Source organism: Coturnix japonica, chromosome 10 (genome assembly GCF_054131305.1).
Source record: "Coturnix japonica strain WE chromosome 10, WE-NBRP24, whole genome shotgun sequence".
NCBI classification, from domain to species: Eukaryota; Metazoa; Chordata; class Aves; order Galliformes; family Phasianidae; genus Coturnix; species Coturnix japonica.
The window spans coordinates 13,809,886-13,880,105 of NC_140672.1; the positions used below are offsets into that span (position 1 = coordinate 13,809,886).

The 70,220-nt window shown below is 42.7% G+C and overlaps 3 protein-coding genes across 3 annotated transcripts; all 3 read right to left on the bottom strand.

The window, feature by feature from the left end:
* Window positions 1–3,685: 3,685 nt before the first annotated feature.
* Window positions 3,686–11,160, bottom strand: LOC146759392 (kinesin-like protein KIF20B). The gene is made up of 8 exons (XM_085510656.1): window positions 11,051–11,160; window positions 10,491–10,652; window positions 8,622–8,741; window positions 6,913–7,113; window positions 6,394–6,474; window positions 5,542–5,665; window positions 4,862–5,004; window positions 3,686–3,847 (listed from the first exon to the last, which is right to left on the bottom strand). Exons 1-8 carry the CDS (start codon window positions 11,129–11,131, stop codon window positions 3,767–3,769), a joined length of 993 nt encoding a protein of 330 aa, XP_085366782.1. The 5' UTR covers window positions 11,132–11,160; the 3' UTR covers window positions 3,686–3,766.
* A 1,328-nt stretch (window positions 11,161–12,488) lies between these two features.
* LOC146759393 (kinesin-like protein KIF20B) lies at window positions 12,489–18,232 on the bottom strand. Its single transcript, XM_085510657.1, has 4 exons — window positions 17,947–18,232; window positions 17,390–17,451; window positions 16,182–16,377; window positions 12,489–13,684 (listed from the first exon to the last, which is right to left on the bottom strand). The coding sequence occupies exons 1-4, from the start codon at window positions 18,137–18,139 to the stop codon at window positions 12,666–12,668; spliced, it is 1,470 nt and encodes a 489-aa protein (XP_085366783.1). The 5' UTR covers window positions 18,140–18,232; the 3' UTR covers window positions 12,489–12,665.
* An 8,255-nt stretch (window positions 18,233–26,487) lies between these two features.
* On the bottom strand, window positions 26,488–53,413 carry LOC146759394 (obscurin-like). Its single transcript, XM_085510371.1, has 4 exons — window positions 53,377–53,413; window positions 27,947–28,213; window positions 27,472–27,736; window positions 26,488–26,636 (listed from the first exon to the last, which is right to left on the bottom strand). Exons 1-4 carry the CDS (start codon window positions 53,411–53,413, stop codon window positions 26,603–26,605), a joined length of 603 nt encoding a protein of 200 aa, XP_085366497.1. The 3' UTR covers window positions 26,488–26,602.
* Between the last annotated feature and the right edge of the window lie 16,807 nt (window positions 53,414–70,220).

Genomic DNA, 70,220 nt, shown 5'->3' on the forward strand with positions numbered 1-70,220 from the left:
AATTAAAACAATGTAAAAGGGACATAAAAATTTCTCCTTTCCCAGACACTAGCTGTACCAGCACCTCAGTGTACCCCTTATGGGAGGTCCCATTGGGACAAGGACAAATATGCTATGTAAACTCCCCACTCACTAGTGGAGAAATTAGAAATTTTAAGAAGGAAATGAAATCTTTAATTGAAGATTCTATAAGAGTAGCAGAACAATTAGATCAATTTCTGGGGCTTTCAAAACTTTGGTCCCATCAGGACCCCCTGGTAAATATAAAAGTGGGACCTGAGGGGGAAGAAGTTGTGGTTTTAGTTGATACTGGGACAGCTTGTTCATCACTGGCCCGTAAGGTGTCAGGACTCAAATTAACAAATAAGGCCTTAAAGATAACAGGGGTAGAGAGAACCGGGATGACAGTACCACTTTTTGAGAATACTGTATTAAAACTAGGGGATAAAGATGAAATTGGGAATCAAAAAAAACATGAAATAAGGCCATAAAGATAAGGGTGGAACAGCCCAAGGAACTGAATGATATGGATTGCTAAGGGAAAGTTATATGGTATTAAGGGTGTTTGTGGAAACTGAAAAATTGTACTGTTTGATCTGTGGGTTTTGAAGGGAATGGGACAAACTGCTTTGATGGTATAAGAAAGTGTAATTGCTATTGGTATACAGAAAGTATAATTGAGGGTGTGTCAAAGTGTAACTGAAGGTACAAATAATGAAATTGTGTACAAAGGAAAAAGGGTTAAAGAGAAAGTGAGTTTATGTGTGCTGGTATGAGAGCAACCCCCTGTATTGTTTCCCCCTACCCCCTTGCAAGAACTCTTGGAGTGAGAGAGAGCCGGGTACAGAGACTGTTGCTGTAAGCAGCAAAGGGGGGAGGTGGGGAGGAGGGGGCAATGGAAGTGAGAATAGCCTTCATGTGCAGAGATGTAGGAAACCTGAAATCCCAGTGTTAGCACTGGACACCTGGAGAGAAGGAGGTGAAACTGAAATAGGATGTTAGTAGTTTTTGTAATGATGAGAGTTTGGAAAGTGAGAGAGTTTGGGACAGACACAGGCTGGAGGAGGAAGTACTGGCAAGGTATAACAGGGATGTCAGGACTGAAAAGAGGTGAACGATATGAAAACAAAACAAAACTGATTGACAAACAGATAGTAAGGGAATTGGTGATAATAACAGCTGTTACTGTTGTGGTGCCAGAATAGGGCCGTAGGACCCAGAGATCCCCTCAGGGAGAGGTGGGGGGAGTGGGGGCTTGAAGTGCCCAGGGAGGGCTCTGCCCCACTGAAAGGAAAGCAGTGTGCAAACTGCAATGGGAAATTGCATCTAGGGAAGCAGGATAAAGAGATTTATTTTCTGGTGGATATGGGTGCTTCTTACTACTCATAGATGGTTTTGTAACAGTAATAGAAGCTACTGCCCAACAAGAAAAGGTTTACGGTTTTTTTTGGATTAATTAAATATAAACTAAGTAGGAATACAGAAATTCTTGTACCTGCCAGGTTGCTCTGGCAAGAAATTTAATAAAACTGGAGCTAAGGGTCCAACAATATTGACTGTTTAAAAACTGTAAGTCTGACATTAGCACAAATGGGGAAAAACAATGTTGTACCCCAGGAGTCACAGCAATATCAAACATGATGCGCTTAGGGGTGTGGGCATCAGGGCACCCTGATAGTACCTTATAGTGGTACCCTATAAGGATACATAACTGTAGAAGGATAGAAGACTTTCTGGAGTTTGGACTCCAATTTTGCAAAAATTTTTGATAGCAAGTGCTGTAGTTTGGTACAACACTTGAAGGCAAGTAATAGAATTGTTGAATGCATACACTCAGTGGTGGCAAATCCATGCACTTTATTAACCCAGTGAAGGAATGAATAGGTGGAGTTTACCTTCTGGATTTGAAGGATGTTTCTTCTGCCTGCTTTCTGTATCACGGCTTTACAAGTCGGTGTGCAGGTTTGGAGGAGCTATCCCCCTTGCACCCGGCGCTGCACAACGCTGGAATAAACATACCTGCTTTACAACCCATCTCTGGATTATAGAGTTTGATTCCGCAAGTCAGCTAAACATTTGTGGTTGTTTTTTCTTTTCCCTAAACAAAGCAACCTGTTTTCTGCACTTGCTGTGCCTTACGAAAATGCACAGGAATTAGGCAAGCCTGAGACTCACCAAACACCACATGTGACATTTTGTAAAAGGTCAGTTTTGCAGCAGAGAACCACATATAATTATACCAAGTGTGCAACTACTTTTCCCATGCAGCAGCAGGCAGCAATGAGGCTGTTCTCATAATAAAAATACCATTTGAAAAGTAGTGTAATTAAGTGTATATCATGATGTACCCAGTAGCAACGAGAGCTCTGTTAACAGCTTCTGGAACAAGTAGATCACTCCCATCCCCTGCAATGACTTTGCCTCCAATATTGCATGGCTGATAAATTGCAGTCTTCTGGATATGAAATATTTGCAAGTAATTTGCAAACTGCAGCTAATCAGAACCGTCTTCCATATTGTCACCAACCACTTCAGGCAGCATTGTTCCATTTTGACATCTGGCTATGAGGCATTCATGCACGGCATTCACATACATAGGTCAATAAATAGGAGGGAGGGTGATTTCAAGTACTTATGCTTCCATCAGTTTCTTCTGTGTACCTGTGCAGTAGCTGCCCATCTCACCTGGTAGGTACGAATGCTGTTTTCTACTCCAGGTCAATAAAAGCCTCCATGTTGACATCCACATGCAGATTTGTCCAGCTAACACCATGGAGAAAAGCTTCTAAAAGTCAGTTCAAGTTTTTAATGAGATTGCTGAGCATAAAACCACATGATTCCCATGATTTTTCACAGGTTGTTTTCTGCAAACCTGGATCTCACAAGCCTACAAGCAAGGAGAAAGCTTATCGGCACAGCAACAAATAGTACGATTGTGGGTTTTTTTAAATACAATCAGTATATTGTTCTATCACCAGCTGCTTTTAAGGCAATTCACTCCCATTAAACTCTCAAATATTCACCCAAGTCGGCTTTCATCCATGTTTTTACCTCCTGAGCAATTGAATCTATAGGAACTATTGGACTTGGAGACAACACAAGGACATACTGCCAGCTGAGAACCTTTCAGCTAATTCATCCAACAGCATCTAAAGGTTCGAAGCTCACTGAGGGGGAGAACAGTATTTGGGATATTAGATATTTGGGATATTAGGGATATTCCCCCCAAATGTATTGGGTTTATTTTTCTAAGTTTATTAAGTTAAAGCTGAATTTGGACAAGTGAGGGAAAGCACCTTTCTTCCACACTGAGGAATTGGCACCATCTTCTCTCCAAAGAAAATTCTTTAAAAAGGCCCAAAAATTAAGTATACATAAATATTAATGTGTATTCATGCTCTTCTCTCTGCCAGAGTTCTGCTAAGTACACCAGTCACGTGAAAAAAGCAAGCCAGGCCATCCTGAACAAGTACAGTTATTACTGCACAATGGGTAAATAGCAATCAGTCCTAGAGATACTGTTCCTATACAGGGGAGGCAAGACAAAAATAAATAAACCCTTAACCACAATAAAATCCAAACCCAGTTTAAGAAAGCTTGTATTTATTTCAGCCTCAATGGAGTCAGTTTGAAACTGTCAGAGAGACACTGTACACCTATATACAAATTTAAGAACACAACACAGTAACTGTTACTGTTTATTAACAACCAGTTTTTAATAATACAATAAAAGTATGTCCTGAGAAAGGGGAACAAACATGCTTCTTCAAGGTTTTTTAGCTGTTCTGGATCTCAGCCGTCGCTTGATGATCAGATGATCACTTTCCTTCTTTTGTTCCTCAGATTCCTGAAGAAAACATTTCAAAAGTTACTCATCTTTTCACACAAGACTGACAAGCTCTTCTTGACCCACGCAAACATATTTCTTCCCCTAAATGGATTTCAGAATGGAATTTGCTTATTATATTTTATTCAGAAAACTATGGGATACCGAGATCATTTTAATGCAGCTTAATCACAAGGAACAAATATGGAGAATGTACAAAATCCTGTTTATCTTAAAAAAGCACACACATCTGAGGAAAGCCTGAAGGCAGCTTTCATTTTGAAATACTTGTTTTCAAAAGAGTATTATAATACTTGTTTTGTGAAACATGAAGCGTTCAGAAAACATTTTTAGCCTCAATCCCTGTAGCTATGACTTGCCCAGAATTTCAGTTCTCGGTTCAGTTCCATGTTCTCAGAACTACAGTGAGAGAAGAAATTGTCTCATCTTCTTCATCCTCTAACAAAAAAAATATAACATTTTGGTTTCTGCCCCTATCATTCGTCAAATCATCAAAAACTTCAGAGGGATATTACAGTATGGGCAAATGATCACTATGCTGAACAGAAAAAGGACTCTAATATAATTAAAAGATGCAGTTCCAACAGAGCAAGAATGTTCTTAGCACAATAGCTGCCGACAGAGTCATGAAACTGGCACATCAGATCCTTTGCAAGTTGGCTTAGACAGGAGATCATAGTTTAAGCATACCTAAAAAGCTGTCTAAGTTGTGCTCTAGAAAAGCGTGTAGTAGAATAATCCCACTCCGACACACTGAAATTATCTATGATTCCAAATTAGAAGACATCTCCGTGATTGCTACATCACCTACTTAGTAAACTGTAAGCCAGCCAAACACAGAGATCTTTGAGGACAAAATAAAACAGAACAGCGGGAAGACCAACAAGAATGACTTGGTAGAATAAAGAAATACCTCAGTACTTTCAACCTCCCCCTGCAAATAGATGAAACCTCCAGTCTGTTTGGACTCCTTAGTAGTTTATTTTAAGCCAAGACTACAGTATAATCGCTTACCGAAGAAGCAGGTATATCTAGAGGGCCAGAAACGACAGTGGAATACAGCTTCCTTTTGGATTGTTTTGGCTTGGTCTCTCCTTCTTCGAGACTTTCAGGTTCGTTTGATTTAGGAGAACTTACTGCTGACATCAGCTTCTTGGCTAGAAGAAATTTGTTTTGATACATAAACCAATCAACTTACTGGTTTTGTGAGTCTTTAAATCAATGAATGCAAAAAAAGCTTCGTAACAAACTTGGTTTATAAATGACATGTAAAATTTAAGTGAAAATACTCAGAAATTGTATTTGTTCATCGAGGTTCTTTATTTCTTCTATATCTGAAACTGTTTATAGGTTCAGGTACGGCAGCATAAAGCACGCATTAAAATGGAGTATGAAAGACAATCATGGCTCAGAAGTAGCTGGAAGTCAGAAACTTCAGCAGGAGTTAAACAACAGGCCTAACTTTCGTGCTGACAGAAGCACAAGACAGAACCAACTTTCTCTGTATACTTGTAGGTTTTCACAAATGTAATAATGAATCTCTGAAGAGACGAATAAATGCATGTACTTCATAAATCAAAGGACAACTTAACATGGCAGACAAGTCTAAGAACACATACATTAATGGCCTACAGCAGAAACAAGCCATTCTACAATGTCTAGAAAACATGGAATAAAACTTATTTTACACCAACCTCTAGAGTGTATAATAGAAGGAGAGCTTTGAATAAAATCTCCAACTTTTTGCAGTGTTTCATCCTTTTTAGTCAGTCTTGAAGCATGTACTCGCTTTCTCAGGAAGTAGTCTTTTCCGGATTTCTGTTCAACAGAGATGTGAACATGTGAAACAAGAGCATTGTTTAAACTTCATTTTAGTTCAACGTTATTTTAAGTTGACATTTTGAGCTTTACTACTGACACCTCTGTTCATTATGCTGATGATACCACAACGGCAAGTAATGTAGACAATTTTATACCCTTTAGGGAGTTGTCAAAATCTCAGCTATTTCAAGGCATACGTTTCTTAAAGTTTCTTAATAAGGCAGTAGTTTCTTTAAAAGTAGCTCCCAAGCTGTGGAGTTGTTTCTTACATAAGCTGTTCTAATTACATAAAATAAACAAACATACAAAACAGAAGACAACAGATGGGAAAAATCTACTACTCATACTCTGACCATGCCAAGGATACTGCTATCACATGTGAACATCTGTTTTTAATAACTGCCATGCATATTAATGATATGAACCTTAGTTTAATACAAGGGCTTCACTTACAAAAGCACACGATAATACACTAAAGCTTCTCTTCCCAACTATTCAGTGTGCAATATCCTTCCCTCCAAATCATTACACAGTACAGCCATTACACGCTCTGGGGACAGACTGACTTGCCCTTTGGTTAGCTTATGGAATTTAATAGGAAGAGCTCATAAGCTTGTAAGATTCCCATTCAGGTATACACATAAGGATAAGACACTGCTTCTTTCGTGTGACCACACAATTACAGGAAGTCCCAAGCTAGCTTCAAAACTAGAACAAAAACCAACCATTTTCTCGTCACTTGCAGAGGGTGAATTAAAAGCCATGACAGATTTTGTATTTTTCGTGTTCTCACTTTTCACCAAATCCTGGGAAAATAAGACAAGTTTCAGCCATGATTCTTTTGGAAAGAACAACTGATGTCACAAAAGTGAACACTTTAAACACTTTTGCTAATAGTAGGGAAGTATTTGCTAGTGGTAACTATTCCACTGTAAATCAAATAATAAATAAGTATTCAGTTATAAAAACAGGACATTAAGATATCAGTATTAGACATCTCATGATGTCTAAAAAGCTGATTTATGTCTACAGGTTTCAAAGAAAATACACAATGGAGTTAAGAGAAATTCCCTTCTCTTAAACCATTATCACTGAGATTGGCTATTAGTTTTGTTCATTAAAGCAGTTCATTGATTAAATTCTTCAACTACTTTACTGAGGTAGAAATAGCATTTTTTTAATGCTTAAATGAGAATGGTAAAAAGGCATCAGATATTTTGTTTTCTGTTGGGTCTAGGTCATACCTCATCCATGTCATCACTTCTTTTCTTTTTTGCCTTAGGCATTTTCACTCCTAAAGGTATCATGCTGCCGTGCTGCTTTATCTCCGTCTTATCAGGTTGCAGAGGTGTCAGTGGGATTTCCAGCTCCAGTTTTGGGAACCGACTAGTTTTGCCATTTTCTGCGGACACTCCAGAAGAGTCGAGGACAGTTTCCAAATGCTCCTGATAGCACAGAAGAATTTTAAGTGCAAGTGTTAAGGTAGCCATGAGATTAAAAAGCTATAAAGCATCTGGAAAAGGATATGTAAGCATTCGATTTTCCTGCTGTAAGAACACTTGTAACAGAAGGAGTCTATTTCAGTTACAGCACAGTTTTACCCCTCTTTCCTAGAACTTGTTACATTTAAAATTATTTCCAATCTATGATCACAAAAAAAGTTCTTCATGTTAAACTGAGCCTGATACTTTACAAGTCATTTTTTCTCAAGGGCACAGACAACTACACTTTTTTTTAATAGAGAGTGTTGGTAGAACTGACACGATTTTCTTCATCTCAACTCTGCTGCGTCAGAACTGGGCAGGATCAGGAGCATTTGATTCAAGTGTTCGATTAACTTCCAGCTTAATCTTAGGGAATTTGCCCTTCCTCTTCTACACTAGAGATGTTATTTACATAAGTAAGGTCCAGCTGGCAAGGTGCAAGCCCAGTACAAGTCATTAAAGAACTCCATTGCTATCTTTTCCCTGGAGAGAATACAGACATTCAAGCAATGACACCGTACTTAAGCTGAAGGCTATCATGTACCTGCTCATGGTCAAATGGCAGCAAATGCACAGCTAAGTGACAGGGAAATGTCAGTATGCATTTCCCCAGCAGCACTTACTGTCCACAATCCACCCAATCCTGTTTTTCTCAACAGGAACAACAAAGTCAGAACTGAGATCACCTGGACTCCTCCTTCTCTATGGCAGGAATTCAGCTAGCATATCAAAAATGAGTTCAGATGCTGGTTGAACACATGGAAGACAGGCTGCTGGGGACATCAGAAAATGGTAGATGGCTGCTTCTACTGCTGCTAGTAACTAGCAAACTCCAGTGTCCCAAACACAGACTAGCAGCTTTTACTACTTACACTGTTCCGACCCCCTGAGGGGAGTCTTCTTCCTCTCAAAAAGTTACCGAAGATTGTAGAAAGACAAAAAGTAGTCAGAGCCACTTTATCAGGCTCTGCTAAGAATCTGAATGGAGTATCACCACCCACTGTATTTCCAAGAGTTAAGTTGGTTAATAAATACTTTGTTTTTAAAATATATGTAACTGCTATTTTATGAAAGTTAGCAATTAAAAACTTATATAGGAATGATTAACATCATCTGCTAACAAAACAATATCCAGAAATCCTGCAGAGGAAGAAAATAAGTTCAATTTGCTGTGCCCGTTTCAGTGGCTCCATGAATTTTTTCCAAGTAACTTATCTAATCATGAGCCACTTCATAAGCATTAACATGAGGAGAGTTTTCAACAGCACCTGACAAAAATTCATCACACAATTGTTTCAACAGCTTTTATTCCTATCAAAGGCTATAAAAACAGGTGATCTGATCACCTTGAAAGGGATAAATAAATTAAAACTTGGGAATTGTTTAGAGAACATGAGATCTTTTCCTACTCATTCCTTATCAAAAGCAATACAATCACAACATTTTCAGATCTGAAGTTTCATACTAACCTCAGATTCATTTAATGAAGTGAGGCTCCTAGTACATCGACGTGACAAATAATTGTCTTCAGCTTTGCATCTTAATGGAATACTTTCTCCAGTTTTAGTTTTGCTTTGTTGTTTCCTAGGCTGTAAATATTTAAAAGGAGTAAAGATTAGGCTATGCATTAGACCTCCAAAATATCTCGAGTTTTCTAAAGCTACAGTGTAAAACCTCAAGCTCAGACGCCACATGAACACGTAAGCTGAAACACAGCACAAGTGTGGGAAGGTAGTAACATCTATTCATTGTGTGATCTTCAGATACACCCTACTGGGTCTCACTAACAGTCTCAGGCAGTATTCTGCCTCCAAAAGAGAGAAAGCGAGACATTATTTAGGGACAAAATCTGTAACGCTGGTCGTTTTGTCATCCATTCCCCCCATACTCTGCACGCTCACAGCTGCTATGTTAGAACACCAAAGGCTAAACCTCTGCCTAATCTTCAGCATCCACATACGAATACATGGAAAACTGCATGGAAAAGTTCCATAATGTACACAGAGAGATGGTGTTCTAGTAAATAAAATATTTTTGAGAAGATGAGAGCTCATGTTTGAGTGGAAGACAAAAAGAACCAACAAGTACTCATCACTGAATATGTAGTTAAAGGACTATATGCTAAGAAAAATGATTCCAGCTCCAGTATCTCCTAGGAAAACAGAAGAACAAAAAGGGGTTAACAAGATGTTAAGTACTGACTTTCTATAAATATAATAATACCTTTTCATTTACAGAGTCATTCCTTCTACTTTGTCTTTCTTCAAGTAAAGGTATTTCTGGCAAACACTGAGGGCTACTGTGGTTAATGCGTTGTTTTAATTCCTTTATAAAGTCATCTTTGTCAGCCAGTTCTTTTCTTAACTCTTCTATCACAGTTGCATTATCCTAATAAACAGTAAAAACTGCTGAGTTGTGGGATTGGCAAAAGGAATTAACACACACAAGCAGTATTGCAATTACTTAGTAGCATCAGTTTTAGAATTGCAGGCTAGAACACTTAACTACTCAAGAACAGTAACATTTCACGGATTTGTACGGTCACTGTTACAAGTGCAGTAGTCACAGAATTGCCTGGGAAGTTGTAATACAATATATTTTGATTCTTCTATTTTACTTATGTGCTTCAGCCTTCATCTCTCTTAAGATATAATAACCCGAGCTTTTATTTGTTCCCAAATCCTCGGTACTGTGAGAAAGTCGGCAGTTGTAGGGGAAGTTTTGCTATGAGAACATCTTTCTTCTCAGAGAAAGTGAATCCAAACATTCTCAAAAGAGCACAACTCATTTAGTCTTCTGTTTAGCTTCTGAAATTCTATGCTACGGCTTAGATTGGCTATCCTGATTAAAAGCTGGATGTTGAAATAAGAAATGCAACTTCCAGAGATCATCCCCCCTCTGCTTTTTGATGCTTCCCTTAATCTCTCTCCACGTCCCCTTCTGTCTTTTCATGCCATTGTAGATACTACCTCAGAGAAAGCAAAGAAAGTAAGAAACCTGAGACAGAACTACTGTCTGAGTATTGAGCCTAGCTTGGGATCCGGAAATGCTGTGAATTATCAGAAAAAGCTACAGATGTCCAGTCTAATTGTAGGATCATAAGCCTCAAACTGACATCTGCTTATCTGAACTACTGAAAAAATTGAAATTTTAGTAATTAACAGAAATTCTGTTTCTGAAGAACAAACATAAAAGCTGGTGCTTTTTTTGGTTAGTTGCACATGATGTCAATACGACAGTGTTCAAGAACAGAACCACACCCAGAATACAAAGAGCAGGTACAGGAGTTTTACAGAATTTATGGGTAGCTAATCAGGTAGGAGGAAAGGAGAGCTGACCTTGCTTGAATCCTTTAATGCAGATTGTCTCAGTTCTGCTATTTCTGTCTCTTTTTGTATGGCAATAGAAGCCAAAGTTTTGAGCTGTTCTTCCAAAGCTTCTACTAACTGATCTCTCTCCTCACGCCACTTTTGAAGATTATGGTCCCTTTCCTCCAGCTCCTATATTTCATGTTGAAAGAAAAGCATACACAGTAGAAACAAGCAGAATCTTTAAGACAGCCTAGAATTAATAAGTTTTTCATATAGCATAAATAAGGACTCAAGATGATAAAAAGAGTTTATGGTAAGACATTTCAATTAACATATCGTGATGTCACTCAACAAGATCAGGTTACATGCATGTATTACATATGTATTTACTATGCAGATTATTGTATTTAAAGCAATCTGCCAGTGCTCTGTAGTGACTAATTATTTGAATATCTTTCATGGTCTACCACTAATTTCACTTGGCCACTTTCATTTTGCTCCAATTTTTTTTTTTTCTTTGACCTTTTTCCTGTTGCTTGGAAAACCTGCATCATTCATTTAATAAAAATTAAGAGCAAGAAAAATACCTGTTTAAGTTGTTGGATAGTGTAGTCTTTATAATCCAGCTCATCCTTAAACTGGTTATTAATCCTTTCAAGTTCATCCATCCTGTTCCTGAGGGATTCCTCCACAGAACGCATCGTGGACACCTGTAATGTAAGCACAGCTCACGGTTCATTAAAAGACTTCTGTAATACAACCTGGCCAAATACTTCTTTGTTAAATAAAGAGGAATTCACAAACAAGTGCTGAGTAGGAAAACGACAGCAAGTGCAAGGTTACCAAGGAAGACATGAATTCATTTTTAAGCTTCAATTTTCCACCCCAAGCACACCCAATAAACTTTCAGACTAAGATCCTGCAAAATGGGTTTTAAAATATCTTCTTGTTTAATAATTAAATTTTAACTATTAACATCACTGAAGCTGAAATTGAAGAAAAAAAATATACATGCTTATATTAAAGAGCCTCTGGAAATTAGTCTATTTCTCTTCAAGTAAATAGCATTCTTCTTCCCAGTTATCAGCGTTTTTTCACAAAACTTAGGTTTTAGTCTTTGGAGTTACCACGGATACCAATGGCAAGTCACCAGTAACGTAGAGATAATAACAAGTCCCCTCCAGAGGCAGATTAGCTATTCTCTTCACAAACCTTATTCCAGACTACCAACCAACTTTACTTTCCTCTGTTCATTATCTATGCGAAACCATGTTTTAACTTCTGGTCCCCTCTAGAGCTTCAATGGCAACTTTACCTAAGATTTGCTGCTAGCCACACTAGTGTGAAATTTCCAGCTTCATAGTTAAAGTTTGAGAAGTTTTAACAGCAGAAAGCCAAGCATAATCTTACAGAAAAAAATATCTCAGTTGACTACAAACCTCGCTTTGTACTTGCTGAATTTGTTTCTCGGCATCAGAATGTTTGTCTTTTAGATCTGCATACTCTTCTTCTTTCCTCTGCAAATCTTTTTTCAAATTCAGTACAAGGGCAGAACTCTCAGAAAGAATATTTTCTAGCCTTATGTTAAAAATAAAGAGACAAAGAACATTACTGTTACACATCTCATGGAAACAGCAATTACAGCTTCATCCATGCCCTGCCTGTTGGTTTCTATTTGTAAATAGACTCTTAAATCTATCTAGACCAGTGACAAGATTTAAACAATTACTTTTGAATTTCAGCTTGCTTCTCATAATCAGATGCTGAAGCAATAAACTATTCAGATGCTATTCTGAGGGATATACAACAAAACCACCAGAAATCCCCATATTATTCTTCATTTCCTTGCACACTCCTGTTTTCCCTTGGAACTCAAGTAGCATACCAAAGCATCCTAAAGTAGTAGTTTGGCCATTGATAAGCATGCAGATGCATTAAGTCAAAGGGATGTTCCCATTAACTATTTTTAACTCTAGTTCATTCTCAAAGGGCTCTAAGTTAACTCAGTGGTTACTTACGATTCTATACGTTGCACTTTCTCCATTTCACTCTTTTCCTTTTCCCGAAGAGAATGTTTCATCTGCTCCAAGCTGTTTTTCAGCTGCATAACTTCTTGAATCAGATTTGCTTCTTTGCTACTTAACTCTTCAAACTTTTTGTCTGCATTTGCAGACTTCTCTTGCAGAGTTGCTGTAACTGTCTCTAGATTAACAATAATAGATTCTTTTCTTTAAGTAATTCATTGAGTTTTGACACTTTCTCTTCCATTGTCTTGGAAGCCTCCAGGAGATATTCAAGCTCTCTTATTTTTACCTCACAGTTGGCAACTTCCTCCTGAAATTGTGCAATCACTCTCTGATCTTCTGCAGTCTTTTCTTCAAACTCCCGAGTTTTCTTTTCTATTTGCTCATGTAACTGATTCACAAGATCATCTTCCTGACTAGTGTGAGTTGTAATCTCACATAGCTTCATTACAAGTTGATGATTATGATTTTCAGCATTATTCAGTCCCGCCTTTAGGTTTTCATTGTCTTGAAGCAGTGCTTTGATGTGCTGACTTTTTTGTGAGGAAACATCAACAATACTTCTGCATACTTCCCAAATCCTTTCAAGACTATAGGAAAAGGAGAGGCCCTGCACAAGATCTGAGATGGAAGAAGTCTGTGACTGAGTGCATGCAGAACTAATTTGAGATGTCCCTGTCTCATCTTTTTCAGAGTCTGAGGAATCCTTTACACTGACAAAGTCAGTACCGATGGCGTGAAACTCTAAGTGACATTTGTATAATTCATCTAATTTGGTCCGCATTTCTTTTACTTGTGACACTTTATCACTTATATATTCTTTGGCAACTTCTATGTTGTTAGTTAGTTGGGCATTTTTGTCTTCTAGTGTCATATTTATAGATTTCTGTTCATCCAGTTCAGAAGCAATTTCCCGATAGTCAGCTTGACCCTGCAGAATTTGTTCACGGAGGGCATCAGCTGTTTCTTCAGAAAAAGAAAGCTCAATACGCAGGCTTGTTACCTGCTTACTGAAATCTTCTTTTTTATTTTTTTCTCTTCTGCATTGTTCTTCAAGCACAGTTAAATGATGTTCCAAGATTTCAGTTCTTTCCCTCAGTGCTAGTACTTCCTTTCGGTACGCGGAGCACTTTTGTTTCATGTGTTCAATTTTCTTTTGCTCTACTGTGTTCTTTTTCTTTCTCTCATTTACAACTACTGTAAAACAAACAAACAAAGAAACAAAAAAAAGGGAAAAGGAATGTAGCTCAGATTGATTAAAATCATTATTACATAGCAGTTCACAACACCAAGTAGCAACTTCTAAGTGAAAAACTGTCACAAATATGCAAGCCATACCCTCACATCACATAGTATTTGATACTAGTGAAGGAATTAAAGTCCTCTGGACACGTAATCAGGTGCCTCAGATTTCTATACAGAATTAACAGCAAAAGGTTTTCAGTCTGGAAGAACACTTTTACCATGGCACTACTCAAACCTTCCACTCCACACCAGTAGAAAATCTAATTAGATTTAAGAAACATGGGAACGAGATAGATAATTCACAGCTATATTCTTTCTATCTTCCCTGCTTCAGCAATCCCTATAAGGCAGCCAGGAATCACTCCATCTACATGGTAGATAAATGTAGATAAATGATAAATTGTACTCCATGTACAATGGTAGATAAACAGTTCTCTAAGAAATTTCATTCCAACTCACAGTCCTCTTACTTTCAAAAGAAAGATAAAACCCTGGACAAGTTGATCACTTAAGTGTTGATATCTGTCTCTCTTATTCAGTTGATCTCTAAACAAAATATGAGGATTCCTACTTCTGTCCACACTTACTCTTTTGCATATAAAGTTCACTCATAAAGTTGTACAAATTTGCAGATTCAAGTTTCCATAAATATTCCATTAGCTTGGGGCTGTTTTTTTCTTTAACTGGCGAGCAATTAGCTAAAATCACATGCATTTTCTTTCTATCAAAAGCGACTTCTGCTGTATTTCATCATTGCTTTAGAATCCAGTTATGCCCATTCCATAATATGCATACTTTAAGTATTAAAAAAAATAAATATAAGTCAAGACTTACTAGGGATTGGGTCACCACAACAATATATTCCATGGTGATTCTTGTACAGTCCTTTTATTACTACAACTACAGAAATGCAGAATTTTATAGCGCCCACGTGCAGCCTGCATTACATACAGATTCACATGTACTGCATGGAAACAGCCTCTTAACTCATCTAAGGAGTTTTATATACAGCCCTCAACCGATTTAAAAGTCATACTGAAGAAACAGCAGTGGCATATTCCACCCCAAACCAGGTTTTGGGTTTTGACTGCTGCTCCCAGCAACACTAGTGAGGGGAATATGATTTATAAGTAATCTAAACACTTTATGCTGAAAACAACAAGCAAGCACTAAAGCAAGATAAAATAAGACTAGGGAGAAGATGTGTAATGTTCAGTCTAGAAGCTCCTTACAGAGGAAGTAGGGAAAAAGCATTATTACAGAGCATAGGAAACAAGACCTAAAAGCTCAGAGAATGGTGTAAATACCCTGAACATGAAGCTGAGATAACCTAGCATCTCCTAAAACACTTTTGCTCGTGCTACTTATATAACTAATTCTACAAAAGAACCAGCACAACATACCTGTGCTCATTGTTCTACTGTGTATATTTAACATAGCTAAAGAATATATATTAAGCAGTTTTTGAAATTGGACGCTATTAATACTCACAAATAGAATAAAATTTTAACATGATTGAATACTCAGTACTTCTTAACAGAAAACTTCATGCTGACATTGTGACTATCAGCTACCCATTTTAATTCCTATGTGGAGCATTGCTGTCATTAATTTTTAAATGAGAGCTTTGGTCATATGATTAGAACAAACCCACTACTATTTGGAGTATGGAGGAGTCCACATCCCTCCCTCAGTCTCTGGTAAGATGCTTATATGTGATGCCATTCAGTGGTCACATTAGGATTCAATATTTATGCCAAATAAAGGCAGCAGGGACAAATCATCCAAGAACAGCATCTCATCCAAAGAAGGCCTTGACTTTCTCCCTTGCACATATTTTGCAAGAGGAATACAAGAAAGGAAGGGACTACAGCTAAGTTTTAGATTTTCCCTTCTACATTGTATATGCCTTCCGTAATTCTAGGAACACTGATGCTCAGCTGTGCCCAGAAGTGAAGTTAAATGCATCAGAGCTTATCCAAACCATTTTGCTCAAATATTGCCCATGAGCGAGCAATTAGCAGGTCGTCAACAATTTTGATAGTTGCTTCAGGAAAAACAAAACAAACAAACAAAAAAAGGCACTTGAGCAGCTGATGCTACTCAGAAGATCAGCAACAGCAGTTGAAACAATCCTAAAGAAACTGCTTTAAAACTATTACCAAATCTGCAAGTGCATCAACTAGATCAATCAAGATGAGGAAAAAGCAGCAAAAAGGAAAAAAATAGTGCAAAAAACTTTTATTCTTAAGCATTCAAAAATGAACAGCATAGGACCTTCTGAAAAAGGGATATTTACATAACAGTTACTTCTATTTACAGTTTAACACAGTGGCTTTTCTCCTTATACCATAAGGTACGCGCTTCACAGCCTTTTGCTTCCGATCCGGAATAGGAAGCAATTTATTGTTTTGGAAGACACCCTGTTCAACGATGGAAGAAACTGTACCTTTCTTTGGAGGTGGCTCTTCCACAGTAGGCTTATCTTCATCAGTACTGCGCTTTCTTCCCACTTCCAACTCAGTTTTATCTTGTTTCAGTGCTTTAACTGAAAGCACTGAAAATTGGCTGCTTTCAGTTCCTTTATTAGTGTTCTCTTCTGCCGGTTCTGCTTTAATGGTAGTTAAATGGTAGGTAGTCTTTTCCTGTATTGATATGAGATCAGTTACATTGAAGCTTAACAAAAGGAGCACTTAAGTCTCAGTAATCTTCTGTAGGCAAATATTTACACAAAACCATACAGCTAAAATATTTACCCGGTGACTCTATAGACATCAGTTACAAATCTCAATAGCAGACAGAACAAGTACACCTTCAGATAATGACAAGTGCAATACTCGGTAGAGTATACAAGGGAAAGCAAGAGCCTAGCAGGTTACAAAGTAAAAGACTTGCACACAATCAAGAGTTTACCAGTTTATCAAAGAATTTCCTGTTTCCAAGAAGTCAACAAAATTACAAACATGGTCAAAGAGCAAATGGTCAGCTCTCATACAAGTTCATCACATCACACTTCTGCTAAGCTGCTAAAATCACTTTCATCGTGACAGATATAATCCAACCTTAAAGCTTAGTCAGCTCTGTCACGCATATTTTAGATTGTGTCCTTGACCACAAGTGAAGCTTCCTTACTTACAAGATGACGATTGTTAAGCCATGCTGGCACTGCCAAGGACTGATTATTCATCTTTAGTAACTTATGAAAAGAAAAGCCTCAGAAGTGTTCAGGCCACACAATCTCACAGATAGAGTTGGAGCCTTGTTCTTGGAAGAAGTAATAGGTGAGGACATGACTACTCATCACAGTCAGCTTTAATGCCATGGAAATACTAAGTATGCAGACAGTCAAAGACTAAGAAGGGTCAAGTTGCTAAGCTTACAAGGTTAGAGATCTGAGTGACAGAATTAACTATAAATGTTTTCAGAGCTACTTCAGGCTACCAAACATCAAAAAATGAACAAAAACCACCAGAAGTGGAATGCACACATACTTAATCAAGCTAGTCTTCACATATTCAGTAGCTCGCAGTACATTAGTCAGGATAAAGTTTTATGGACTGCATAGAACGTGGAGATATCCTGAGCATTCATAGCATTTTAAGCTACCACAAGTTGGTATTAAAACAATTTTACACAACATCTTCTTGATAAAGTTACCTCAGTTGCTTCTTTAAGTTTCTCAGCAGACTCATCCAATTTAATCGCCTGCATTTCAAAGTCTGTAACACACAGAAAAGGTTGTATTACATAAGTAGCCAATAGATAGTTTATTAAGTAATCAATTTTTCCAGATATTCTAATGTTTAGGTAGCTTTTGAACAGATTAATTAATTTGCATGTGGTCTTCACTTATTGGGAGTGATTCAAAAGTTTTCTATATTTCTTGGAATGAAAACATTGCATCAACAAGTCATAAAGAAGAGTAGAGATTACAATATAAAAGTAAAAATCAAGATATAGACATTTAACCCCATACTTATGAAAGCGTAAAGCTGCTAGTTGCAGTTTAAAGGAGAGGGGGAAAAAAAGAAAAGAAATAACCAAAAACCGTGGAACTGCTGAACCTGAATATACACAAGGAACAAACTATCACTTATCTACAGGCTATGGTTCCAAAGGTAGAACATCTCCTCTAATTCCTACTCAAACTGGTTATTTCTCTTTTAGATTAATGAACTATTTCTGTCTTCTACCTTTCACATCGCATAACTCACCTTTGTTCTTCTGCATCAGCTCTTCTTCAGTTTTAAGTAGTTTGGTGTTTTTCTCTGGTAGCTCTTCTTTGGTCTCCATCAGTTCAAAGTTAGTTTTCTCCAGCTGCTTTTCAAACCAGCCAGTATCTTCCTTCAGGTCCCCCAGGGATACAATGGAACTATGTGCTGCCTCAGTTTGCTCTTTAATATCCATGACATCATAATGCACAGAATCAAGAATGCCCTCAGGATCAACACAGGTGTCAGGCACTATGCTATGTTCTCCACCCTGAAACGTAATTTATAATCAGTTAAAACTGGTGAATAGCTGACTACATAGTAGCTGTTATTTCTACAGATAGTCTGGATAGCCACTATGAAGACAGCCATACAAGAAGCTTTTAATTTCAGCTTCAAAACCCACCTCACAAATTCACATACAACATGACAGTGATTCGTATGGGGGGAAGATAAGTGGCATTCTAGTAGTAAAAGCTAATATATTTTATAGTATTTGATGACCACACTCCCCCCTTTTTTTTTTTTTTTTTTTTTTTTTTTAAATATTACCCCAGATTGATCTCCTTCAAATTTAACGTACAAGTTTGGACTCCCCTTTTCTTTGTATACAGCGTAAATTTTCATTTTGTGTTGCAGAAACAAGGAAAACGCCCAAATTCCCAAAGCTTTCTGAAACTGTTCTTAAGGCTCAGCAACTATTCCTGCTAGATGAAGAATAGATGTATCTTGCTCATCATACAGCAACACAGCATGCACTTCTTTGTAAACAGCCTTGTGTTTCTATAAGATGTGCCCATAACATTTAAATAGTAAAAAGGAAAATATTTAAGAAAAAAAAAAGGAAAATATTTAAGAAAAAAAAAAGAAAAATACCAGGGTGTCATGGTTTAATAATTTTGTAATTTTGCTATCAGTATTCCACATCATAACATCATATAAAGCATGAATAATTTTACTGAATCTGCAACTTACAGAAGAACCAATTACATGATCCTGAAGCAGTCCGCGTTCCACGACAAATGTGGCGTGACTTTACAAAAGCAGCTCCAGAAAAGCATGCCAGTGCACTTGCATTAGTATATGGCAAAGGGGACAGGAAACCCATTGTGAATGAACTAATTGGCAGACTTCAGGAACTTGAATTATTTATAAGCGCTACAGAAGTTAATCTGTATACTTCAGCCATTGTCAAAATTGTGGAAAGATTAAACAAAATCAAGGGAACACAAAATGATATTATTGACAAATTGGCTAATGTGCCTGATGTAGATGAATCCACGGTGGTATAAGATGATGGAAACCAGGATTTCCACGATCGCCTATTGAGAAAGCTAAACAACATGAGTTCCTCTCGACCTGTATCATCGAAAATCTCAACCATTAAAAAGAGACGTCCTCGTATTCAAGCAAATGACAATGATAAGTCACCTCGAATCAACGCTGAGACTACACGTCTTGCCTTGTTGCTTTTCCTCTGTAGTCATGGGGAGGACATGAAGAAGTGGTGTAATTCATCCACTTCTGCACTTCAGGCATGAGTGGAAGAATTACAAGGTGAAACAACTACCAAGGTGAACTCTTCCAAGAAGGGGAGAGTTCCAGTTGCTGCAAGCCACCAAGGTAAACAATAGAGGGGCCCTGCCCCCAGACAGGGGGGGGAAAGGGACAATAGAGTATACTGGACTGTGTGGATTAAGTGGCCTGGCACATCTCAACCACAGAAATATAAAGCCTTGGTGGACACTGGTGCACAATGCACCCTAATGCCCTCAAGTCACCAAGGGACACAACCAATATATATCCATGGAGTGACTGGGGGTTCACAAGAATTGACTATGTTGGAGGCCGAAATAAGCCTCACTGGTAAAAACTGGCAAAAACACCCTATTGTGACTGGTCCAGAGGCTCCATGTATACTGGGAATCGATTACCCTAGGATGGGATATTTTAAGGATCCCAAGGGGTATCAATGGGCCTTTGGGATAGCTGCTGTTAACACAAATGGTGTTTATCTGCTGTTAGCTTTACCTGGTCTGTCAGATGATCCTTCTGCTGTGAGGTTGCTCCAGGTAAAAGACCAAGAGGTACCAATTGCCACCAAAGTGGTTCACAGACGGCAGTACCGCACCAATAGGGATTCATTGCTCCCCATTCACAAGCTAATTCGCCAATTAGAGAATCAGGGAGCGATTAGCAAAACTCACTCGCCTTTTAACAGCCCCATATGGCCAGTGCATAAAGTCAGTGAAGAATGGAGGTTGACGGTGGATTACCGTGGCCTAAATGAAATCACACCTCACAGAATCACAGAATCACAGAATTACCCGGGTTGGAAGGGACCTCAAGGATTCATGTAGTTCCAACCCCCCTGCCTAGCAGGGCCACCAAACATACACATTTACTAGATCAGGTTGCCCAGGGCCCCGTCCAACCTGGTCTTGAACACCTCCAAGGACGGGGCATCTACAACCTCACTGGGCAGCCTGTTCCAGGACCTAACCACCCTTCTAGTAAAGAACTTTCCCCTAACATCCAACCTAAATCTTCCCTCCTTCAACTTAAAACCATTTCCCCTAGTCCTGCTATTATCAGCCCTTTCGAAGAGTTTACTCCCCTCCTGGGAGTAAGTTCCCTTCAGGTACTGAAAGGCTGCAATGAGGTCACCCCGCAACCTTCTCTTCTCCAGGCTGAACAAACCCAACTCCCTCAGCCTGTCCTCATAGGGGAGGTGCTCCAGCCCCCTGATCATCTTTGTGGCCCTCCTCTGGACCCTTTCCAAAATCTCCATATCTTTTTTGTACTGAGGGCTCCACACCTGGACACAGTACTCCAGATGGGGCCTCACAAGAGCAGAGTAGAGAGGGACGATCACCTCCCTATACCTGCTGACCACCCCTCTCCTGATGGAGCCCAGGATCCCATTTGCTTTCCGGGCTGCCAGAGCGCACTGCTGGCTCATGTTAAGTTTCTCATCTATCAGGACCCCTAGGTCTTTTTCAGCCGAGCTGCTCTCAAGGACAACTCCTCCCAGCCTGTACAGGTGCCTGGGGTTCTTCCGGCCCAAGTGCAAAACCTTGCACTTTGCCGTGTTGAACCTCATTAGGTTCACCCGAGCCCAGCTTTCCAGCCTGTCAAGGTCCCTCTGAATGGCATCCGTTCCCTCCACCGTATCAACTGCACCACTCAGCTTGGTGTCATCAGCAAACTTGCTGAGGGTGCACGCCATTCCCTCATCGATGTCATTAATAAAGATGTTAAAGAGCACCGGTCCCAAGACAGACCCTTGAGGGACGCCGCTCGTTACCGGCCTCCACCTGGACATAGAGCCATTGACCACCACCCTCTGTCTGCGGCCTTTCAACCAATTGCTTATCCATCTAGTTGTCCACCCATCAAATCCACCTCCCTCCAATTTGGAGATGAGGATGTGATGGGGGACCATGTCAAAGGCCTTGCTCAGGTCCAGGTAAATGACATCGGTCGCCTTCCCTTCATCCACCAACGCCGTCACTCCATCATAGAAGGCCACAAGATTAGTTAAGCATGACCTTCCCCTGGTGAAGCCGTGCTGGCTGTCTCGGATCACATGCTTGTTCTTTATGTGATCAAGCATGTTGTCCAGGAGGATCTGTTCCATAATCTTCCCAGGCACAGAGGTGAGACTCACCGGCCTGTAGTTACCCGGGTCGTCCCTGCTCCCCTTCTTGTAAATGGGAGTGACGTGACCCTTCCTCCAATCATCCGGGACCTCACCTGACAGCCACGACTTCTCAAATATGATGGAGAGCGGCTCAGCAACCACCTCAGCCAGCTCCTTCAGGACCCTGGGATGCACGCCATCTGGCCCCATAGACTTATACTCATTCAGTCTAAGGAGGCACTCTCGGACTTGCTCTACCCTTACAGTGGGGAGGGATTTACCTCCTTGGTCCCCACATGGAGGGATGGGGGTGCAAGACTTAGGGACGTGAAAAAGACTAGAATCCTGGCCACCAGTGAAGACCGAGGTGAAGAACTCATTCAGCACCTCAGCTTTCTCTTCATCTGTTGAAGCCATTTCTCCTTTTGAATTTACCAGAGTAGGTACGCCCATTTTGGCCTGTCTCTTCTGGCCAATGTACCTGTAGAAGGTTTTCTTATTGTTTTTCACATCCCTCGCCAAGTTCAGTTCTGCCTGCGCCTTGGCTTTCCTGATCCCACATCTGCAAGTTCGGACGGCATCCCTGTATTCTTCCCAGGTGACACAGCCTTGTTTCCAGAGCTTGTACACCCCTTTCTTCACCCTCAGTTCTCTTAGCAGGTCCTTGCTGAGCCATGCCGGTTTTCTACCTCTCCTGCCCACTTTCTTAATCAGGGGAATGGAGACCTCTTGTGCTGCCAGGAGGAGCAGCACCTCCATTGAGTGCTGCTGTACCAGACATGACAGAACTCCAGTATGAACTGGAGTCAAAAGAAGCTAGGTGGTATGCCACCATTGACATTGCTAATGCCTTCTTTTCCATCCCATTGGCTGCAAAATGAAGGCCACAGTTTGCTTTTTCCTGTAGAGCTGTTCAGTATACCTGGAACCGTTTAACTCAAGGGGAGAAGCACAGCCCAACAATTTGCCATGGGTTGATCCAAGCTGTCTTGGAACAGGGTAATGCTCCCGAACACTTGCAGTATATCGATGATATTGTCGTGTGGGGCCATACAGCAGCAGAGATTTTCAAGAAAAGAAAACAGATAATCCTAATTGTTTTGCAAGCTGGTTTTGCCATTAAGCGCATCAAGGTGAAGGGGCCTGCCCAGGAAATCCAGTTCTTAGGTGTAAAATGGCAAGATGGGCATCGACACATCCCAGCAGATGTGATTGAAAAAATCACTGCTATGTCTCCTCCCACCAACAAGACAGAGACCCAATCTTTTCTGGGAGTAGTGGGCTTTTGGAGAATGCATGTCCCAAACTACAGCCACATAGTGAGCCCCCTCTATCAGGTAACACAGAAGAAGAATAATTTCTCATGGGGTCCTGAGCAGCAGCAGGCTTTTGAGCAGAGAAAACAAGAGATAGCCCATTCCGTGGCCTTGGGGCCAGTACGGACAGGACAGGATGTAAAGAACATCCTCTACACTGCTGCTGGAGAGAAAGGTCCCACTTGGAGTTTGTGGCAAAGAGCTTTAGGAGAAACCCAAGGCCAACCCCCGGGACTTTGGAGTCGAGGAGTGCTACACTCCAACTGAGAAGGAGATCTTAGCCATGTACGAGGGGGTTTGGGCTGCTTCTGAAGTAGTTGGGACAGAGGTTCAGCTCCTTCTAGCACCTCGCTTGCCTGTGGCCCCCCTGTCACGGACACAGGTAGATTTTTGTTTAAACCGTGACAACTACCCAGAATGCAGCATAAGGGAATTTTTGCCTAGAACTCTGGAGGACTATTTTTAACTCAGAAAGGTCAGAGATAGAAAGTTCACACTGATTTCTGGGTCACCAGCCTCACCGTACATCAGCATTTTTGGTTTTTAAATGATACATAAAGTTCTCAATGGCACTGCTCTAGTCGGTAGTTCTTTCCCTTTCCGTGCAGCTTGCTCTGTGCATGGCTTGTGAAACGCTATTCAGGCCAGACAGCTGCAGCCCCAAAGACCTGCCATAAATGTACAAATTCTACCAGGATAATGTCTTGGTAGTGGAGAAACAGGATGCGCAGTCATATGGCTCTCACACATACCTTGTACAACCAGCTTGGCTCTGGACTGGGCATCACCAATGTCACAGGTGTACACGTCACTGTCACTTTTCTCCAGATTTTTTATGCACAGCTGCAGGTCTCGTCCTTTCTGTGCCCTCTTGTATTTCCTGCCAGGCCTGAGCTCAGCAATGCCTTTCCTCCATATGACGAAGGATGCGGCTTTCTCGCTCTGACATGTAAAAAGTGCACTTCCACTTTCTTCAATTTTCACATCTGAAAGTTCCTTGATAAAGTAATTAGTTTTTTCTGGAAGGAAAAAAAAAAGGATGAGGGTGTAGGACAAAGGGATTTGTTACCACAACAAGTCCCAAGCATACAGAGGTGTCCTGAATCTCCTTTGCCCTCATTTCAGAATATCACATAGAGATGCAAAGAGTCTAAGAAGACCACAGAGTCCACCCATTTACATAGGTTTGATAATTCCAGTAGATATCTGGAAAGTTCAATACCATTATACATGCGCTGGTAGGATCTCATCTGATCAACTGCATATAGTTTTGATTACACATATTCAATAGAGACTAATTCAGATTGCCATCTTTTCTTGGCTCACTAACACCCAAGATCATAGAATCATAGAATGATCACAGAATCATAGAGTGGCCTGAGTAGAAAAGGACCTCAAAGATCATCTAGTTTCAAACCCCCTCCAAGGGGTCACCAACCACCAGACCAGGCTGCCCAGATCCACATCACACTGGAGAATCATTCAGTTTCCAGATTATTTTAAGGAAAAGATTTTAATCCATCATATTTTCTGAAAACTAAGAATTGATCCTGCTCAAGGAAACAGAAGAGAAAAACATCACCCACAGGCTGCAGATATTTACCTCGACTTCTCTACATGCCATCCTCAGTGTGCTTTTCAACTCACCTTGCACAGTGACCCTGGCTTTTGTTATGGAGTCCTCTGTCTCACAGGGGTACTCCCCACTGTCCTTGGCAGTAGAGTCGTGGATGATCAGAATGGCCCCAGTTCCCTCCTGCTGCAAGTCGTACTTCTGGCTTTTTCTGATTGCTTTGCCATCCTTGTACCACCTGATGTTCAAATCCGGTTTTGACAGCTCACAGCTCAGGCTGATGTCCTGCCCTGCTGCTGCTGTCTTATCCTCCAGCTGTTTTGAAACCTCAGTAGGTTTTCCTGGAAGAAAACATTGCTTTTTGAGTAACATACACTTATGGTAGGATGCCTCTCTCAAAATACATGCATCTACATGCTGGAGATAAGTTAGAGAGGCACTTGCAACAGACGCCATCCTACAGCCAGCAGTAATCTGCAAAGTACAGACAATAGAATTCCAGGCAGCATTTATTTTCTCTTAAATCTACCCAATTGAGGATGATGAACCATGTCTGAAAACTGCCTCTCTCTTCTCTCCACTCATCACACTGGGAGCCTCGGATGATGCTCTCAGATGCACATGCTCTAGATAGGAATTTGTTGTACAGCTAGATGATGTGAAGGCCATCCCTTCAGCTTATACTTAGAGGATATTTGCTCCCACAGTTCCCTCAACAGATCATTCCTGATTTACTGTTAATGGAACAAGCTGTAGTGAGATGACCATTGCCAACACTACCCCAGTGCTTTGGGTAGTTCTCACATTTGTGTAAAATGTTTCCTCCTTTTACTTATTTTTAAGAGAAATTCTCAGTGCTTCGAGGTTCAAGTAGAAGGTTGCTATTCACTTTAACCATATTATGAGTTAGCTCTCACGACAATCTTATCAGAAGACAGTTGAAGGAATCAGGCCCCAGAATCTCTCCCATCTCATTACCTTTCACAGACAGAGAGGCTTTGGAGGTTAGACCAAGGGCAGTAAAAACGACTTCCCCAGCGTCAGTAGGAGTCACACTTTTGATAAGGAGAGTCTATTTCTGACTCACGTTAGAAGCTTTAAATCGCCCACTACTTTCCACTCTGCTTCCAGTCAGTGTCCACTTGAACTCATCAATGCTTTCATGGGACAGAATGCATTCAAAAGTACAATCTTCTCCCTCCTGGATTTCAGTGTTTTTCAGCCGTTTGGTAATGCCACTATTCAGCTCTGGAAGGTAAGAGATAGGTTAGTATGAGGTTTATATGGAGAAAAGGCATTTGTGACTGACATGAGTAGCAGTACTGGTGTTTTAACGCAGGATTTGCAGAACATGGCTGTGTTCCTTACTGATGTATTCTCTAAGACATTCTCCACTCAGAATTACCAGAAAGCTATAAAAAAAAAGAGACGTAAATCTCTTGTCTTTGCTCTGGAAGAACTACAAGGCGAGCAGCTCAGTCCATGGAGCAGAATGAAGATTCAATGAGCAACAGAGGGAACAACCTAACAGAGAGGACAACTCTAGGATGCTGCGTGAGAAAAAGGGTTTTGCCTATGACAAGAAATTAACTGTTTCTATTAGCTCATTTGTTACCATCCTACCCCTATTGGTGTTCAAACCATTTCTCCATTTTAGGGATGGTTTGAAAGGAAACATTTCCAGGACATTCTTGATGTGTTTGGTGATTTTCATGGCAAAATGAGATACATTTACATCAAAAGCAATGGGAATTTTCCAGACATCACTGTGCTAAATTGCAGTAATACACTTCTATTGTAGAAACTATTAAGGCTCATGGGGGAATAGGTGTAAGACATAGTGACCACACTGAATGTGCTTTCAGCACTCCTTTACTTTCCACAGTACTTACCCTGAATGCCGACCTTTGATTTGGCAACATCAGTGCCAATATCACAGGTATAGAAACCTGCATCTGACATCTCGAGGTCATGGATAAGGGGACATAGGGTCTTGCCAGACTGTACCAGCTCATACTTGTTGCCAGAAGAGAGCACAACACCGTCCTTTTTCCACACTGGTTTGACCTTCTCTTTATAGAGACTTCGCATTCCAATGTAATTACACCCTGCTCCTCAACAAAAACATCATCCAAGGACTTCATGAAAACAGCAGGCTTCTCTGCAATTAAACAGGCAAAACAGAACAACATGATACAGAAGATCAGACATTTCCAGTTGCTTTCAGATTTTTAAAGAGGGATAAATAAATCTTCACCACTACTGACGACACCAATATAGAACCTAAAGCGGTTTCATGTCTGTTGACTGAATACGCTTTATGGAATTCTGAACTAATCAGTAGGAGAATACAGGGAACAGGAGGGACAGCCTGCATTGCCTTGGGTGGGACTGATATCATATGAAGTAATTGGGACGCAGCTCTTCTAAAGCTGGAGAGCTGGCATTGCCCTCACATGGAGCAGAGCTCATACAGCAGGCCACAGGATTAAGAGGAACACTTTTGATTTTCCTGTATTATTGACTCCTCTTATCTGTCTTCTATTTCACACATCAGATGTTTATACTGGGGAAAAAACTTCCACCAAATGCAAAAGAAAGGAGAAAGAGGAAATCCTTCAAACTCTGAGCGCATAGAGTAAAAGAGCTTAATTGCTGGGGAGAGCAGATTAGAATCACAGTATCCTTAGAATTGGAAAAGACCCTTCAAGGCCATCTAGCCCAGCTCCCCTGCAATAAAAAGGGACATTCACAGCTAGATCAGGTTGCTCACAGCCTGGTCATTAGTCATCTCAGAGGCAAAACACACACTGAATGATCTCTCCCTGCAGTCATAAATCCTTAATTCCATAAATCACTGGACGAAAGCCCATCATGACTTTGCTGGCTATCTGAGCCCCAGAGAGGTGAGCTTTAGAAGCAGGATTGCTGCACAATAGAATGAACTGGAGCTCCTTAGCATCTCTTACATCCAGGAGGGGTGTGATCAGACCCACCTATCACCTTCAGGTGCGCTTTCTGACACCTTGTCTGACTTCACTGTCACTGTGCCAGCATCCTCAGGCTTAACCTGCTTCATTGTCAGTGTGCAACAATTGCCAATGTTCTTGATGTCATTGTAAGTGTTGGTGTAAAGGAGGTTGCCATTCAGGAACCATTCCACGTCCTCGTCATCATGGGACAGCTCGCAGGAGAAGACAGCAGAGCTCTCTTCTTCAATTTCCACATCCTGCAGCTGCTTCGTTACTTCTACATTGCAGGCTGTGGGGAAACAAGGTGAACTGTTACCACTGTTACTATAAATCATACTGGGATGTGGTAGAATGGTTGGACTAGATAATCTTTGTGTAATCTTCTCAGTGAAGACTATACATTTATAAAGTTAGCAGGAGAGAACGGCAGAAATCAACCTCAAGAAGAGAAATCTGAGGTGAAATAGGACATGGAAGAGGTCACCCTCCCTGCTCATACCTTCAGCTGTCAGCGTGGCCTCAGTCTCTGCAATTCCTGCCTTGCACTTGTACACATCAGCATCATCGGGCTTCAGCTTCAGAATCTTGAGCTCTGCTGAATGCTTATCCCTCTTGATCTTGTACTTCTCAGAGGGCTTGATGAGTGTGTGGCCCTTGAACCATTTCACAACCTTTGGAGAAGGCCTGAAGTCACAGGACAGGATGACAGAATGACGTTCCAAAGCTGTCTTGTCCTCCAACTTCCTGGTGATTTCTATATGGTAATCTGCAAAGCAGGGGTGGAAGAGAAGAAAGGATGAGGACAATTGGAAGAAGAGGAAAGTCTCTTGCGTATATTCCATTCCAATTAATGTCATGTTCACAATGGTTTTTTGAACCACTCCAAAGATAAAACAAATGATTGTCTATAGGGAATGCCATTGACTACATTTCAATAAAGTAATACTGTATATTATCTACCAAATGCAAGGTCCAGCTCTTGTTCTGTGCTTATTAAATTGCTCCCAGTTGAGGCTTTTATTCAAATAAGAGTGAGTTGAAAATATAACAAGTACTTTAGGATGTGAATGGAGACTCTTACGCTGGGGACAACAGCAGATAAAAAGCCTGCAAGTTTCTTTCAGGTGAAATCAATGACAAACTGCATCAAATTTAGGTGCTACCAAACTTAACCTTGTCTAGTTCAGAAATACAATTAATTTCACCTGATCTGACTTCTTTGGTATAGCCAAGGACAAAACCTCAGCTCTGTAGATCTGAATAGTAAGCACATCACAGCTATTCAAACAGATCTTTTACTGAGATGCAGCTGTCTCATTTAGTGTCCAACGACTTTGAACTGGAAATGGAGCAGACCCTCCAGACACACACAAAATATTTCAAAGACCCCAGTGAAGGAAGACTGTACGTTAATTAATTCTTCATCTTCATGATGTAAACCAAGCCAGGATATGTTACCTCTGACAAGCAGATTGGCTGTGGATTTTGATTTTCCAATTGAGAACTGAATGGTGCTTGTCATATCAGTGGTGGTTTTCGGTATGGTCAGCTGGTGGATGGTGCCTTCTTGCTGCATAATCAAGTTTCTGCCAGCCTGTAAGACTTCCCCACGTAGATACCACTTGGGAGGTTTCACAGAAGGAATGGATATCTCGCATTCAAATTTGGCTTTTTCAGGCTCAGTCACATAGTCATCACACAGCTCCTTTACTAGATTAATGGATTGCTATTTAAGAAGGATGGAACAAGAGAAAGCAGAGATGTAGAAGGAATGTAAAAAACCCTTACATTATCACCCTACTTACTCACATCAGCATTACTGCACATGAATACTACACCTATCAGCTCAAAATGCCTTAAAACATCATTAAAAATAATATAAAGAAAGGAATGTTGTTAAGAAGTCACATGAACACTACACCTATCAGCTCAAAATGCCTTAAAACATCATTAAATAATATTATAAAGAAAGGAATGTTGTTAAGAAGTCAGACAATAAGACTGACAACCTGAAGAGAGCCCAGATCTTCTGATTCCCAGTCCAACATCCAAATCAAACCATGACCTTCCCATCCCAATATCAAACTCCTCGCATTACAAAATGGAATACAGGTTCAATGAAACACAGACATTGATAATTACTTTGGTTAAATACAGCAACATAGCTCTGAACAACAAGTTTTCTCCTAGTAAAGGTCTCTGTAGCTCAAATGTAATGACTCTACTTAGGATAAATTCATTTTCCAGGATGTTCTTGCCCTTATAATGGTAACAGTGGCAAAGCTGGGGACTGAACTCTTGAGTAGTGTGCTAACTCAAACGTCTCCCTTTTCTTTATCACACTTAACATCATATATATACCCTAACATTGTATATATTTAAAAAAAAAAAACAAAAAAAAAACCTGTGCTCTTTTCAAACAGACAGAGAAAATGAAGAAAAAGTCAAGCTATGTTTTTTATCCCTCAACGTTCAAACACAAATCTGAAGTTTAAAAGTAGAAAATCAACCTCGTAAGAAAATAATCTGTTCTACTTAGCAAAAGTAAAACCCAAAAGACAAGCTGGATATTTTGTGGGCAGAAAGGTAGGTAGGTAGGAGTTTTTATTTCTGTGAAAGGTCCTGGTGGCGTTCAACTTTTTTGACATTCTTGCAAATGATGTTAGCTGGTCCATGTCACTTGTTCCACCCTAACCTCAGTCCCCAAACAAAAGGGGAACTCCCTTCTGAACCTTCTTCACTTCATTTCAGATGTCTTATATGCTTGATCTCCAACCCACCCCCCACTCAGGAGAAAGATCCCCCTCTTACACCCTACCATCTTGCCGCATTCTGATGTTGTCATCAGCCTTCAGCTTGTTGTCATCTTTGTACCACTGGCTCTGAACCTCATCGTGTGAAATCTCACAGACAAAAGATGCACTCCCATATTCATTCACTTCCACATCTTCCAGTGGTTTAACAATCTTGATATCTCCAGCTGTGAAACAGTAGAGATATATTTGTCAGGGTATTTCCAGAACTGAGTGCAGCATCTTTTCCTTACACATATTTGCATAGAAAATAAGTAGGATTATGTTTTATTCTAAACCATCATCCATTCCTGAGTCATTTCCCTTTTCAACACAGTCAATGCATTATTGCCCGTGAACTTAAAGATAGACTTACTAGCTACAATGGAGCTCCCTGCAAACAGTTTTCATGGAAACCAGAACCTCATTTATTCTAAAAACTTTCAAGCAAAATTAAGGGTAGAAAAACAATAGAACTGACTGAATCTTTAAGGTCATTTAGTTCCAGTCCCCCTGCTATAGGCAGGGACACCTCCCTCCACACCAACTCTTCTCCTCAGGGTCAAGGCTTCTCTCAAATCATTCTCCTCTAAGCCTGTGCCTGTGCTTGGGATTGCCCTGACCCAGGTGCAGGGCCTTGTACTTGGCCACACTCAAGTTCATGAGGCTGCCAAGGGCCCACCTCTCCAGCCTGTCCAGGTCCCTCTGGGTAGCATCCCTTCCCTCTAGCACATCAACAGCACCGCTCAGCTTGGTGTCATCTGCAAACTTGCTGAGGCTGCATTTGATTCCACTGTCCATGTTGCCTACAAAAATGTTAAATAACACTGGTCCCAACACCACCCTCCACCTGGACACTGAGCTACTGACTGCAGCTCTCTGAGTGTGACCATCCAGACAGTTCCCTATCTTGCAACTGGTCCATCCATCAAAACCATTATTCTCCAGTTTGGTGACCAGGATGGCATGCAGGACGGGATCAAATGCTCTGCACAGGTCCATGTAGATGATGTCAGTTGCTCTCCCATTATCCACTGATGCTGTTACTCCATCATGAAAGGCCACCAAGTTTGTCAGGCATGGCTTGACCTTGAGGAAGCCATATTGGTTACCACCATCACCTCATCTTTATTTTCCAAACTATGCCAAGGAGAAATAGACAGAACTCTACAGTGTCGTGTCACTACAAACCTGTCTGAATCATTGGCTTCTCTGCATGCTCATCACTAGTCTCTCCTTAGCTTGTGTGCCCACAATGCATGGGGAATGTCAGCCACAAATCTTACCTAGGGGACATCTTTGCTTCAAAATCCTTTGAACATCACACAATCCCTTTTAACTCTCCAGGTCTGCATTTATTTATGTCAGAATCAGACCATATTTCTGTGCTGCTATTTCCCTTTCCTTCTGAAGGGCCTGGATACAACTTGGATTAACCACAGGAGCAGAGTTCCTGCATAAAACAGCCTGTACTGAAACAGCAACTCAACCTGGTTGCACACTGAGAGAGAAAATGAGAGTTCACCACCTGTGAATAATGAGACTTCTCTTATTTCCCTGGGAAGTAATGCCCACTTCTTTTACTTTGACAGAGCTCCTTCCCATCCTAGAAGGGAAAATATCAAGTCAAATCTACATTAGTCCTTCCATCTCTGCACTGGGCAAAGGCAGCCTTCAGATCTATGCTTAATTCACCCAATTCCCTAGAATTAATGGAACTGTACTTACTGGAACATATGCTGAAGCTTAAGCACAGTGCAGTGTTTTCAACATGTAGGAATGGCTATAGAACATGCATAAATTCTTGCTGACATATGACAGCTTAAAGCACTGCAGAGGACTGTTAACAAGCCCATTTGGACATCACCTTGAATAAATGACGTTATCCCCAAGTAAGGGAAGGAACAGCTGAGCACCGGGGAGGTACACAAAGAGCCAGAGCAAATTCTCACACTGTCAGGTGCAAAGAAAACTGAGATTTCACCCTAAAACCCAGTTCACAACAAGGCTACAAAATCCTGGCTGAGAATTTCTGAATGCTCACCAGTTGCTTCCAGCTCGAAGGTCATCTTCTGGCCAGCAGCCTCGCAGATGTATTCTCCAGCATCTTTCTTCTCCAGCTGCTCCACAACCAGACGCCGTGTTTTGCCCACAGATTCCATTCTGAACTTTCTGGAGGAGGCAAGCAGTCTTCCATCCTTGAACCATTTTACTCCAGTTGGATCCTGTGCTACTTCACAGCTGAGGGAGGCACTTGCTGCCAGGGCAGCACTCACCTCTTTCTGCACCTGCTCCTGGTTTATAAACACAGGTTTTGGCTCTGAGGGAAGAAAAGAAAAACAGAAGGACTGAAATGAGACCATCTTGCAGGTTTGTATGTACAGGTTGGAACAGGTTTAGGTTACCACTTGTGCCCAAACCAATAGCCTTCACTAGAGAATATCAGCTCTTCTGTTGAAACAAAGTGTCAAATCTAGGCAAGAAAGAACCTAGGAACTGAAGGAACCAAGAGTCCTTGAACACCAGTCCCATGGTTGCAAGTCACTATGCAAAGATATTGAACCCAAAAGAACATCTGTCCTGCAGGCAACCAAAACCTGAGTTCCTTTTACTTAAGACCCACTGTGAAACATCAAAACACATAAACATGTGATAGTCAAACCACTGGCTGCCTTTTCATGACCCAGAACAGTACTCCTGGCTTCCTGAACAGACTCCTCATGGCCTCTACCATTGCCACAACTGTGACTGTCAAAGGCACAAAGGAAATATGCTCACCAACGCAGTCCTTTGTTCTTTGTGTGTGATTTGCAGATATCTATTTTACTTTGAGCTCTGGGAATAGTCAGCTCTACCAGGTCTCTTACTGTGAGTAGCAGACTCACCTATCCAGATGCAGCCTCCAACATAAAGGCATAGTAAAAAGGCAGTGTACTACTAGGAGAAGTTCCTGCTTCTCCTGCCATGAAAGGCTGCACGTAGAACATGCACTCCAGCCTCACTGCACATACTTATCTTAGTCAAATGTTTCGGTGAACAAGAATTACAGTTTGGGATCTCAGGCACAGGAGAGATTTGAATAATATCTTGAATATTGCTTCCACTGTACATATATCAGTAATTATTATTCTACAGACAGACTGAAACAGGTCTTTGTGCCATACTAAAACCAAATACTTGCTACAAACCCAGGCAGTCAAGTATAGGGAAAAAACCTCAGCACAGACTACTGCACCTGGATCACTGTATAATAGAAACTAGATTTTACTATACTGTTCTCTGCTGTATTTCAGACAACACCTGTCTTACCTGTGACATGAATCTTGAAGGTGAGTTTCTGGCCAGCAGCCTCGCAGCTGTACTCCCCTGCATCTTTCTTCTCCACCTGGCTCACCACCAGCCGACGCTGTTTGCCCTCTGACTCCACCTTGAACTTCTTGCTCGAGGTGATCAGTTTCGTCTCCTTGTACCACTTCACCTCCGTCTTCTCCTGGGCCACCTCGCAGCTCAGCGTGGCATTTTCTGTTGGTGCAGCCTTCACCTCCTTCTGCAACTTCTGCTTGTTGATAAAGGCATTTTCTTCTTCTGGAATTTAAGGCAAACGGGCAAATTTAAGACATGAATCTTTTCTACACAGCCTTCCCCAAATGCCCAGATTAGTCTTTGGACTGTACCGTTGAGGACAGCTTTCCCACTCACATTTCCTGACAGTGCTATGAACTGAATGCCAACATCTGAACTATATCAATTGCCAGTGAAGAACTTCCTCCCTGCCAGACCAAAACAGCTTAGATAGCCCTAAACTTGTTTTCATTTCCACCAGTATCATGTTCCAAAATCTTCAAAAATTAAAAAACACCCCTTTCCCCACTGTCCAGCAGCACACCAGCATACGCAGTCATTGAAAAGTGTGTTTCATACAAGGGGACAGGCATTAAATTGTCCAAACAAGCTGACAGTTGTAAGTTGCTTTGCCAGCAAAAGCCAGGTGAGGGGTCAAGGTTAAATTCTGTTTGTGATTAAGTCATAGTGAGGAAATGTATTTTTCTCACCGACTTATTTCTGAAAACAATTCTAATATCTCCTGAGTTTTCAGAGGCAGTAATAAAATGGTTTCCCCTATGGAATCATAGAACGGTTTGGGTATAGAAGGAAGCTTTAAAGATCATCCAGTCCAACCTCTTGCCGTGGTCAGGGACATCATTCACTAAATGAGGCTGCCCAGGGTCCCCATCCAGCCTGGCCTTGGACACTACAATGATGAGTCACCCACAACCTGCACTGGACAATCTGTTCCAGTGTATCACCACCCTCATCATAAAGAACTTTTCTCATGTCCAAACTGAGTCTACCCTCTTCACTTTTGAAACCATTGCCCCTTCTTATGTTGCTACAGACCCTGGTAAAAAGCCTTTTTCCACTTTCTTATCAGACTCTCTTCATAAATAGAACGCCTGTCTTCCTCCATTTTGGAATGAAAAGCACCAGCTTGAAGCCTTTCTATTTTTAAGCATTTCTTTTGTACCTGCTATAGAGAAGAAAACAAAAGAAAATACTGGAAAACCTTTTTAGTTGCAGGTTTCTTTAATTTAATAGAAACAACCAATGCCGCCGTCTAGCATTGTGACCAAATGCTGTCTCTGAGACTATTTAGGAAGAAGCATTTGCAGGGGTGTGCTTGTGCCCTGAAGATATCTTTAATATTCTTTAATTTCCCCTGTAATTATTGACTTCTCATTTTGCTATCATTGCATCTACTTGAGATCCCCAGGGAAATTCCCCAATTATTTCCAGCCTGTCTTAAGCTGAGGCTACCCAAGTCCTCTGTGTTCATAGCTTCAGAAGGCAAACAGGAATGTACACAAATTAAACAGAATTTAAGCACCGTCTACATCACTGAATGCTGGGGTTAAATGTGTCAAACCACTTAACTTTCCCCTCCTTCTTTGTTGGGGGGTTCAATACAGTCGAAACAATTTCTCTCATCTGTGACATGAATCTTGAAGGTGAGTTTCTGGCCAGCAGCCTCGCAGCTGTACTCCCCTGCATCTTTCTTCTCCACCTGGCTCACCACCAGCCGACGCTGTTTGCCCTCTGACTCCACCTTGAACTTCTTGCTCGAGGTGATCAGTTTCCCCTCCTTGTACCACTTCACCTCCGTCTTCTCCTGGGCCACCTCGCAGCTCAGCGTGGCATTTTCTGTTGGTGCAGCCTTCACCTCCTTCTGCACCTTCTGCTTGTTGATAAAGGCATCCTCTGCTTCTGGAATTGAACTGGAAAACATTGGGTAAAATATACATTAGATATGAGCAACTTGTGACTAGAAGACATTAAAAGTTGCTTCTATGTTGTATTGGACCATTTCCTGGAGCAACTCTGCTTCACAGTGTTTATCACACATTATAATGCATCCTCAGCACAGTCCCTATGGTCATCCCATCCCTCTGGGTAGTCTTTACTATCAGCTTGGACTCCTAATTTTCAGATTTCTTCTAATGAAGACAATGACAGATCTTCATCTGTCTGTCTTTTTGATATTGCTCCACTCTGCACTGGATATCAGCCAAGTACAGCTCAATTATGAAGACCTCAAAATCAGGAAACCATAGAAATTTAAGAGCAGAAAACCATCTTTTGACTCTACCCTTTGGTAATGATATAGCCCTTAATATGGTGAATATTTGGCCTACATTAGATTTTGTAGCTCAGTTTTATGCATAAAGCATGGTTTTGTACTCTCAGCAACCCCTGATTCTTCAGAGAACTGGCTGAGGTCATCTCCTCTTAATGCCTAACACATATAGAAGAAAGTGTTTAAAGCCCACCTTACCCTTTGTGTCAACAAATGGAGTTAGCATCAGAGAGATAGCAAGTGTAATTAGTTAGGCATACACACTTCAGTTAAGGTGATTCAGTTAATCACTTTGCTAAGTGGGAACGATTGATACATTGAATCTTTTATTGATTACTTTAATGACTGTTTTATCTGGTTCTCCTTTTACCAACAACTGGTTGCTGAGAGCGTTCATGCTAGTTCCTATTTGAGGAGTGGGAGAACAGATAAACCCTAAATAAATGGGCTTCCATTTCTATTCCATGGTTTGCCCTACAAAAGGCTGTAGAAGTGCAGAATATTTCTGACGCACTTACATCATGGACTTCTCTAGTGCTAGCCAGCTTCTAACAGCAGAGCAATTTTGAATAAGCTTCCTATGCTTGTTTGGGTCCCAGGAAAGATCCCACAGTCCTGATGCTGATACCAAGACAGAGGCTCCAAGCATGAATGCAGGACTAGCAGGTGTGAGGGGGATTGACATTGCCTTTTATTTGCAGTGGAGACATGGAAGACCACTCATTCAGATCATTCATGCAAGCATATCCAGGCATACCCAACTCAGGTGACCGGGAAGGTTCCTGCTCCCCAGCAGTCATGGCAAACCCTTCCATGACCTGTCCCCTATCTCCTTCCTCCCCGCTGTCACTCTGTGAAGCCTTCTGCTGCCATCCCTTTCCCTTCCTTCATGACTTTCTCCTCTGCATGCTGTCTGAATTCTGAGTGGCAGCAGCTGCCCAGGAGGGTAAGTTCAGCTCAAGTTCCTGTGCTGCTGACCGTTGCAGTACGTGCTATCCCAGGATTCACACCACAGCTCTACCACCAGCACTGCAGTCCACTGAAGGCGAGGGAGCAGGGCAGCAAGCCAATGCAAGAATGCAGTTGACACACTCTACATTTGATCTCCCTGCTTGTACTGACTGTAGAAGCATCATTCTCTCCGCCCATCTTCAACAGCCCCTGTTTTGACTGATGATTTTCAGAGAAGGTTCAAGTTGGATGTTAAGAAAAACTTCTTCTGAAGAGGAGTGGTGATGTGGTGGCACAGCTTTGCAGGGAGGTGGTGGGGTCACCATCCCTGGAAGTGTTCAATAACCATGGAGATGTGGCAGTGAGGGACGTGGGCAGTGTGCATGGTGGGATGGGGTGAGGCTGGATGTGGGGATCTTTGTGGTCTTTTCCAACCACAATGATTTGATGAAGATCAGAAGGGTTGCTTATTAGCAAGACAACAAACATGGCCTAGACCAACCAGGTGATGCAAAACTTCTCACAAATGCAATGGAGCTTTGGCCCACTTCAAATAAGGATTTCAGCATGCACCACAAATACTGAGATAATGAGATGGCAGAATCAGCCCTTTTTACTCTTGTTTTCTATAGGCTTCCAAGGTGTGCAGCACTTGTTTCTTTTAAGCAAGAAGGTCTAATCTGCGTCCCATAATGCTCAACACTGAGCACCTAACATTCAACATGTCCTTAAAATGGGATTGTTCTGTGCTACCAGTGGAACCCTGGGGTAGAGGAACCCTGAAAAGCTTTCTGAGTGCAATGGTAAGAGGAGAAATTAAGACTCAGAAAGCCATTGCACTTTGGGAGAAGCTAGTAAGATGAGGATTTCTGTAGTGAAAGAGCCAACCACTCCAAGAGTACTCATAATCCCTCCTGACTTTCACACCACATCATTTTGCAGTGAGGGCTGGACTTGCACGTCATGTTACGGTGGTACACATGAGAAACGGTAGCTAAGCAAGCACTCTCCACGTATGGCAGAGGAGGAGGTATTACATTACCCTGTGCAGCCATGAGCTCATCCGGTCTGAAAGAGAACAGAAAACCTTTGGTTTCTGAGGCAAACAGCTAATAATAGCCCTCAGCTAGCAAAATTCAAGTGTAAAAGCACTACATTTCTGGGTTTTCTCCCTACACCTCTGCAATAAGACGTGGGCTGGCTTTGGCTGCTGAGGATTAACTTGGTTGATTCCAGCTGTTGCCATAGTCTTTCTGTCAACGTTCATGTTTCATTTGCTCTGACAGATACCTCCCAAATCTACCCTTTCTGTAAACCACTATTTGCTGAAACTGCCAGTTTCCTGAGCCAAAAGCATGAGCGACACAACTCACGGAACAGATCCAAAGGCCCCAGAATCACATCCACGTGGTGTGGGAATAGTAAGAGCTGATGGTTTAGAGTCTACACCACAGGCAGCAGCAAAACTGTCTACTACAGGAGCAGAGATATATTGCACACCAGGGACTGAAGGAGCAGAATGCCCCAAGATGGAGAGAGCAAAGACTGTGACCTTTACAAGGGAACAGAACGCAAGCTATGCCCTGCAAGGACACCAGGTCTGTGTGAGCAGAAAGGCAGTAGACTCCCAGTACAGTTGCTCCTCCACATAGCTGATCAAATGCCAAACCTTGACCAGGATTAAGCTCCAATGTGTTCACTGCCATAGGAAAGAAGAGGAGAAAACAGATTCCCTGTCCTAATCAGCTCAGAATACAAGACGAGAACTGTAAAGTTAACAGAGAACAAGCTGACTTATGAGCAAAAACCTGTAGAGTGCAGCTACAAATAAAACAGAAGACAAACCCTCGTCATCAGCCAGCTCACTAATGGTCACTCCGAATGCAGCTGATGTGCCCATGGCTATCTGGAGTCTAAGTTAAAATTTACCGGATCTTGTGCAAAATATACTGACACCAGAGCAATCTCTACTGCAGCTGGAGTGAGAGATCTGCCTCTGTTCTGAACCCTCAGACTAATGAGAAACGTACAATTAGAAAGGTATCAATGGATTCATGACTGGTCATTACATTTACAGAACATGGAACGAATGGTCGTCAACATGGGATTCAACAAACCAAAGGCAAGTGCAATGCCTCCGACTAAAAGTTCTTACTTTTACCAACAACCAAACCTTCTCAGTGCAGCCACAGTAGAGATCTGTAACTACTACTGTTGAAATATCAACTGGCAGAGCAGTGTTGCACATTGTACAAATCACAGTTGGACATCCATGGACAGCTGATGATAAAAGTAGTCCTAGGGGAAGAGCTGGATGAAACACTGTTAAAAACAAATAATCATTTTAGCTGCATGTTTGTAAGCATTTATTTTCATCCTCCCCAAAACAGTTTCATGTCAGAATAAAGAGGACACGTTCACACAGACGTTTCCACAGCCAGACTATGGAATAATCAAAGAATATCAACCAAAATGTGTTTCCTACCAGTTACATGAATCTTGAAGGTGAGTTTCTGGCCAGCAGCCTCGCAGCTGTACTCCCCTGCATCTTTCTTCTCCACCTGGCTCACCACCAGCCGACGCTGTTTGCCCTCTGACTCCACCTTGAACTTCTTGCTCGAGGTGATCAGTTTCCCCTCCTTGTACCACTTCACCTCCGTCTTCTCCTGGGCCACCTCGCAGCTCAGCGTGGCATTTTGAGTCAGTACAGCCTTCACCTCCTTTTGTACCTTGTCCTTATTTGTAAACACGTCTTCTTTCTCTGCAGGGACATCACAACAGTCACACCGTTTTGCTGTAGTCTGCTGCAGAGCTTACTCCAGCTCCCCGTTTTCACTATACTTGCCCTTCACATTGAGCATTGTGATGCCTCATTAAGACAGGAAAATACTTTCCCCTCTATCTTGCTTTGGGAAATAATAGGCATATCACTTCATATCATATCATATCCTATCATATCACATCATATCATATCAGAAAGCTAAACATTTCGCACTCTGATAGCAGATTTGGACATGAGATTTAGAACACCTGCATGCACTGCTGAACCTCCTCCCTTCTCTTTTTTTCTTCTGATGTCTCTCTACATTTCCAGTAAATCGGAAGGGAACGGCCCTCTAGAACAGGTTGCCCAAGGAGACTGTGGATGCTCCATCCCTGCAGGCATTCAAGGCCAGGCTGGATGTGGTTCTGGGCAGCCTGGGCTGCTGCTTGGCAACCCTGCACATAGGAAGAAGGGGGTTGGAACTGGATGAGCACTGTGGGGCTTTGCAACCCAGGCCATTTATGAGTCTGATTAGTGGCATTTTCCACCTAATTGTGTCATTCAAATTTTGTAACCAGATCTCTTCAAACACCTCCCCTTTTCTCACTCCTTGCATGCCCGGTGTGCTCTTGCACTGTAACCCTGCAGACACCAGCTGACTACAAGAGGTGCACAATTTACCCTCCTTGCCTATGGTTTGTTGCAGTAATTCATTCCTGGATGGAAAAGCACATGTAGAAAAGTGTTGCTATGACACTAGATGACAAAGAAAGTCCTATAGCCAAAGTGTTTTGCATCAGAGAGGCATTCAGTTGATCCTCCAAATGCAAGACACACAAAATGAAGCATTCCTTTATCTCCGGGATTTCAAGCATTTTCTCACCTCTGACTTTCACTTGGAATGTTGCTTTGTCATCTTTTGTTTCACAGCTGTAGCTCCCTTGGTCTTTCAGGGTCACATTTTTGACCATGAGCTTGCGGTGAGTCCCCTGGGAGATGATGCTTGTCCTCTGGTCCTGCTTCACCTCTGTTTGATCTTTCTTCCATACGACAGCTCCGCTTGCAGGTGACACCTCACACACCAGCTCCAGGTCTTCAGAAGGACTGACTGATATTTCTGGAGTCGTTTTGGGCTTGTTGACAGAATTAATGGCTTCATCTGAAAAAAAAAAGAGAAAGTGGTTTACATCCTGACTCAGGCTTATTCAGCACAGCAAGAAGATACAGTTAGAACTGATTGTAATGTCTCTGCTCATTACATTTGGGTGATCGAGTTTCACCTCTGGGGGTACATACATACAAACGTCTGTTTGATTCTCCTGTGTAAGGAAAGAGTAAGTTCTATGCAGACAGTTCTTATTTCTTTTAATCAATTCTGTATTCTGCACATGTTCTTCTGAAGCTAAAATGAAGGCAGCTAAGTAACGTGTTTGCAATACATGAACAAACCTATTCAACACTTTATCTCTAAGCTAACAAGCAGAGTTTGATGAGCACATCAGTATTTCATGCCCTTCATTCCATCCACACAGAACCTGCCTGAGGAGCAAGCTGATGGCTGTCAGCTACAGGCAGACCTAGCTTAGTACTGCATTTCTTAGAGCAACAACTGTTGCTTTCAGTCACTGAATATACCAAGGCCAATTGCTATGCCAGGCACATTTATGGCATCAGTGAACAAATAATGCCTTAAAAATTGTAATAGACAGGAGCCATCTATTCTTTTAAAACTAGGTGACCAAAGAAGAACAGTCCCTCTAGAGTCAAGCTGTGAAGAACTAATAGCACCAACCAATATCACATAGATAGATTACTTCCCTGCCCTAAGACCATCTTGCGACCATTTGGTGCTCCTAATTAAGCCCTCTTGATGGCATTTTGTCTGAGCCATGTGACATTTTGTGATAGGAGTTACTGCTAGTGTTCCCTTAACCCAACACCAAAGTAGGAGGTATCCATTCTCAGGGAATCATGCAGGCTTCCTCTGTATTTGATGCTCAGAGACAGCCCCAGAACTTTTTAAATCTTAGCTTAGCTCTCATCCAATAATGTTCATCAAACAGTGCAACTTGTCCTTTGGGGATGCCTTTGTTCTGCATCAACCAGTTCCAACGGAGTCTTCTTGGCTTGTTTTAGATCAGTTTTTCAACAGATAAAGCCAGGGTCTTTGAATTACAAAGTGAAATTGCAGAATGCATGATTCTCAACCAAACAGAACGGGAGGTGGGATGCAGGGTGAATACCTGAGCCAACATCACCTGCAAGCAATCCTTCAATATCTTAGGAATCTCTAGCCATCCCAAATCCAGTGTTGTGCTTGATCTATCATCTCTGCTGAGTTTTTAGCTAGCTGATGGTGAGCATCATGGTGGTGATGGGTGAGCAGTCGGACTAGAGGGTCTTAATCAACCTTAAGGATCCTGTGATCAGAGGAACGTGAATGTGCTGTTAAAGGTCACAAGCGCTGCACTGCAGCATGAGCATACACAGCGAAAGGCTTTCAGTAGAGCTTTAGTTCATAACTGAGGACTGGGTTATGGAAAATAGGCTCAAGATAGAAACCAGAAAACAGATCTTAACGCCAGGTTCTGTGAATGCAGCCAGCTGAATTTCACAGATATTGAATTTCAATGACAATTTCTTGTGTTATTTTACCCTCCAGCTCCACCCTGAACAGGAACATGTCAGTGACAAGCATTACTCCTCCAGGCTTGACCTGACAGTGCTTTACTTGTACTATGAGCTAATGCCAGGAAGGGCAGGAAAAGAGTTTCATCCACGTGCCTTCTCCTTCCTTAGTAAAACCAGTGTGAAACTGCAGCCACGTCAGGCTGAAGGAGACGTCTCAGATGTCCTGCCTGGATGCAGGAGCTCACGTGTCAGAGGATGTCTGGCACGTCAAGTCTCATGGCAGTGCAGTGCATGACAAACTGCAACAACACTTTCCTGTGGGCTCCTTTGGGCACGAGGCCCAGCGGGTGACACACCTCTGGCTGCAGCTCTTCAGAGCCTCCCAGCAGCCACGTGATGCCCATGGGAGAGACACAGCTGACCCGCACAGCAGATGATTTACCAGCTAGCTCTGGTTTACAGCAAGAGAAGATACAAGTGGCGATGCTGAATGGTGAAATACTGCGAGTGTGTGGCATGGGTATAAGATTGGTGAGCCTGAGGATGTTCAAAGTCAGGATGGACAGGGCTCAGAGCACCTGATGGAGCTGCGGTGCCCCTGTTCATTGCAGGGGAGTCCAACTAGCTGACCCTTAAGGGTCTCTTCCCTATCTATGAGATACACGAAAGCTGATTCTGCAGTAACCAAGCTACCAACAGCAGTTGTTTGTCTTAAAGTTTGCCAGCACATATATTAAAATAACAGCATTGATTACTCATTTGATAGTCACATTACAGTGCAAAGCACATGGAAACGTCCACCAGCTAATTCAATTAATTCTGGGGGCAGACCTGCCAGTATGAAATATTATGCTAACATGACTGAGAGAAGAAAAGCAAAATTAAGACTAGCTGACAAGCCTTGGCAGGAAGTTCTGCTCTCCATCAATTTAGTCCCATTATTCAATTCTGTTTGGAGCTGTCTCCATGCCTCTCTGGAGTTTGTTCTTTGAGAAGAAGCAATTAAGTAAGCTCTCCAATGCCAAAGTGCATAAACTACTCTAGGGCTTTGTTGTTTCTCCATGGACCAACAAGGGTGACAAGACAGCAGAATATGATGAAGAGCCTCATGCATACTCAGTGTGAAAAAAAAAAAGGCAATTGTTGCTGGGAAGAAGGTGCATTTGCATTTGTGTCATCTGCAGAGGGTACTGCAGAAATGGAAAGTCTTCCACTGGAGCAAACAAAGGGCTCTCATTTATTGCAATCAAGGCCCAGCGTGTGGATCTCAGAGATCAGACCTACACCCTGCAGCAAAACAGAGACCTGCGTGGGAAAGTTAAGTTTCTCTCTACATCCGTGTCAGAAAAAGCCCACCATGGAATGACAGCTAAGTAAACATCCCTGTGACTCTTCACAGGTCTCTTCTACATTTGGGATCACTGCTACAAAAAGAGCATTTTACATCATCTCTCGTGGCCACCCTGAGAGAAGAGCAGGAAGGCTGGGATGCTCTTTTTCCTATCTTTCCCTTGACTTCCTCTATATCTTAAGGACGAATCACAGGACAGAGCACAGAAATCAAATGGCTCTACAAAGCAGATTGGCCAGTTCAAGTCAAAACAGCCACTGAAAACACCCTAGATGCTGTCTGACAACAGGTGGACTGTCGGGGAGTCAGGTGAATGCAGTCTGCTGGCCCTGGGCCGGAAGAGCACAGCCCAGACTGTCACATACCTTTCACTGAAAGCTGATAGAGCATTTTATCCCCCTCACAGATGCACTGACAACTTCCAGCATCATCCATTGAGACGCTGTGAATTTTCAGGGTGTGTTTCTTCCCCACAATTTGCAGTTCATATTTTCCACTGGCCTTGAGCTCCTTCCCATCCTTCATCCACTCCACAGTAGCACCTGTGTCTGAAAGCTCAGCCTGCAGTTTGGCTTCCTCACGCAGCCGAGCGCAGATCTTTTCTACATCTTTGCTCTTATTGGTAAATCTCACTGCAGCACCTGTCAGGAGCAAAGGCCTCGTTATTTCAATTGATATCAGGCTAACGTGGTCAATGTTTGCTGCAACATCTCTGAAAAAGTATCACCTTCTGTTCCTGCACTCATCATTGTGTCAGTGCTGAGCAATTCAAGATATTTCATTTGGTCTTCTTGCCGGATTTACTAAGTAAAAATCAACCAAACATCGCCTTCTACTGATTAATAATGCTCTAAACATGCTTCTGCGGAGGTTTCCACCCAATGACAAACAGCTCCTCCCATCATGAATGTTTATTTGTTCTATTTTGTCATGCAAAGCTGATTGATAGAGATATTATTGGAATGATTGCTCCCCTACTTCTAAACTATTCCAGTGCAATCAGAAAGGCTGTCTGAACCTGGAGCTGAAAGTACTGCTCTATGGTGATGCAGTGGTAAACCTGGTGACTGAATGCACTGGCCAAGAGCTGTGAACTGCAGACATTCATCAGCTGGCATGAAGCAATCTGGTTCAGATACCAAGCAGCTGGGTAGATTGGCTTACCCTACACTCAGTGCTATCATGTTTAGGTCATTACCAGGACTCATGTCAGTCCATGTGATGCAATTTCAGGTATTTGGTACAGTCAGTGAATGCCTACAGCCCCACTTCTAATCATCAGATCACAGCAACTATGCCTTGACTGTAAGAGGGAAGGAGAAGGATCAAAGCAAATACCTCTCACTCTCATCTTGGTGCTGACATCAACATTTTTGGCAACAAATTTCACTTCTGCTCCATCATCGTTCTTGGTGACGTTCTTTATCATTAGGCTGTGAGTAGTTTGGGTTCTCTTGATGATGCAGGTCTCGCTTTCCTGTAAGACTTTACCATTGAGGCATCAAGTGCCGCAACACGTTGTTGTAAGGTCAATAGTAAACATGGCATCCCCTCCAGGTACAGCTTCACCAGTTGTTAGGGGGGATTTCACAGCCAGGACTGGGTCTGAGGAAGAACAACGTTTGTCTTAATGCTCTTTAGATGCAAGTCTGGTATCTCATTTAGAGATGGAAGATTAAATCATAGGGACATTTCTACTTCTCCCTTTGCATGAGTGCTGGAAGAAGCACTTCTATGCTTAAGATCTGCTACAGAAAGTTCTGCCTCTTGCACATGTGACATATCAAAAGATAAGGATATTCATCTCTCTGTCACAGAAACATAACTCGTATCACTTTAGTGGTATCTGGAGGTTGATAGGAGATAGGAGAACTGGGAATAAAGGAAAGACTTTGGTGTGTTAATGCACTACTGTCCTTAAAGTCAAAGGAAACATCTTTAGGGAACCAACACAGCTGCTCAGCACACACTGACCCATTTCCATTGGGGTTTTTGTGCTTACCAAGGTGCACGCTCCCTGGGAATTCCAGAGACGGGCTCTGTCCATGCGCATTGACTGCAGACACTCGGAACTGATCATCAGCCTCTTCAGACAGATTGCTCACCGTGAACTCTGGGACGGGGACGTGAGACTCGTGGCACTCACCCAGGTGAAGCCAGTTAGTTTATTGGGTTCCACATGTAGCCATGGATTGGAATGGGGAGGTGCATCTTCGGAGGGGACCATGCCAGCGTCACTGAGCTTTCTGTTTTATTTTTCACCACGGGGTCAGCTGGGGGCTGGGTGGGAGGTTTTCTGGGAGCTGAACAGAAAGAAATACAGAAATATTAGCAGAAGGTCATGTAGGCTGGAAAAGACCTTCAAGATCAGCAGACTCAACTTTCAGCATGACCTACTGAGTCCCACCATTAACTACTGTGCTACCTGAGGACATATATGACAAGCTTATTCCTGCAGGTATTTGCATAGTGAATATATTCACCCTCTGGTTGCTTTGGAACATTTTATAGGTTAAAATCCCATCAGACTTTTTCACTGTGTGCAGCCACTGATACAGGCAGGAGGCTGGGAATTACCTGATAAGCTCTAGTTACAGACTACTGACACAGTAAAGGATTGATTTCATTTCATTTTGGCCATCAGAAAGTTTGGTGGCTGGTTTAAGTCATTCATCTAGACTCCAATTATAATCATATGGAGAACAGCACATTTAGAAGAACTCATCTCATCTCAATAAACCTGAATGAAATCACAGAATCATAGGATCACAGGAGGGCTTGGGTTGGAAGAAAACATCAAGATCATTAAGTTCTAAACACCCTGCCATGGGCTGGCTGCCCACTAACTAGCTCAGGCTGCCCATCACCCATCCAACCTCGCCTTCAACTCCAAGGACAGGCACCCACAGCTTCTCTGGGCAGCCTGAAATGGAAGCAATGAGCCACATGTTGAAGATACTCAAATATTCATGACTGTAGAGAGAGCCAAATACTCCATACATATTGCCTGCCTGGTAAATGGCATTAAAATGCCAACAACAGACTCATCCAGCTCATTGAAAATGGTGTGAACATGGCGTACAGGATTCTTCCAGCAGCTAGTTAGATCTGCAAAGAGTAAAAATAGGAAATCTCAATGCGATACAATTTTCCCTCATAACATAAACAGACACATAACTGCTTTGGGGTGCACTGTTACCAGCCTGTCAGTTGCTGTTGGTCAGTGCTAGATGCCAAAGGTCCCACTAACATAGCATGAAGCCGAAAGCTAGACGCTAGAATCAGATCTCCTGACCTTACCATCAGAAACTGAGATGTCATATTTTGCTCAGAGGTGCCTGCTTGTAGGAGGGACAGCTTCCGAGCTTTTTCTGCTCCAGGAACCAGCTCCAGCTTCAGAATTTAAACAGCAGTCAGAAATTAAACTGAGCTTTGTCACCTCCATCGAATAGAAGGAGTGGTTGGGTGGTACAGCTTTCCAAATAACTTAGAAACTGTCACAACAATCAGATGCCTACCTTTTCTTTTTGAACTTGTTAATACATAGAGCTTAATAGCATCAGAATGCCCCAAGCACTTCAGACAACAGGACAGCTGTAAACCCTTCTTTAAGGATTCCTTTGTTTAACCACTGAGTAACTGTAATTCAGTGGTGCTGGTGGGAGAATGGAAGTCCTAATCTTCCCAGATGGTGAATAGAGTTGATGTTCACATGCAGACTGGTGCTGCAGCACAGCCAGAAACCACTCATTTGGGACACAGAGCACCAAGAAAATAACAGGAATAGCTTCATAAAATCAGGCAGCTTCACCCAAATTTCATGTCAGGTCCATTATTCTTCCTATTTTCAGGAAGAAAGGTTTTCCCTTTTTCTTGTAGTTTTCGTTTCATGCAAGCAGCTTTGTAGCTTACAAATTGTTTTCTAATCACCTCCTGGTGTGGACAAATCACACAGGTTTGACTCCATGTTTTACATAGTTAGCATTTTGTATTTGTTCCAGTATGGAACTGTACAGCCATAGAATGGCCTGGGTTGAAAAGGATCCCAAAGATCATCCAGTTCCAACCCCCTGCGATGTGCAGGGTCGCCAACCACCAGACCAGGCTGCCCAGAGCCACATGCAGCCTTTCCTCACAGGAGAGCTGCTCCAGCCCTCTGATCATCACAGTGGCCCCTCCTCTGGACCCACCCCAACAGCTCCACATCCTTCCCCGGCCTGGACACAGTGCTGCAAATGGGGCCTCACAAGAGCTGAGCAGGAGGGGACAATCCCCCTCTGCCCCCCCACAGCCCCACACCCCCCTGTCCTCCCCGCACTCCCCATCAGCCCATCCCACCTCAGTGCTGCCTCTGTCTCTTCTCTCCTCTCCCCGTCCCAGCGCCGGCCTCCCCCGGCCTCCCATTGGGCAGCGGCAGCTCTGCCGGCTCCGATTGGCTGAGCCGCAGTGCGCGGGAGTGGCCGTTGTGGGGGGGGCAGAGGGGGATGTGGGGCTGCAGTGTGTCAGCGTCAGGAGCACAGGTGAAGGCAGCTGAGCTGTGTGAGCAGTTGTGTTTGAGTCTGGCTGCAGCTCTCTTAGACCCCACTGAAGGGCTGAGTGCCACTGGGAAAGGATCTCTGTGTGGAGATTGCTTCTACTAGAGGTAGTTCTATCAGACTGTTCTATGGAGCTGTGCAGGGGCTGTAAAGGGAGTTGAGGGGGAATCTAGGGGGGATATGGGGCTGTGGTGGGCCATAGGAGGACTAGGGGCTCTAGGGGGCTCTGAGGGTGTGTAGGGGTTGTGGGGAGCTATTGGAGGATATGGGCAGGTCTGGGGCTTGAAGGGGTGGTGTATGGAGAGATAGAGGGTTGTGGGGGCCTTAGGGTGATATGGGGCTACTGGGGGCTGTTGGGGGCAAATATGGGAAGGAATATGGATGAGTACTGCTGCCCTGCAGCCAACAGCTGAATGAGATCCTGGAGTCCCAGACGCTGGAGGATGAGCTGGGAAAGAGCAGAGGCTCCCCACAGAAGGGCAAATCACGTCTGATAACGTGAGTGTGGAGCACAGCCAGCCCCTTCCTCACATGTGTGGGGCTTCCATGTTCCTCTGTGCCCATTGCAATGTGCCACCCCAATCCTGCTGCCCAGCCAGGAGTGGATGGGATGAGCAGGTTGGGATGCACAGAGCAGTGCTCAGACATTGCTGGGACATTTGTGCACTGCGGTTGAGCTTCCCTTTGTGCAGCAGGGGAGAGGATGGAGGTTTACAGGTGGATGGTTGTTCTTTCTGTGGCATTGCACAGGTGGTAGAACCTTGTCCATTCCCAAACTTATTCCAGGGCATGCGGGAATTTGTGCAGTTGTAGTTCCTGAATTGTGCTATTTAAAACCCTCCTGTAAATGGGAATGTTTTGTAATGCCTGCTGGGGCTGCAGGCAGCATTGCCTTCCTCCTTAGGGGGCAGGTTTAATCACAAACCTCCCTATTTCCTCTCACAAACATCCTACAAACCATGTCTGGGCATTGCTGTCTCGGCCTGGATCTCAGCTCCTGAGACTGTCAGATGTGAAGCAGCAGCAGCTGGGACAGGGCTGGCTCTGTGTGCCCTCTGTGGGTCTGTGGGCACAGAGTGGGGCAGAGGGATGACTGTGAGAGGGAGGAATTGCCCAGCCACTAGAAAGAGGAAATCAGCTGAAAAGGGGAGATTTTAGAAGCACTGAGGCTGTGGCTGCTTTGACAGTAAGAAGAAACCAAGCTGTCACTGTGCAGATGGGAACTCCAGTAGGAGAGCTGTGGTGGCTTTACAGATGGCAGACAGCAGCTGGAGTGTAGAGCCAAGGGTAGGGGGGGGATCTTCCTCTTAGCAATGCCATGCAAAGAATGATGCAGACTCCTGCAGGGTCGGCTTTGCTGTGTGACCCTGGGTGGAAGCAGCTGGAAGGTCTCAGCCCTCTGCGTTATCCCAGGAGCTGGGGCAGTGCTCGGTCTCATCCCACCTCTGCTAATAGCAAATGCAGAATCCCTTATCTGTGTGCCCTTTTCTCTCATGGAGAGTCACCAACCCTGGGAAGTTCACAAAAAGTTTGGGTGTTGTGTTGAGGGATATGATTTAACTGGGAAGTATTGGTGATGGTTGGACTGGATGATCTTATAGGTCTTTTCCAACCTTGATAATTCTATGGAGTTGTAGCAGATTGTGGGGATGTAGGTGTGGTATATATATGTACATCTATGGGAATATACGTATGAAAAAGATAGATCCATGCACATAGCAGGGGGTTGGAACTGGATGATCTTTGAGATCCTTTTCAAACCAGGCCATTCTATGACTGTACAGTTCCATACTGGAACAAATATAAAATGCTAACTATGTAAAGCATGGAGTCAAACCTGTGTGATTTGTCCACACCAGGAGGTGATTAGAAAACAATTTGTAAGCTACAAAGCTGCTTGCATGAAAGGAAAAGAAAATGATACTACAAGAAAAAGGGAAAATATTTCTTCCTGAAAATAGGAAGAATAATGGACCTGACATGAAATTTGGGTGAAGCTGCCTGATTTTATGAAGCTATTCCCATTATTTTCTTGGTGCTGTGTTTCCCAAATGAGTGGTTTCTGGCTCTGCTTCAGCACCAGTCTGCATGTGAACATCAACTCTATTCACCATCTGGGAAGATTAGGACTTCCCTTCTCCCACCAGCACCACTGAATTACAGTTACTCAGTGGTTAAACAAAGGAATCCTTAAAGAAGGGTTTACAGCTGTCGTGTTATCTGAAGTGCTTGGGGCATTCTGATGCTATTAATCTCTATGTATTAACAAGTTCAAATAGAAAAGGTAGGCATCTGATTGTTGTGCCAGTTTCTAAGTGATTTGGAAAGCTGTACCACCCAACCACTCCTTCTATTTGATGGAGGTGACAAAGCTCAGTTTAATTTCTGACTGCTGTTTAAATTCTGAAGCTCGAGCTGGTTCCTGGAGCAGAAAAAGCTCGGAAGCTGTCCCTCCTACAAGCAGGCACCTCTGAGCAAAATATGACATCTCAGTTTCTGATGGTAAGGTCAGGAGATCTGATTCCAGCGTCTAGCTTTCGGCTTCATGCTATGTTAGTGGGACCTTTGGCATCTAGCACTTAATGATCTTGAAGGTTTCCTCCAACCCAAGCCCTCCCGTGATTCTATGATTCTGTGATTTCATTCAGGTTTATTAGGATGAGATGAGTTCTCCTGAATGCGCTGTTCTCTATATGCTTATAATTGGAGTCTAGATGGGTGACTCAAATCAACCACCAAACTTTCTGATGGCCAAAATGAAATGAAATCAATCCTTTACTGTGTCAGTAGTCTGTAACTAGAGCCCATCAGGTAATTCCCAGCCTCCTGCCTGTATCAGTGGCTGCACACAGTGAAAAAGTCTGATGGGATTTTAACCTGTAAAATGTTCCAAAGCAACCAGAGGGTGAATATATTCTCTATGCAAATACCTGCAGGAATAAGCTTGTCATGTATGTCCTCAGGTAGCACAGTAGTTAATGGTGGGACTCAGTAGGTCATGCTGAAAGTTGAGTCTGCTGATCTTGAAGGTCTTTTCCAGCCTAAATGACCTTATGCTAATATTTCTGTATTTCTTTCTGTTCAGCTCCCAGAAAACCTCCCACCCAGCCCCCAGCTGACCCCGTGGTGAAAAATAAAACAGAAAGCTCAGTAATGCTGGCATGGTCCCCTCTGAAGATGCACCGCCCCATTCCAATCGATGGCTACATTGTGGAACCCAATAAACTAACTGGCTTCACCTGGGTGAGGTGCCACGAGTCTCATGTCCCCATCCCAGAGTTCACGGTGAGCAATCTGTCTGAAGAGGCTGATGATCAGTTCCGAGTGTCTGCAGTCAATGCACATGGATAGAGCCTGTTTCTGGAATTCCCAGGGAGCGTGCACCTTGGTAAGCACAAAAACCCCAATGGAAATGGGTCAGTGTGAGCTGAGGAGCTGTGTATGTTCCCTTAAGATGTTTCCTTTGACTGTAAGGATAGTAGTGCATTAACACACCAAAGGCTTTCCTTTATTCCTAGTTCTCCTATCTCCTATCAACATCCAGCTACCACTAAAGTGATACAAGATATATTTCTGTGACAGAGACATGAATATCCTTATCTTTTGATATCTCACATGTGCAAGAGGCAGAACTTTCTGTAACAGATCTTAAGCATAGAAGTGCTTCTTCCAGCACTCATGCAAAGGGAGAAGTAGAAATGTACCTATGATTTAATCTTCCATCTCTAAATGAGATACCAGACTTGCATCTAAAGAGGATTAAGACATAGTAATAGTAATAGTAATAGTCTCGTGCGGGTTGGAAGGGACCTTAGAGATCATCGAGTCCAACCCCCGGGATTCGAGCCTCTGTGCTGCAGACCGGCACTTCTACCACTTGCGCCACAGGGGGGATTCGAACCCGGGGCCCTGGTGTTGCAAGGAAGCATTCCTACCACTTGCGCCACCGGGGCACACTACATGTTGTTCTTCCTCAGAACCAGTCCTGGCTGTGAAATCCCCCCTAACAACTGGTGAAGCTGTACCTGGAGAGGATGCCATGTTTACTATTGACCTTACAACAACGTGTTGCGGCATTTGGTACCTCAATGGTAAAATCTTACAGGAAAGTGAGACCTGCATCATCAAGAGAACCCAAACTACTCACAGCCTAATCATAAAGAACGTCACCAAGAACGATGATGGAGCAGAAGTGAAATTTGTTGCCAAAAATGTTGATGTCAGCACCAAGATGAGAGTGAGAGGTATTTGCTTTGATCCTTCTCCTTTCCTCTTACAGTCAAGGCATAGTTGCTGTGATCTGATGATTAGAAGTGGGGCTGCAGGCATTCACTGACTGTACCAAATACCTGAAACTGCATCACATGGACTGACGTGAGTCCCGGTAATGACCTAAACATGATAGCACTGAGTGTAGGGTAAGCCAGTCTACCCAGCTGCTTGGTATCTGAACCAGATTGCTTCATGCCAGCTGATGAATGTCTGCAGTTCACAGCTCTTGGCCAGTGCATTCAGTCAGCAGGTTTACCACTGCATCACCATAGGGCAGTACTTTCAGCTCCAGGTTCAGACAGCCTTTCTGATTGCACTGGAATAGTTTAGAAGTAGGGGAGCAATCATTCCAATAATATCTCTATCAATCAGCTTAGCATGACAAAGTAGAACAAATAAACATTCATTATGGGAGGAGCTGTTTGTCATTGGGTGGAAACCTCTGCAGAAGCATGTTTAGAGCATTATTAATCAGTAGAAGGCGATGTTTGGTTGATTTTTACTTAGTAAATCCGGCAAGAAGACCAAATGAAATATCTTGAATTGCTCAGCACTGACACAATGATGAGTGCAGGAACAGAAGGTGATACTTTTTCAGAGATGTTGCAGCAAACATTGACCACGTTAGCCTGATATCAATTGAAATAACGAGGCCTTTGCTCCTGACAGGTGCTGCAGTGAGATTTACCAATAAGAGCAAAGATGTAGAAAAGATCTGCGCTCGGCTGCGTGAGGAAGCCAAACTGCAGGCTGAGCTTTCAGACACAGGTGCTACTGTGGAGTGGATGAAGGATGGGAAGGAGCTCAAGGCCAGTGGAAAATATGAACTGCAAATTGTGGGGAAGAAACACACCCTGAAAATTCACAGCGTCTCAATGGATGATGCTGGAAGTTGTCAGTGCATCTGTGAGGGGGATAAAATGCTCTATCAGCTTTCAGTGAAAGGTATGTGACAGTCTGGGCTGTGCTCTTCCGGCCCAGGGCCAGCAGACTGCATTCACCTGACTCCCTGACAGTCCACCTGTTGTCAGACAGCATCTAGGGTGTTTTCAGTGGCTGTTTTGACTTGAACTGGCCAATCTGCTTTGTAGAGCCATTTGATTTCTGTGCTCTGTCCTGTGATTCGTCCTTAAGATATAGAGGAAGTCAAGGGAAAGATAGGAAAAAGAGCATCCCAGCCTTCCTGCTCTTCTCTCAGGGTGGCCACGAGAGATGATGTCAACAGCTCTTTTTGTAGCAGTGATCCCAAATGTAGAAGAGACCTGTGAAGTGTATACACTTTGGCATTGGAGAGCTTACTTAATTGCCTCTTCTCAAAGAACAAACTCCAGAGAGGCATGGAGACAGCTCCCAACAGAATTGAATAATGGGACTAAATTGATGGAGAGCAGAACTTCCTGCCAAGGCTTGTCAGCTAGTCTTAATTTTGCTTTTCTTCTCTCTCTTTGTCATGTTAGCATAATATTTCATACTGGCTGGTCTGCCCACAGAATTAACTGGCACAGGCTGCCCAGGGAGGTGGTGGGATCCCTGGTGGTGTTCAGAACTGTGGAGATGTGGCCCTGATGGATGTTATCAGGGGACATGGTGGGGTGGGTTGGGGTTGGAATCAAAGGAGGACCCCCATGTATTTCATCAGGAAGCACTACTGGTAATAAGACCTTTGGAGCAAATCCTGGTAGGGCCACGCTCAGCTGGTCCAGTCCGGAGGCTGTTCCTCCTTACTGCAGTATCTGCAGTGAAAACCAGCAGCTGCTTTTGTGTGGCTGGGCTCACATCCAGCAGTGGTGAGGGGACTACAATGATAAGAGACAGTTCCTGAAAAAATGAATGAAATTTGACAGTATGATAGGATGGAGTTAAATGTATTGACAGGATCTCAGTCATCCCAGTGTCCATCAGCTGGCTCTCGAGCTCCTAAATACAGGCATTCTGTAGAACGTTGTTGAATTTGTATTATACATGCGTGTTCTTGGAACTGCAGAACAAATGCATGCATAATCCAGACTTTGATTTTAGCAGCTCTGACTGCGCTGTCTCAACAGACCCAACTCAGTTGTGTGCGCTGTTTTGAAATGATATGTTAACAAGAAGTTGGAAAACAAGCTCAATTACCCTCAGTAAAATAGGACCGTGGACTTAGGCTTATACTTTTGGCTAAGACAGTGGTGAGATTTTGAATCTTTGAAGTCAATTATTCCACTGTGTGTTAATAGGGGCCAGTTTTATCATCTAACTTTTGCGCTCCAATTAATTTCCATAAAGGAATTCTGTTTTTCTTTTCAGTCCTAAGTGATATCTCCATCTTTTAGGCTCGATTTGTTTGCCAGGGGGTTACAGTGCAGTAATAGATACCCCCTCCATTGATTTCCTTCTAGTTTGCTTGTTCCAATTCTTTCCTCAGTTTTCCTATTTTAGACATTTTCTTGAAGCCTTGGGCTTCTTCCTTTGGCTCTGTCCCCTGTCCAGTGTATGTCCTTCAACTTGTGGAGATAAGGTAATCTGGTACGTGGTTTATAAAAGCTGCCAATTTGCCAGCTTCTGAATTAGAATCTAGCAATTAGAACTAGGACTAAACGTGCACGTTTGATCTTATGATAAATGAATGCCTCATGGTCACAAATGTCCCTGCAGTTCTTTACCATCATATGTATTTTGTGTGTCCATATTTTGTTTCAGCACTGGCAAACTTTGTAATCAAAGAGACAACTGGAGGAGTAATCAGGGCCGTTGCTGGAAAGCAAGCTGAATTTGTTTCTGAGACCTCTGAAGCCAATGTCATGGTGAAGTGGTACAAAAATGGCAAAGAAATCACGACCAGTAAGAAATTCACAATGGAAGATAAAGGGAAACTGCATAAGCTTGTGGCTTCAGCTGTAACGAAAGAAGACGAGGGAACATACATCTGCAAAATTGGAGATGACACTCTGATTTTTGATTGGAAAGTCTCAGGTAAGTTTGTGAGGCAAACACAGGATCACAATCCATATAAAGCACTTCAGACTTAATTCATTTGATTTGTCCAACCCTGTGGGTTTCCAGTATTTAGGACAAAGATTGCATATCTCTATTGAAGTAATTCTGACCTTCCTGTTGTCCCTGTGCAAATCCACAGTATGAGCAAATCATGTAACTTTGTTGTGATGAATTCAGGACAGCCTTAGCTCCAGCTGGGGCTGGAGTCACGACTTGAGCCCTGACATCTGGGCTTCATTCTTCTAGTTCATGAATTGCCTCAGCACTTACATCATCTTTAAACCTATGACTGAAATGTTCCTAAGTTCTTAGCATGGGAATCCTGTCTCCTCTTTGGACAAATTAAACTCCACATTTGGAGAGTTGAGTGTCTCCTGCTGTACCCGAAGGACGTTGTGATCTCTGAGGTGTCTCCCTGAGGTGCTGTAAGCACAGCCATTAGCTCATAGTGCAAGTAAAGCACTGTCAGGTCAAGCCTGGAGGAGTAATGCTTGTCACTGACATGTTCCTGTTCAGGGTGGAGCTGGAGGGTAAAATAACACAAGAAATTGTCATTGAAATTCAATATCTGTGAAATTCAGCTGGCTGCATTCACAGAACCTGGTGTTAAGATCTGTTTTCTGGTTTCTATCTTGAGCCTATTTTCCATAACCCAGTTTTCATTTATGAACTGAAGCTCTACTGAAAGCCTTTCGCTGTAATCTATCTATGTGATATTGATTGATGCTATTAGTTCTTAATAGCTTGACTCTAGAAGGACTGTTCTTCTTTGGTCACCTAGTTTTAAAAGAATAGATGGCTCCTGTCTATTACAATTTTTAATGCATTATTTGCATGCATTATTAACCTGGCGTTAAGATCTGTTTTCTGGTTTATTTTCCATAACCCAGTCCTCATTTATGAACTGAAGCTCTACTGAAAGCCTTTCGCTGTGTATGCTCATGCTGCAGTGCAGCTCTTGTGACCTTTAACAGCACATTCACGTTCCTCTGATCACAGGATCCTTAAGGTTGATTAAGACCCTCTAGTCCAACTGCTCACCCATCACCACCATGATGCTCACCATCAGCTAGCTAAAAACTCAGCAGAGATGATAGATCAAGCACAACACTGGATTTGGGATGGCTAGAGATTCCTAAGATATTGAAGGATTGCTTGCAGGTGGTGTTGGCTCAGGTATTCACCCTGCATCCCACCTCCCGTTCTGCTTGGTTGAGAATCATGCATTCTGCAATTTCACTTTGTAATTCAAAGACCCTGGCTTTATCTGTTGAAAAACTGATCTAAAACAAGCCAAGAAGACTCCGTTGGAACTGGTTGATGCAGAACAAAGGCATCCCCAAAGGACAAGTTGCACTGTTTGATGAACATTATTGGATGAGAGCTAGGCTAAGATTTAAAAGGTTCTGGGGCTGTCTCTGAGCATCAAATACAGAGGAAGCCTGCATGATTCCCTGAGAATGGATACCTCCTACTTTGGTGCTGGGTTAAGGGAACACTAGCAGTAACTCCTATCACAAAATCTCACATGGCTCAGACAAAATGCCATCAAGAGGGCTTAATTAGAAGCACCAAATGGTCACAAGATGGTCTTAGGGCAGGGAAGTAATCTATCTATGTGATATTGATTGATGCTGTTAGTTCTTAACAGCTTGACTCTAGAGGGACTGTTCTTCTTTGGTCACCTAGTTTTAAAAGAATAGATGGCTCCTGTCTATTACAATTTTTAACGCATTATTTGTTCACTGATGCCATAAATGTGCCTGGCATAGTAATTGGCCTTGGTATATTCAGTGACTGAAAGCAACAGTTGTTGCTCTAAGAAATGCAATACTAAGCTAGGTCTGCCTGTAGCTGACAGCCATCAGCTTGCTCCTCAGGCAGGTTCTGTGTGGATGGAATGAAGGGCATGAAATACTGATGTGCTCATCAAACGCTGCTTGTTAGCTTAGAGACAAGGTGTTGAATAGGTTTGTTCATGTATTGCAAACACGTTACTTAGCTGCCTTCATTTTAGCTTCAGAAGAACATGTGCAGAATACAGAATTGATTAAAAGAAATAAGAACTGTCTGCATAGAACTTACTCTTTCCTTACACAGGAGAATCAAGCAGATGTTTGTATGTGAGTACCCCCAGAGGTGAAACTCGATCCCCCAGATGTAATGAGCAGAGACATTACAATCAGCTCTAACTGTATCTTAATGCTATGCTCAGTAAGCCTGAGTCAGGATGTAAACCACTTTCTCTTTTTTTCTTCAGATGGAGCCATTAATTTTGTCAACAAGCCCAAAACGACTCCAGAAATATCAGTCAGTCCTTCTGAATACCTGGAGCTGGTGTGTGAGGTGTCACCTGCAAGCGGAGCTGTCGTATGGAGGAAAGATCAAACAGAGGTGAAGCAGGACCAGAGGACAAGCATCATCTCCCAGGGGACGCACCGCAAGCTCATGGTCAAAAATGTGACCCTGAAAGACCAAGGGAGCTACAGCTGTGAAACAAAAGATGACAAAGCAACATTCCAAGTGAAAGTCAGAGGTGAGAAAATGCTTGAAATCCCGGAGATAAAGGAATGCTTCATTTGGTGTGTCTTGCATTTGGAGGATCAACTGACAGCCTCTCTGGTGCAAAACATTTTGGCTATAGGACTTTCTTTGTCATCTAGTGTCATAGCAACACTTTTCTACATGTGCTTTTCCATCCAGGAATGAATTACTGCAACAAACAATAGGCAAGGAGGGTAACTTGTGCAGCTCTTGTAGTCAGCTGGTGTCTGCAGGGTTACAGTGCAAGAGCACACCAGGCATGCAAGGAGTGAGAAAAGGGGAGGTGTTTGATGAGATCTGGTTACAAAATTTGAATGACACAATGAGGTGGAAAATGCCACTAATCAGACTCATAAATGGCCTGGGTTGCAAAGGCCCACAGTGCTCATCCAGTTCCAACCCCCTTCTTCCTATGTGCAGGGTTGCCAAGCAGCAGCCCAGGCTGCCCAGAACCACATCCAGCCTGGCCTTGAATGCCTGCAGGGATGGAGCATCCACAGTCTCCTTGGGCAACCTGTTCTAGAGGGCCATTCCCATCTGATTTACTGGAAATGTAGAGAGACATCAGAAGAAAAAAAGAGAAGGGAGGAGGTTCAGCAGTGCATGCAGGTGTTCTAAATCACATGTCCAAATCTGCTATCAGACTGCAAAATGTTTAGCTTTGTGATATGATGTGATATGATATGATATGATATGATATGCCTATCATTTCCCAAAGCAAAATAGAGGGGAAAGTGTTTTCCTGCCTTAATGAGGCATCACAATGCTCCCTGTGAAGGGCAAGTATAGTGAAAACGGGGAACTGGAGTAAGGTCTGCAGCAGACTACAGCAAAATGGTGTGACTGTTGTGATGTCCCTGCAGAGAAAGAAGACCTGTTTACAAACAAGGACAAGGTACAAAAGGAGGTGAAGGCTGTACTGACTCAAAATGCCACGCTGAGCTGCGAGGTGGCCCAGGAGAAGACGGAGGTGAAGTGGTACAAGGAGGGGAAACTGATCACCTGGAGCAAGAAGTTCAAGGTGGAGTCAGAGGGCAAACAGCGTCGGCTGGTGGTGAGCCAGGTGGAGAAGAAAGATGCAGGGGAGTACAGCTGCGAGGCTGCTGGCCAGAAACTCACCTTCATGATTCATGTCACAGGTGAGAGAAATTGTTTTGACTGTATTGAACCCCCCAACAAAGAAGGAGGGGAAATTTAAGTGGTTTGACACATTCAACCCCAGCATTCAGTGATGTAGACGGTGCTTAAATTCTGTTTAATTCGTGTGCTTTTCTGTTTGCCTTCTGTAGCTATGAACACAGAGGACTTGGGTAGCCTCAGCTTAAGACAGGCTGGAAATAATTTGGGAATTTCCCTGGGGATCTCATGTAGATGCAATGATAGCAAAATGAGAAGTCAATAATTACAGGGGAAATTAAAGGTTATTAAAGATATCTTCAGGGCACAAGCACACCCCTGCAAATGCTTCTTCCTAAATAGTCTCAGAGACAGCATTTGGTCACAATGCTAGACGGCAGCATTGGTGGTTTCTATTAAATTAAAGAAACCTGCAACTAAGAAGGTTTACCCATATTGTCTTTTGTTTTCTTCTCTATAGCAGGTACAAAAGAAATGCTTAAAAATAGAAAGCCTTCAAGCTGGTGCTTTTCTTTCCAGAAATGGAGGAAGACAGGCATTCTATTTATTAGGAGAGTCTGATAAGAAAGTGGAAAAAGGCTTTTTACCAGGGTCTATAGCAACATAACAAGGGGCAATGGTTTCAAAAGTGAAGAGGGTAGACTCAGTTTGGACATGAGAAAAGTTCTTTATGATGAGGGTGGTGATACACTGGAACAGACTGTCCAGTGAAGGTTGTGGGTGAGTCATCATTGGAGTGTCCAAGGCCAGGCTGGATGGGGACCCTGGGCAGCCTCATTTAGTGAATGATGTCCCTGACCACGGCAAGTGGTTGGATTGGATGATCTTTAAAGCTTCCTTCTATACCCAAACCATTCTATGATTCCATTGGGGTAACCATTTTATTACTGCAGCAAACAGCATGGGCTGGTGGTGAGCCAGGTGGAGAAGAAAGATGCAGGGGAGTACAGCTGCGAGGCTGCTGGCCAGAAACTCACCTTCAAGATTCATGTCACAGGTAAGACAGGTGTTGTATGAAATACAGCAGAGAACAGTAAAGTAAAATCTAGTTTCTATTATACAGTAATCCAGGTGCAGTAGTCTGTGCTGAGGTTTTTTCCCTATACTTGATTGCCTGGGTTTGTAGAAAGTATTTGGTTTCAGTATGAAACAAAGACCTGTTTCAGTCTGTCTGTAGAACAATAATTAGTAATATATGTACAGTGGAAGCAATATTTAAGATATTATTCAAATCTCTCCTGTGCCTGAGATCCCAAACAGTAATTCTTGTTCACCGAAACATTTGACTAAGATAAGTATGTGCAGTGAGGCTGGAGTGCATGTTCTACGTGCAGCCTTTCATGGCAGGAGAAGCAGGAACTTCTCCTAGTAGTACACTGCCTTTTTACTATGCCTTTATGTTGGAGGCTGCATCTGGATAGGTGAGTCTGCTACTCACAGTAAGAGACCTGGTAGAGCTGACTATTGCCAGAGCTCAAAGTAAGATAGATATCTGCAAATCACACACAAAGAACAAAGGACTGCGTTGGTGAGCATATTTCCTTTGTGCCTTTGACAGTCACAGTTGTGGCAATGGTAGAGGCCATGAGGAGTCTGTTCAGGAAGCCAGGAGTACTGTTCTGGGTCATGAAAAGGCAGCCAGTGGTTTGACTATCACACGTTTATGTGTTTTGATGTTTCACAGTGGGTCTTAAGCAAAAGGAACTCAGGTTTTGGTTGCCTGCAGGACAGATGTTCTTTTGGGTTCAATATGTTTGCATAGTGACTTGCAACCATAGGACTGGTGTTCAGGACCCTCTTGGTTCCTTCAGTTCCTAGGTTCTTTCTTGCCTAGATTTGACAATTTGTTTCAACAGAAGAGCTGATATTCTCTAGTGAAGGCTATTAGTTTGGGCACAAGTGGTAACCTAAACCTGTTCCAATTTGTACATACAAACCAGCAAGATGGTTTCATTTCAGTCCCTCAGTCAATACTTTTTCTTTTCTTCCCTCAGAGCCAAAACCTGTGTTTATAAACCAGGAGAAGGTGCAGAAAGAGGTGAGTGATTTTGTTCATCTTCGCACGCCTAATCACCTGATCTGTGTCAGTGACCAGTAGCTGAAAGCAGGCATGGGACGTTCTAAAGAGCAGAGAAAGAGATAGGGAGGAAGGTGATTAAGACAATCCCCTCTGCTGCTGTGTGTCCCAGAACTGCCCAGTTCTGTGGCAAAGCGTTGTACAAGATGAGGAGGCCAAGAGAACGGGAGTAGAATGAATAGAAAATATGCCTTAGTTAGGCCATGCTCAGCATATTAATACATCTTATCTCTTCCTAAAGCATTTGGTAGGATGTGTTCAGAGCCTCAGCTCTTCCTGGCTCTGCTAAGACATTGGAAGGTAGTCTTTCAGACTCTTTAAGGCACTGTTCTTACATTGCAGAAATATGATAATATAATTCCATGCTGATAATATCTCCAGATTTCTGTCTTTTGGGTTTCTTTCAGCCTGCCCTGATCCCTGAGTCTGTCTGTTCATGGGGTTTTTTATTTGGTTTTGTAGAACATGTTTCTTAGCTTCTGCATTCTCATAGTTCCTTTCTTTTTTCTGCGTCTTTAGAAATCGCAGTAAAGTTCACTAAGAAGCTCGAAGCTGTTAATGCTGAGATTGGAGGCACAGTCACTTTAACCTACTCACTTTTTAAGTGAGCCATGCCAAAGGGAAGGTGGTGTGGAGCAAGAATGCAGTTGAGGGGGGCTGGACTCGATGATCTCTAGATGTCCCTTCCAACCCCTACAATTCTGTGATTCTGTGAGATCAAACCAAGCAAAGGTTTCCAGGTTGATGAGGAAGGGGTCAGAAGAACCCTGACAATAACAGGGATCCGGGCTGAGGATGAGGGAGAGTACTTGTGTGAGTCCAGAGATGACAAGAGCAGCATTACCATCACCCCCAAAGGTATGTCTCTGGAAATGAAGGCTGACAGTGTGGAAGGATCCTTGGCTTTCCTCATCAGCCATTACAACACTGCAAAGCTGAGTTCATTTGTGTGTTTATGCTGTTCTTTGTGTTAACAACCAAGTACAAAACTTGTCTTTCTCTCTAAATAACTGTGGAACAACTGCTTCTGAAGAGCACAGCTGTTAAGTGGGCAAATCAGCCTTCAAGGCTGGAATTAAGCATCCCAAATGTAAGATGGGATTTATTTTACCCCTTCTTTGCCTCTTTTCTTCTTGCATCTTTGTAGATGCAAGGAGGATCTCCTCTACAGGCAGGAGATGTGAGTGTGAGTTATGGTGATCACTTCCTGCGAGTCATAAAATCTGATGCTTCCAATGAAATCATTGACTCTGTTGGCTCTTTGAAGGTGCTCATATATAATATGATAGCAGGCTTTGAGTATATAAAAGGCTCTTAGAAAGTGGAAGCAAACAATCTGTTCTCTGTGCAGAAATAAGGGACTTCAATTGCAATGACAAAGATGCAAGTTCTACAACAGAAAAGCTTTTTAATGGCTGGATGACTGGATAAGTCATTTGGAGGGGCTTTGAAGCCTTCACGGTGGATTTCAGAAAAGGTTAGTGAAATATCTGTGTCACAAAGAGCTGAGCATGTCCTGGAGCAATGGAGAAGGGCTGGATGATTTTTGCGGGTATTTTCAGCCATAGAATTTTGTGTTCTGGTGGTGTCAGTACATTCCTTCGTACTACATGGACGGGTTGGTTTGTTGCATTGGTTCAGACTTTTGTACTAGGAGCTCAGCAGTGGTTAAAGCTCACACTTCTGCAAAGTAAACAAGCTCCTGCAATTCGTCTCTACTCTGTTTTAGCTGTGGATTAGCTTGACAGTTCCCTTCCATAAGCTTTATGGTTCCCTTCTGTAAGTCTACTTACATAGAGTGAGTTGCTTAACTTGAAGTCTTCCTCCAGGACTTTAAGCATGTTATTAGCAAAAAATATCGCAAATAATTTCACCAACAATTCTCCCCACCCATCTGTAGCTTTCTTTTTTTTCACTGGAAGGGTTTACACTGGCAGATAGGGTGGGCATGTAGAAACAACTGCATTAATTCTGACGAAGCTCTGATTTCTCTGACTGGCCTTTGTTTTGTGATTCTGCATGCATGCCCTGTAGCTAAAGCCTGGATGTCTTCCCCAACACCTTCAGTCTCCCATCCTTACTTAAGTTACTCCATTGTAAATCTCTCTGCTAGTACAAGAGAGTTTTTATTTTACCCCTTCTGTGAGGCAGCAGCTGGATGGGAAGGATGAGATGAGGACTAGGTTGTTTGGGTGGCTTTTTTTTTTTTTTTGCCTAAGAGCCAACTGGGAATCAAAGATACCAAAAATTGAAGACAAACTGTGTCATACCGAGCAGGGTTTGTCAAATCACTGGCATGCACTGTTAGGACAACTTCATCATCAACATATTCCTGGCTGACAGTTGTCACAAAATTCTGCTTCTGTGTCCCAAAATGTGCACTTATCACTTCTATTGGCAGTTGCTCATCTTTTCTCCAAACTGAATGGTTGTAGGAAATAAAACAGACAAGCAAACAAACCAAACAACCCGCAGATATTAACTTGCAGCTGATTGTCAGTGCTGATCGTTGGGCCATGTGCATCACTTCACATACTTCTGCGGCCAACAGAGATTGGAAAATACATAGACCTTCAGAGACTACTTGAATTTCTAGATGCACTGAATTACCCTCTAGAGTGTATTTCTGAATATATAAGGAACCACGGGTGACTATGATCCTGATTTATATCTAGGTTCAGGCTTACTGTTTCAGTTAGGTTAGATGAATAATAGTTCCAGAGAAGATAGGGAAATACAGCACTTCATTGATACCACATGTCGGAAGAATGCAGCTCAGTGCTGGGCAGTTTGCTGCTTCATTCCCTCTTACAAGTTGGACCCAAGGCTGGAAAAGACCACTGAGATAGCTGAGCCCAACCCAGCCCACCCTCACTGGACTTACTAACCACGTCCCCAGTGCCACATACCCGTGGCTCTTGAGCACCTCCAGTGACTGCGGTATATCAGTGTGGTTGCTTCAGCTGTGTGAGTTTTCACCACTGGATGTTGTTCTAGCGAGGCAAAAAACCCAAACTGATGGAAAAGTGTCTATACAGGAAGCAACTGGCTGTCCTGATGGCTGCCAACAGTTTTGCACAAGGTGTGTCATGCAAGCTTGCATGAGTCTAGTTTAAAAACTTGCTGTTCTGATGGAAGGAGAGGATGTTGGTACAGGATAACTGCGGGATTTGTGCTCTCCCGACATCCAGTTGCAATCCCAGCTTATTGTTGCTATAGAAAACAGCTTATCTGTAGACAAACTGAGTTAGTACCATTAAGTGGCTGAATCCCTAAGTGATCCAAGGTGAAGCATGATCCAAACTGGAATTTAGCTAATTGTAGTAGGAAATCCAAGCCTTAATGAGCTGAGTTATTTAAAGTATGAGTCTTCCATCTAAAACAGCATTGAACTGTTACCCTGGTTGATGATAGAAGTGAGAGTTCAACAGCAGAAGTCTGAAGTTATGCTCCATATTTCTCATCACTCAAGAGAATATTTGAATATGTGAATTCCTTTGGCTATGTTAGAGCTCATAATGAGGTAAGCTGATGTTCTTTAAATGCTCGGAGTCTAGCAATGTGGGCAAGTGGACTGCTATTTGCTGTTGAGCTTTAGGCTAAGAAGCCTGATTTTAGAGGACAGTGGACTTCCCCTTTCCCTTCCCCTCTCCTCCCCTTCTCCCTGGACTGATCCCGCATGGTTTGTGAATGAGTTCAGAGCAAGGTAAATGAGGAATAGCCATGTGAAAACCTGTTGTTTTACTGCACTGTAAAAGACACTTAGTCAAAAGACAAGTGTGTGTTCCAAGCTTGAGATTGCAGGAGATCCTAGAAACAACCCAGCTGCTCAAACCTGTAGTCTGGCTGAATATTTTATTGTCAGTTTTGGTCAGGAGGAGATGCTTGAGTAAGACAAATAAAAGGTCATGGGTAAGTTGGTCCTTCTTGTGATATACTTCTAGGCTTTCATCAGGGAAAAGCTTAATTAGTCCAAATAATTATAGCAGAAACATCACACCAAGAACATGTGAGTGATATTTCAAATTTCTTGACGTGACGGTAAATTTTACCCCATTCTGCCATTCCCCAAATGTTTGTTTCCTTATGACAAGAAGAACTTTGCAAAAGTAATTTATTTTCAGTCTTGTGTGCAACACAAAAAGGGGTAAAATCTAGGAGGCCACCTGAAATGTTTTTTCCATCTGGAAGAATCCATTTAAGAGCACCCATGGACCTGGTTATGAACAAGTTTTCTTCTTTGCAAAGGCTGTTGCTTAATTAGCAGATACTGTACCTGGGAGAGGAAGAGGGAAGTAACTTGTTTTGGAAGTCCTGATGCTATTCAAGCATTCAAGGCCAGGCTGGATGGGGCTTTGTGCAATCTGGTGTAGAGGGAAGCATCCCTGCCTAAAGCAGGGGGGGGTTGGATCTGGACGATCTCAAAGGTCCCTTCCAACCTACACCTTTCTCTGATTCCTTTGATGATTCTATTTCTCAGCTGCTGGTGTGAGATCTCCAACCTGTCCCCATTGTCTTTCAGTGTGGCAGATGAAGCTGGTGAAAGGTCTGCAGCCCCTGGAATTCCCTGAGAAGGGAACTGTCACCTTTTCGGTGGAGGTGTCCCATGAGGATGTGGAAGGGACTTGGCAGAAGGATGGCGTGCGGCTGAAGCCTGCACCAAATTTCACGATGGGTGTCCAGGGGAAGAAACATTCCTTGACACTTTCTTCTGTGACCCTTGAAGATGCAGGACTCATTTCCTTTAAAGCAGAAGGCATTAATTCATCGGGGAGGCTCACTGTGACCGGTATTGGTTGGTGCAAGGTGTCATTATCTGCTCCTGTCCCAGATTACTTGAACAGCAGAACCAGCTTTCCTTCCAGCTGCAAAGAATGTTATGCACTGGGCCATTGCCACCAGAATATCCCTCCAATATGAAGAGGATTGTTGTAACATGATTGTCCCTAGCACAAGTAATGATAATGGGCTCAGAACTGCAGGTTTTATTGTTGTGAATTACAAGTTCTAGTAAGCATGGAGAGTAGGCACTGCCTTTCATTATTCCTTATGCCAGATGCTCCTAGAGACCTCATTCCCAACTAAATCCACATCCTTCTTTCTACTTCTCAGAATTGCCTGTGAAAATCAGCAGACCATTGGCAGACATTAGCATCACTCAGAAGGACAAGGTCACATTTGAGTGTGAGCTGTCCAGGCCCAAGGTGGACATCAAGTGGTTCAAGGTATGGCATGTAATGGAATTTTCCTTTCTGACTTCTCTGGAAATGAATGAGAGCCTTTAATTTCACTTCCAAAGGATGCGAGTCTGAGCTTTTGCCTGATAGCTTTTGCACTGCTCTCTTTTCTCTATGGTCTTTTACTTGCCCAGATCAGCACTCTTAGTTATTATGTCCTGAGTTCATTTATCAAGTTTAAATTGAAGTTTGTGTTTGGTTTCTTGTGAACTCCTGAGGTCTTGCTGTACAAAATATTGTTGGTTGGAGTACAGTCTTGAGCTTCATCTCTAACACAGAAATTGTCAGCCAGGATTTTGTAGCCTTGTTGTGATCTGGCTTTTAGGGTGAAATCTCAGTTTTCTTTGCACCTGACAGTGTGAGAATTTGCTCTGGCACTTTGTGTACCTCCCCGGTGCTCAGCTGTTCCTTCCCTTACTTGGGGATAACGTCATTTATTCAAGATGATGTCCAAACGAGTTTGTTAACAGTCCTCCGCAGTGCTTTAAGCTGTCATATGTCAGCAAGAATTTATGCATGTTCTATAGCCATTCCTACATGTTGAAAACACTGCACTGTGCTTAAGCTTCAGCATATGTTCCAGTAAGTACAGTTCCATTAATTCTAGGGAATTGGGTGAATTAAGCATAGATCTGAAGGCTGCCTTTGCCCAGTGCAGAGATGGAAGGACTAATGTAGATTTGACTTGATATTTTCCCTTCTAGGATAGGAAAGAGCTCCATCAAAGTAAAAAAGGGGGCATTACTTCCCAGGGAAATAAGAGAAGTCTCATTATTCACAAGTGGTGAACTCTCATTTTCTCTCTCAGTCTGCAACCAGGTTGGGTTGCTGTTTCAGTACTGGCTGTTTTATGCAGGAACTCTGCTCCTGAGGTTAATCCAAGTTGTATCCGAGCCCTTCAGAATGAAAGGGAAATAGCAGCACAGAAATATGGTCTGATTCTGACATAAATAAGTGCAGACCTGGAGATTTAAAAGGGATTGTGTGATGTTCAAGGGATTTTGAAGCAAAGACGTCCCCTAGGTAAGATTTGTGGCTGACATTCCCCATACATTGTGGGCACACAAGCTAAGGAGAGACTAATGATGAGCATGCAGAGAAGCCAATGGTTCAGACAGGTTTGTTGTTTGGAAAATAAAGATGAGGTGATTGGTGGTAACCAATATGGCTTCATCGAGGTCAAGCCATGCCTGACAAACTTGGTGGCCTTTCATGATGGAGTAACAGCATCAGTGGATAATGGGAGAGCAACTGACATCATCTACTTGGACTTGTGCAGAGCATTTGATGCTGTCCTGCATGACATCCTGGTCACCAAACTGGAGAAAAATGGTTTTGATGGATGGACCAGTTGCAGGATAGGGAACTGTCTGGATGGTCACACTCAGAGAGCAGCAGTCAATAGCTCAGTGTCCAGGTGGAGGGTGGTGTTGGGACCAGTGTTATTTAACATTTTTGTAGGCAACATGGCCAGTGGAATCAAATGCAGCCTCAGCAAGTTTGCAGATGACACCAAGCTGAGCGGTGCTGTTGATGTGCTAGAGGGAAGGGATGCTGCCCAGAGGGACCTGGACAGGCTGGAGAGGTGGGCCCTTGGCAGCCTCATGAACTTGAGTGTGGCCAAGTACAAGGCCCTGCACCTGGGTCAGGGCAATCCCAAGCACAGGCACAGGCTTAGAGGAGAATGATTTGAGAGAAGCCTTGACCCTGAGGAGAAGAGTTGGTGTGGAGGGAGATGTCCCTGCCTATAGCAGGGGCATTGGAACTAAATGACCTTAAAGATTCATTCCATCCTATTGTTTTTCTACCTTTAATTTTGCTTGAAAGGTTTTAGAATAAATGAGATTCTGGTTTCCGTGAAAAGTGTTTGCAGGGAGCTCCATTGTAGCTAGTAAGTCTATCTTTAAGTTCCAGGGCAATAATGCATTGACTGTGTTGAAGAGAGAAATGAATCAGGAATGGATGATGGTTTAGAATAAAACATAATCCTACTTATTTTCCAAGCAAATATGTGTAAGGAAAAGATGCTGCACTCAGTTCTGGAAATACCCTGACAAATATATCTCTAGTGTTTCACAGCTGGAGATATCAAGATTGTTAAACCACTGGAAGATGTGGAAGTGAATGAATATGGGAGTGCATCTTTTGTCTGTGAGATTTCACACGATGAGGTTCAGACCCAGTGGTACAAAGATGACGACAAGCTGAAGGCTGATGACAACATCAGAATGCGGCAAGATGGTAGGGTGTAAGCGGGTGATCTTTCTCCTGAGTGGGGGGTGGGTTGGAGATCAAGCAGAAAGGACATCTGAAATGAAGTGAAGAAAGTTCAGAAGGGAGTTCCCCTTTTGTTTTGGGACTGAGGTTATGGTGGAACAAGTGACATGGTGGGAAGCTTAGTGTGGGAAGTGTGATGCTATCCCACCATCCCACACTGCCAGGAGCAGGTAGGAAATGAGTGCAGTTCTTTCCAAAGTGGGGGTGAACAGAGCAGTCAGTTCACCTCTCCAAAGGGGTTTTGTCTGACAGTGAGTGTGATCCTTCTGTCTCAGGTACTTTAATGGTGACAGTGGCCGCATTCGGTCAGTCCTTGTAGAAGCCATGTTTAGATTACACTTTGGTGGGGATGTGGATGTGGGGGAATGGGTGGTTTCATTGACATGAGAGAACAGGCAGTGATGCTGTGAAACCAGATGGGTGATGCTCAGCCTGGCCATGTGCCTCAGAACTCTTTGCTCAAGGAAGCCAAGTATAGTTGTGGGTTTGCTCTCAAGAGCACAGTTTGGTAGGGATGAGTTGGAGGTTGGACTAGATGACCTTAGTGGTCTTTTCCAGCCTTAGTGACTCTGTGGTTCTCTGCTTCAGTAAAGACCTACTTGCTGACTTACACACGTGTCCAAGTCAATGATGCAGCAGAAATCGAATTTGTAGCATAAAGGGCAGAATCTCGTGCCCATCTTACAGTTAAAGGTAACTATGCTTCTGATGATGATTTCGCTTAAATTATGTTATAAACCAGCTAACATCCTTTGCTTTAATGTCAAGGAAGTTAAACACCACCAGGACCTTTGACAAAAATAAAAACTCCTACCTACCTACCTTTGTGCCCACAAAATCTCCAGCTTGTCTTTTGGGATTTACTTTTGCTAAGTAAAACAGATTATTTTCTTAGGAGGTTGATTTTCTACCTTTAGTCTTCAGATTTGTGTTTGAATGTGGAGGGATAAAAAACATAGCTTGACTTTTTCTTCATTTTCTCTGTCTGTTTCAGAAGAGCACAGGTTTTGGGTTTTTTTTAATATATACAATGTTAGGGTATATATATGATGTTAAGTGTGATAAAGAAAATGGAGACATTTGAGTTAGCACACTACTCAAGAGTTCAGTCCCCAGCTTTGCCACTGTTAGAATGGTAAGGGCAAGAACATCCTGGAAAAGGAATTTCTCCTAAGTTGAGTCATTACATTTGAGCTACAGAGACCTTTACTAGGAGAAAACTTGTTGTTCAGAGCTAAGTTGCTGTATTTAACCAAAGTATTTATCAGTGTTCGTGTTTCATTGAACCTCTTTTCCATTTTGTAATGCGAGGAGTTTGATATCGGGATGGGAAGGTCATGGTTTGATTTGGATGTTGAACTGGGAATCAGAAGATCTGGGCTCTCTTCAGGTTGTCAGTCTTATTGTCTGACTTCTTAACAACATTCCTTTCTTTCTATTATTTTTTAATGATTTTTTAAGGCATTTTGAGGTGATAGGTGTAGTGTTCATGTGCAGTAATGCTGACGTGAGTAAGTAGGGTGATAATGTAAGAGTTTTTTACATTCTTTCTAAATATCTGCTTTCTCTTGTTCCATCCTTCTTAAAGAGCAATCCA

What these genes read in the sequence shown, in the direction of transcription:
- LOC146759392 (XM_085510656.1), bottom strand. Translation starts at nt 11,131, where the DNA reads ATGGATGAACTTGAAAGGATTAATAACCAGTTTAAGGATGAGCTGGAT. An exon ending in CTATCCAACAACTTAAACAG is followed by an intron (nt 10,653 to 11,050) that starts GTATTTTTCTTG and finishes CATGAAATATAG; the next exon opens with GAGCTGGAGGAAAGGGACCA. An exon ending in CTTCATTAAATGAATCTGAG is followed by an intron (nt 7,114 to 8,621) that starts GTTAGTATGAAA and finishes CTGTGCTATCAG; the next exon opens with GAGCATTTGGAAACTGTCCT.
- LOC146759394 (XM_085510371.1), bottom strand. Translation starts at nt 53,413, where the DNA reads ATGCTGTCTGACAACAGGTGGACTGTCAGGGAGTCAG. An exon ending in GTGGACTGTCAGGGAGTCAG is followed by an intron (nt 28,214 to 53,376) that starts GTGAATGCAGTC and finishes CCTGCTTTGCAG; the next exon opens with ATTACCATATAGAAATCACC. An exon ending in GGCCACGCTGACAGCTGAAG is followed by an intron (nt 27,737 to 27,946) that starts GTATGAGCAGGG and finishes GTTTCCCCACAG; the next exon opens with CCTGCAATGTAGAAGTAACG.
- LOC146759393 (XM_085510657.1), bottom strand. Translation starts at nt 18,139, where the DNA reads ATGGATATTAAAGAGCAAACTGAGGCAGCACATAGTTCCATTGTATCC. An exon ending in AACTTAAAGAAGCAACTGAG is followed by an intron (nt 16,378 to 17,389) that starts GTAACTTTATCA and finishes ATATCAATACAG; the next exon opens with GAAAAGACTACCTACCATTT. An exon ending in AGAGCCACCTCCAAAGAAAG is followed by an intron (nt 13,685 to 16,181) that starts GTACAGTTTCTT and finishes TTTGTTTTACAG; the next exon opens with TAGTTGTAAATGAGAGAAAG.